The sequence below is a fragment of the Taudactylus pleione genome, unplaced genomic scaffold (assembly GCF_031769625.1).
Source record: "Taudactylus pleione unplaced genomic scaffold, aTauple2 ptg000547l, whole genome shotgun sequence".
Classification (NCBI taxonomy): Eukaryota; Metazoa; Chordata; class Amphibia; order Anura; family Myobatrachidae; genus Taudactylus; species Taudactylus pleione.
The window spans coordinates 3,250,056-3,315,977 of NW_028284949.1; the positions used below are offsets into that span (position 1 = coordinate 3,250,056).

Consider the following 65,922-nt stretch of genomic DNA (forward strand, 5'->3'; position numbering starts at 1 on the left):
TAATTCCACATGAAGTGAATGTGGAAAGTCCAGATATACCAGGTTTGGCAGAGTAAAAGCAGCAGGACTGATAGATTCAGTTCAGGTGTTGTCTCAATCAGTTGTCATCTAATTAAGCTTCACCTGTAATCAGCCTTTAAGGATGTGTGCAGAGCACAGAATGTTGCTTCTGATGGTGACTAGCATCCAGAAGGGGGTGTGGGATGTCAGGGCCACTGTTCCTGTGATATGAACTGCTGCTGATATGCTGACTATTCCTGTGCAACTATGAGATGATGTGAACCTGTACTGCTTTAAGATATGCTGCTTGGAGAACTGCCTAAAAAATCTGAATTGCAAGTCTGCTGTATGAAGCTGTAACCTGCCTGTGCTGGCAATAAAGGGTGTTGGACTTTTATCCGGTATATGTGATTTCTTGTCACAGTATGTTCCCTTTTTAGATTGAAATTTCTCCCTTTTTATATATATTTGAAGATTTTATTTATTTTAACAATCTTTTTAACCTATGGATTTTTATTGAAACATTTTTATTTATGAAATCTGCGAGTATATAATTATGTACTACTTTCTTATCTGGATTTCTATATATAGAGATGTTTTTAGAAGTATTATTACTATGTAGGATTGATTTGTTACCATATTATATTGTTGTCATATGCGGAGCTCCCTGATATATGAACTCACCCAAAATGGTGGAATTAATAGCCAAAATACATATTATATTAGTGTCCTATATAATTGGGCTAATTCAAAATGGCGGACCACTAAGACTAGAGGCACCATTCACTATAGAGGAAGTAGTAATAGCCAAAATACATATTGGTGTCCTATATTGTCGGGCTCACCCAAAATGGCAGACCACTAACACTAGAAGCACCACTCATTATAGAGGAAGTAGTATAAGCGTGCACGTCATTCACACTCCTTCCCGGCTGCCCTGTCTGGAGTGCGGACCAAAAGTAGAAGATTAGATCACTAGAGAATCTGCACAACCCTAGTGACCAGTATTTGGGAGGCCGATCACATGGTTTCATATACACTAGAGGCTTAAGAGTAGGAGCCCTAGTGATGGATATTCTCTAACACTATGATTGGACTATACTCCGGTTACCATGACAACCTTGTATATTATTGGCAACCGAAAGTACCATGTTTTTTTTTTTACCTATTATTCATCAATTCTAATGTTTTTAACGTGTGTGTGTGTGTATATATATATATAGCGTTTTTCATAGCATTATGGAGTGCTGAGATTATAGTTTTATAATATGTTAGTAATTATGCATTTTGTGAATATGAAATAGCACTTTGTCACTTTGAAGCCTTAGGAAAGGGCGGGACTTGTATAGGTATATAGATCTAACCCAGATGCAGTAACACCATCATCTTGATAAAGACATTACTAGTTGAAAAACAGTGGTGTGGTGTTCCTATGGACATTTGGATCTTTTGCTAGTGATTACATGCACAAGGGTGAGAACTTTTTGGGGCCCCTTCGGGTTCTTGTACCTTTATTTGGTTGATGAAATATATGACATCATCCAGGAAAGTTTGATTTTTGGATACATCGAATTATATTTATCAGTATTAATTTTGTTCATCTTTCATGTATGTATAAAAATCTGAATATAATCTGTGGGAGTGAATCTGGAATATTATGAAAAGTAAAGAAACTGCAACGTGGAAAGTACAGAGTGTGACACCTGTAAGCATACATGTAAGCTGCTTTTGTTTGGAGGGTGTCTGTACACGTGGTGATATGAGATTTAAACGCCTCCTGTGAATATTCCACGCGGGATGAATAAAAGATACCTTTATATGCCTACAAATTATTTGATAAAGTAATCCCTAATGTGAGCATCTTTCACATTTTACTTCGTGATCACAGGGTGGTTCCACCATTCAAACTTTTTTCACTGTATTAAAGTCCCCAGTAAAATACAAGATATCTAAACAGGAATCCCGGCGGTTCTAATACCGACAGCGGCAGTCCGGCAGGGGTGAAGATCCCGATCGTTCATTTCAGTAAGTATAGCTAATCATTCATTTCAGTAAGTATAGCTAATCATACTCCCTACCCTAACCCTCCTTTAGGGGTGCCTAACCCTAACCTCACCCCCCCAAGTGCCTAAACCTAACCCCCCCTTCCCCGCAGCCTAACCCTAAGTCTCCCGGGGGGGTGCCTAACCCTAACCCCCCTCTAACTGCCTAACCCTAACCCCCCTCTAACTGCCTAAACTTAACCCCCCCTTCCCCGCAGCCTAACACTAAGTCTCCCGGGGGGTGCCTAACCCTAACCTCCCCCCGGGAGTGCCTAACCCCCCCTTCCCCTAGCCTAACCCTCCTGGGGGGTGCCTAACCCTAAGTTTCCCCCTGGAGCCCCTAACCTAAAGGCTGTCCGTGGCTGGCACCCGGCTTACCTTCGATCGGTATACCGGGTGTCGGGCTCCCGGCGTAGGTCTAATGGAAGGAACCTTTAGCTGCTCCTTTCCAGCGCAAGATTGCACCTTTTTCCATACCTATTATTCTGGTACATGTACAGAGGTGAAACTTTGATTGCATGTGAATCCATGGCCAATTCAAGCTGACATTAGTTTCTGCTCCAAAATCTGTAGTTTCATCAGAGGAAAATGAGGCATTAATCCAGTGTGTCCTTTTTACATTACTAACATACAATTGAGTAATTGGACACAGTTCACAAATTAATATTGCCGTAACACAAAAATTGTGTTTTCATGTTCAGTGTAGCACAATCTATTTGTTATAAAACTCTATATATAGAGGCAGGGGTGTATCTACCAATTGGCCAAGATGGCACTCGCCAGGGGCGCCGACCAAAGGGGGGGCGCCATCTGGCAGTGCCACCAGCAGCCAAGGGATGGACTACCCCCGCTAGTCCCCCGGCCCCACAAGTGTAGGGCAGACCGCAGTGAGAGCGGCTGTGTGTTTGTTATAGCAGCCAGCCAATGAGAGTCAGACAAACTCTCATTGGCTGCTGCGTCCACGGAGGGAGCTGGCTGGAGCTCACTCATGAGCTCCATATTCCGACTCCCCCTGCAGTGGGTGATGGGAGAGACATCATGGCATTTCTCCCATAGTGCAAGAGAAGAGCCAGGACTCTCAAGAGGATGTGACAGTTTTATGATAGTTCAATGTTAGATAATTATGTTATTATGAGAGTCAATATTGAGGAAACCATGGTATAAATAATACTATGTTGACTAAAACCTATTTGGTTATTTGGTATGTGGTGTCAACTGGGTATTAGCTATTCTATTACACAAAAGTATAAAATTGAAATATGGCTTCAGTTATGTAACACCCTGGCAAAAATCATTGCTGATACACAATAGCTGTATGAACACTTCTCAATGCTCTGTGTCCATCTAAAATGGATGTATTGCTTATTAAAATAAGTATGTAATTCAAAGAAAAGCAACAATACTATCCTACATACAAATCAAAGACCAGAAAACTGCACATTGGGCAGATATATATATATATATATATATATATATATATATATATATATACAAGGAGACTGAGGACAAATGCAGTAAATACTTTCTTCAGATAAAACAGTCTTTTTTTTTCAAATTCTTTATTTTGGATGGTCAGTCATAACAGAAAAATAAAGATAAAACAGTCTTGAGGAAGTCACAGTAGATGAAACGCGTTGGGTGTTTATACAGGAGTGACCACATCTAGGAGCTACTGCTGCCAAGATGCCAAGAGCTCGCACCCTGTAGTGAGGTATGACAACTAGTGGATTCCATCTTGCCCTAGAGAAGCCACAACTTCATGATTGTGTGTTAAGTTACAGTATTCATACAATTTTAAGTATTAATAAAAAAATCCTTTGAATACTGCAAAATGAATGGCCCTTGGCCATTGTTTCCAGGTGCTTTCGGTACAAGAGTATTGTTTTAGGAAACAAAAAGGGAAGGAGTCTTACATCCCTCCAGTTCACCCAAAGAAGACTTTTGGGTTGGAGATAGTCTGAACTGCTAAAACATAAACACCTTTACAGTCTACCTTGCGATTCACAAAACTCATCTGTCTAAAGCAGACCTGGCCTAAAGGGCGATCGCAATCTACCAGTAGCTCGCTGGGCATCTGCCAGTAGATTGCGTCTAACTGGACTAAAATAAACAGACTAAAAATTTTAAATACACTTTATGACCAGAAGATTAATTTTCCCGTTCACCTCACTTCCACTTATAATACTTGGTCTACTCTAGACACCCAGCTTAAGAGGCATTAAGTAATGTGGCCCTTAGCCCACAACCAAGACATAAGCCCAGAGTTCTCCTACAAGTACATTTGTGCTCAGGAGGGAAAAGGATATTGACAATTAGCAGCAAGACAGACCAGTGTGACGTTCCAATGCGTTCCGTCTCTCGACACTGCTTCCTGGAAAACACACCTACACGTATTGCAGTAGGTGATCAGGTGATCAAAGTATGTTGAAAGGTTACAAGGTGCCAACTTGTCCATGAAATCTTTACAGAGGACTTGCCAGAAAGTGGGGACCAAACCCTCAATGTTTCAGCCCGATCCCAAGGCTATAAATCCGGATTGTACTGCGTATAGTACTAACCTACAGTCAGCCACATAGAAGACCGGCAGGTGCAGAGGACATCTGATCGGGTCTTGCCAAGAATGCCAAAATAAGAAGAGAACAATTGGAATGTCAAGAGAAGCCCAGGCTGAGGTCTGACTGGACAACAATTAAATGATGATGGTCACTGACACCCGATAAAAGACTAGGGGGCTGATGCACAAAGAGATATATGAGCAGCAATACACTATTTTTGCCAATTGTGTCCTTTATACAGTACGTCTAACTCAGCATCAGCCGCTAAACCTTCTGGCTGATGTATACTGAACACAGATTTGGAAAGCGGAAAGGGACTAAACATATTGGATAGATGTGCGGAGAAGTGGATACAAACGCCATTGTTTTGATTTTTTTGTGTATAATATTTTTATTATGTTAGCAAAATACAAACAGTGTATAGAGTGTATGGGAATACATAGTACAATAATAGAATATTATTTAAAATAACACCACATCAAACACAGAATAATTGAGGGGGAGATGTATCGGGTGCTGGAGAGAGAAAAAGTAGAGAACTTGTGCAAAGCAACTAATCAGCTTCTAAATGTCTAGCACAGTCGTTAAAAATCATCAGTGCTTGAGCAGGCTCCGCCCCAAACACATGATGTCATGCAATGGGCAGGGCCGCCAATAGGAAAAAGGAGAGTATCACAGATTATCCGGGAGGCTCTACACGCTGTAGGTTCCTTTGGGTGCTCTGAGCGGCACTGAAGCAGTACTACTAGCCGGAGGACACCGTTCCAGAAAATGCCATCCCCAGACTACACACACACCTTCTCTATAGTCCTGGAAATTATTAGGGTTTATCCCTGTAAATTAGTAACATACCAGTGCTAACCAGCATCAAAAAACTCTATTGGTCCCCCTTACATACAGTTTTCACCATCTCAGCAGTGGGAGTCTTTTATACTTAAGGTGCCTTCTGCTGCTTTTGCATTCTTTAGCTCAGCTGCTACGTACAAAGACCCAAGGCCGGTGCCTCCAACGTTAATCTATGAATCAGGCCCTAAGTGCAGACGTGTGTTAGGGAGACTCTGTATACAAACTAGGAGAATCCAAGAACGGTATTGTTTGTATGTAGTCTGACATTGTGATACATTTTAGTTACTGTATTGATTATGTGCATTTATGATTATTGTTGATGGATTTGCTGTGTGTTTTTACTGTTACAGCATTCTCTACTTATAAAATTAACTTATCCGTAAGATAAATACTTTGTTCCTTAGAGACACCAAATACTGATGTTCTCATCATTTTACATAAACACCTTTAACTCATACATGCCGACTATTATTATTACCAGTTATTTATATAGCGCACACATATTCCGCAGCGCTTTACAGAGAAGATTTGCCCATTCACATCAGTCCCTGCCCCAGTGAAGCTTACGCTCTATATTCCCTATCACATGCGCACACACATACACACTAGGGTTAATTTGTGTTGGGAGCCACTTAACCTACCAGTATATTTTTGGAGTGTGGGAGGAAACCTGAGTACCCGGAGGAGAATATACAAACTCCACACAGGTAGGGCCGTGGTGGGAATCGAACCCATAACCTCAGTACTGTGAGGCAGTAATGCTAACCATTACACCCTCTGTGCTGCCCAACTATTAAATTTTCCTCCCCAGGAGAAGCCCGGGGAGGTGAAGCGGGTGGGCGGAGTTGGGGATGGAGCCGACCGGTACGTGTCATTAAGCCCCGCCCCTTACAATAATTCACAATTGTGCATATTCAAAATAGGGGCGGGGCTAAATGACACAATTCTCATAGAATAATGTCATTAGGCCCCGCACCCAATTATCAGAAACGCCGTTCCCCGCTAATTTTCTCTACATTCTGCCCACTTCACCAGGAAGTGGGCAGAATGCGGGAGAAGTGCCTACCCTTCCGGGGGTGCGGGGGGTTACTCGAAAAATCGGGAGCCTCCCGCGAATTCCGGGAGGGTAGGCATGTATGCTTTAACTTAAGAAGGTCTGGTTATTAGAATCTATTTCATAAGTATCATGTGAAGTCTTTCAGCTTTGCATTTTTTCTGTTTTACTTTTATATGCTAGCTTGTTGTGTGTATTATGTATTAATTGCATTTCTTTTTATCATGGTATCTGTCGATTGTTTATGTTTTCTATAGTTATTTCTACACAGATTCCATTGCCAGACACATTGTGGTCCATGCATAGTTGGACAAAAGTTATTCGCAATTGCTCCAATATTGCGTACTTGGAACTAAGGACCTGATTCAGACCTGCTCGCTAGATGCGTATGCAAATTCTGCAAGGCAGGCGATCGCACGGCAAGGCATTAAGCACGCCCACTATGTCTTAGCGTGTGATCGCATTGTGTATGCAGACGCCCACCAGCCTGTCTTAAGACGCCCACTTGCGCACGTCATATCCAGGAAGTGTATGCAACTATCAGTAACATCGAGTAACATCGGATGCAATCGCAGCACTTGTGGTTGAGCATACCCTGCCGCAAGCACTGCGAGTGAATACTACAAAGTGACATGTACAATGACACTGCCTTTTAATTATGCACGCCTCTGAAATGGCGTTAAGATGCCCAGGTGCGCCTGCATTCGCACCTCCACTCTCCCGTTTCTAGTGGCCAGTCCATGTCACCACCCACAAATGGCTTCTTCTGTCACTCATTCTGCCAAGCTGTCTGTGCGCAGCAAGCGAATGCTTCCCGATCGCTCGCACTGGTTCGCGCATGCGCATTGCGGTGCGTACGCATGCACAGAATGCAAACAATCGTCTGGCTGCGTGCAAACGCATTCTAGCGAGCGGGTCTGAATCGGGTCCTAAATGTGCAACTCTGTGGACAGAACAGAACATGAGGACGCTGAGAGGGAGAAGAACATGAGGGCACTGAAAGAGAGGGAGAAGAACATGAGGGCACTGAAAGTGAAGAACATGAGGGGGCTGAGAGGGAGAAGAACATGAGGGCACTGAGAGGGAGAAGAACATGAGGGCGCTGAGAGAGGAGAACATGAGGGCGTTGAGAGAGAGAAGAACATGAGGGCGCTGAGAGGGAGAAGAACATGGGGGCGCTGAGAGGGCGAAGAACATGAGGGCGCTGAGAGGGAGAAGAACATGAGGGCGCTGAGAGGGAGAAGAACATGAGGACACTGAAAGAGAGAAGAACATGAGGGCACTGAAAGAGAGGGAGAAGAACATGAGGGCGCTGAGAGGGAGAAGAACATGAGGGCACTGAAAGAGGGAAAAGAACATGAGGGCGCTGAGACGGAGAAGAACATGAGGGTACTGGGAGGGAGAAGAACATGAGGGCACTGAAAGAGGGAAAAGAACATGAGGGCGCTGAGACGGAGAAGAACATGAGGGTACTGGGAGGGAGAAGAACATGAGGGTACAGAGAGGGAGAAGAACATGAGAGTGCTGAGAGGGAGAAGAAAATGAGGGCACTGAAAGAGAGGGAGAAGAACATGAGGGTGCTGAGAGGAAGAAGAATATGAGGGTGCTGAGAGGGAGAAGAACATGAGGGTGCTGAGGGAGACGAACAAAAGGGTACTTAGGGAGAAGAAAAGGAGGGTGCTATGCGTTTTATGTGTAAACGTTTGTGTCAGACTGACATCACGGAGGGACAGGAAGACACATGCAGGAGATGTGGGATATTCTACATGGGTTACATGAGTCCTTTGAAACATTGTGTGATGTATAAAAAAAATATGCAAAATAAAAATAATGGTACAGTAAAATAATTTCAATAACACCGATAAAATTGTTAATATATAAGAATATAATTGCAGTAAAGGTATACAAATTGAATAACATCATTATTTGAATAAGTATGTGAGGATAAAGATGTCATATAGTTTAAGAATATTATTGGTTCACATGTGACAAATTATCTTCAGGTGCTGAGAGACATAATAGAAACATAACATACAACCTGTATAAAATAATGTGACTATTAGTGATATAGTAATATTGTGTTACTGCCATACACTGTACTTGTCACAGGATCCTGAGAGCACTCTGGGTGAGCCTGGGGCAGGGGGTCCCTCTGATCTGTAGAATAGTGATATCACACACCTAATAGGGTAGGGTAATGTCTAAATCCCCTTCACGCAGGTAGTGGACTTCTTCAGTAGTACTGTACTACTAGATAGATACAGGAAGCCATTTTCTTGCAGTACAGATGGTGAATATCCTATGCTGGACAGATGCTGTATTTTGTTTCTGTGGGATAACACAAACGCTGTCTCGTGGATAACGGTACCTGCATGTGGTCTGACTGATAATATTATAATTAAGTGTAAAATGTGATATTTGTATTATTATTAAATATGTACCGTACTCAGGGAAGACGGTGGCGGCCATTTTGTTATAGTCTCCCAGGCAGCGTTTATTTTACACAAGATATCCTGCCTGTAACAAGTGACGCTACGAAGTGGGCGGGGCAACAGAGGCAGGAGGCGCCATATTGTCACAGGTCACGGGCTGCTGTGGGTGAGATCCCCACAACTGATTTTTTTTTCACCACGATTATGGTGTGAGACGGGAACTAGGCGGAGGTAATATATATTTGTAATACATGTTGTTATTATATAGGGGGAGGAGACTGTACAGTGATATATGATGGGGTATAACACAGCTCCCAGCACACACTGATATGTGGTATTATTATTATATAGAGGAAAGGGGACTTTACAGTGATGTATGATGGGGATAACACAGCTCCCAGCACACACTGATACGAGGTATTATTATATAGAGTATACACAGTATATAACCAATTCCATGACAAGGAAATATAATAGAATATACGGTACTTCCGTATCTTTGCGGCCCCATGCTGGATGTGTGTTGAAGATACGGAAGTAGCATTAACTTCAGGAAATACTAATCGGACCCTTGCGGGCTCGCTGCGCTCGCAGCGCTGCGGGCACGGTAGCTCGCTTAGCTCGCCACATGGATTTATTCCCCCTCCATGCCCACTTGGATGGTAGGGAATGACAGGGAATGACGTTTGACACAAACCTATAAGCCAGTGTCCAACGTCATTCCCTACCATCCAACGTCATTCCCTACCATCCAAGTGGGCATGGAGGGGGAATAAATCCATGTGGCGAGCGAAGCGAGCCACCATGCCTGCAGCTTGGCGAGCACAGCGAGCCTGCAAGGGTCTGAATAGTATTTCCTGAAGTTTACGCTACTTACGTATCTTCACTGAATAGTGAAGATACGCAAGTAGCGTAACCAGGGGCTGCAAAGATATGGAAGTACCGAATACACATACGGTTGTACCCATAGTCAGAAGTCCACATAATCGAAACAAGTACTCACAGGAGACTGCCCCAGTAAAACAAAGCCAGTAATATAGGAACCATTAAGCACATAATTGTATGAGCAACAGTTAAAATATCAGAATGCTGCACTTATTGCCATGCCGTCTCGCTAAGGGGATGCAGTCAGGAAGCCGACGGCCGAAATCCCGACCGCCAGCATCCCGACTGTCAAATCCCGGCAGAGTACTAATGACAGGCGTCGAAATCTCGACGCCTGTCATTATATCTACGGCGGGAGCCTGACGCCTGGCATGCCAGGAGGGGGGGGGGGGGTAGGTTAGGGGACCCTGGGGGGGGGGGGGACTTAGGGTTAGGCCACACCCCGGGAGGGTTAGGCTAGGGGAAGGGGGGGTTAGGGTTAGGCACCCCCCCGGGAGACTAAGGTTTAGGCTGCGGGGACGGGGGCGTTAGGTTTAAGCACTTAGGGGGGTAGGGTTAGGCACCCCTAAGGGAGAGTTGGGGGGGGGGGTGTAGGGTTAGTTATACTTACCTAAATCCCCTATCGGGATTCTTACTGCTGTCGGTCTGCCGGCATCAGGATTTGAACCTGATTCCTTCGCTAGGTGCCATAGTGGTCCCGGCTCTTCCTGTAGTGGATCAGCAGGATCATCAGGCGTCCTGCAGATTTTTGGACGTGGTGCGGAGACATTTTTTGTTGACAGGTCCCACATTAGGAAGGGCGTACTCTTTTTTTGTACTCTGGGCTTGATTCAGCAAGGACCGCAATTGCAAAGCTGCACGCAGGCAGCTTTGCAATTAAGATAATGTAGCAGCTGCATTACGTATCTGAGCTGCGTTGCCCAACGCAGCATCGTATATTCTGCGGACCATCGGCTAGCTGCGTGACCTATGGGGTCCCACAGCTGGCCGCCGCAGATTAGAGTAAGAGGCCAGGAAATATCAGTCAGACGATGGAGATGCTGGTCTCTTCCCTCCCCCCCAACGGCGGAGACACTCCTCTGTTTCGGGAAACGGAGGGCATCGCCTCCCCTTCCCGCACCCAAACTGCAGCAGACTGTCAATCACTGACAGTCTGCTGACAGTCTCCGTGCGGGCTCGCAGATCCGTTCTGCACATGCACAGAACGGGTCTGGCGCCAGCACAGATTCTCGAACATCAGGAATCTGCATTCAGCAGTGCACGCTAGTGCTTTGCTGAATTAGGCCCTCTGGGCCTGATTCAGACCCGGTCGCAAGCACTGAGCGCTCGCAGTCGGGTCGATGGTGGCCCAGAGCGAATGCGCACGATGGTGCCGGCTCCGTCGTGCGCATGCGCGAGACCCGGATAGCGACGGGCAATCCGTCGCTCCGGGTCTCGCACCAAAGGGGGCGTGCTGTCGATGTTGAGTGACAGCACGCCCCCTTTGGTGGGCGGGCCGGGTAGGTGGCTGCCCAGACGGAGGCGTTCCCATGAGAACGCCTACCGTCTGGGGGCAGTGGGAGAGCTTTCGGCTCTGTTTGAGCCGAAAGCTCTCTGGGGCTTGCGTCCACGAGACCCTACCACAAGAGTCTCATCGCAAGCCCGATGGTCGCGATGGTCTTGACCATCGCGACCATCATCCTGGCCGCTCGCATTAGCCGCTCCATTAAAAAAAAAAGACGCCCTGATTCAGAGCGAGCGCTCTGTCAGAGCGTCCGACTCTGAATCAGGGCCTCTATTCCATCTACAAATGGTGTGGGCCTGCCTCCGAGCAATCCAATCTTATTGCAGAGAAAAAATTTAAAATATATATATATATACAGTCCCAGATATTGGAACAGCCATACAAGGTATAAGAACCGTCTGGATTGAATACATGACGGGTAATACTTAGCAGTTCTAGCAGTTCAGATGCACATAAATGTAAACCGGGGAGACATGCTCTGGACCCGGATCAGCCCCGACGGCCGTTTCGTCCACCTTTGTGGGACAAAGGTGCACACAGATATACAAGTGTCACATTAACTTAATCAGCACAGTCTGCTGGTGCTTCCTAGTCGAATTGCGACTTAGACTAATTTTCGGAGATGCCCGGCGCTAGCAGAGTAGCACGGGACCTGCCGACTCACTCACGCCAGGCAAGTTGCGCTGGTTGGCGTATTGAGTCTAGATGTATGAGGACACATCTGTATCTAGCAGTTGCACAGTGCGAGTTGTCCTGTGTGTCAGGAGGACTGAGCAGGACTCCGAGCCCCATCCCGGTACCTCCACCTCACTCACTGATACATGAGAGACAAAATGACCAGAAGATCCTGGAACTCACCAACAAGATCATTCAGCTGCTGACTGGAGAGGTGACTGCTGGGAATGGGACTTTATACAGTAACACCAGGGGCTGTGTCTGGGTGATGACTTGAGAGGTGACTGCTGGGAATGGGACATTATACAGTAACCCCAGGGGCTGTGTCTGGGTGATGACTGGAGAGGTGACTGCTGGGAATGGGACATTATACAGTAACACCAGGGGATGTGTCTGGGTGATGACTGGAGAGGTGACTGCTGGGAATGGGACATTATACAGTAACACCAGGAGATGTGTCTGGGTGATGACTGGAGAGGTGACTGCTGGGAATAGGACATTATACAGTAACACCAGGAGATGTGTCTGGGTGATGACTGGAGAGGTGACTGCTGGGAATGGGACATTATACAGTAACACCAGGGGATGTGTCTGGGTGATGACTGGAGAGGTGACTGCTGGGAATGGGACATTATACAGTAACACCAGGGGATGTGTCTGGGTGATGACTGGAGAGGTGACTGCTGGGAATGGTACATTATACAGTAACACCAGGGGATGTGTCTGGGTGATGACTGGGGAGGTGACTGCTGGGAATGGGACATTATACAGTAACACCAGGGGATGTGTCTGGGTGATGACTGTATCATTCTGTGTGTCAGGTTCCTATAAGGTGTGAGGAAATCACTGTCTATGTCTCCATGGAGGAGTGGGAGTATATAGAAGGACACAGGGGTCTGTACAAGGACGTGATGATGGAGAATCACTGGCCCCTCACATCACTGGGTAAGAGGAGACTGTCACTTATTGTAATGGAGAGAGCAGCTATGGGGCCACCTATATACACAGCATCTGATAATCACATATATACAGTGTAATCAGTCACTGTGTGTCTCCTACAGATGGAGCCAGTAACAGGAATACCCCAGAGAGATGTCCCCGTCCTCTTTATTCCCAGGATTATACAGAGGAGACTCACAGTGTCCCACAGGAGGATCAGGTAGGTGGAATCTGATATTCTACTAGTATTGTATAGAGCAGCTATCATTGTACAACCTAATGCTGCCTCTTTTTAGAAGGGCTCCCACCATTCATATAAATAGTTGACAAAGTAAAACAATGGGTCATGGGTGTATATTTACATGTAACCCAAGGACCTGTAGCATCACTATATATTTCTCTTCTCATATTCTGCTGTTTAATCTCTGATAATGAAATTGGAGTATCTTACTGTGCTGTTTTATTGGAATATTTAGGATAAAGCCCTGACTGATATTAAGGTAGAGAATATGGAAGGAGAAGAAAAGTATACAGGTGATGTCCTGGGGTATAAGGAGGAGGAAATCCCTACAGGTATCAGCACAGGTGAGTGATAATCACTAAGTACATAGCAGAGGGCCTGATTCATAGGTGGACACAGCCCGGGTCGCTATTGTGTATTTGGTAGCAGCGGTTCTGAGTATTTATGCTAATGCTACAGGAGACATCTTTTGTATAAAGACCCCCACTGCCGGCATCTCAGATCGGCTCCCTGCGCCAGAAGAGGCATCGGATCCACATTGCAGCCATCGGGCATCTCAGCAACCCCCGAGGATGGGTACACACTTGCACAATATTGGCCCGATTTGTAGTTTCTGTGCAAATCGGGCATGTCTTGCAGTGTGTATGCCCTATTGTGCGCTCCTTACGGCAAAGTCTCCGCAGATTTCTCTTATATACGTAATAAATATAGCACACAGAGTACTTGTGATGATGAAATGATGTGTATACATTAACCTATGTACTATGTAATTAGTCACTGTGTGTCTCCTACAGATGGGGCCAGTAACAGAAATACCCCAGAGAGCTGTCCCTGTCCTCTTTATTCCCAGGATGATAAAGAGGAGAATCACAGTGTCCCACAGGAGGATCAGGTAGGTGGGATTTAGGGTCTCACCAAATATCAAAATATCAGTGATTTGTCACTTTATGTTCTGTAGAGAAGTTCTTTGTGCTTTATACACTGATATTCTTTTATTTAACCTGACTAAATTAAATCAGACATTTTGGGGTAAATTTACTAAAGTTTTTAGAAGAGATGTTGCCCATAGCAACCAATCAGATTCTACTTAACATTTAACTAGAACCTTCTAGAAGATAATAGCTAGAATCTGATTGGTTGCTATGGGCAACATCTCTTCTAAAACTCACTTCTAAAAACTCTAATTTTAGTAAATTTATCCCTAACTGTTATTTTATTGATTATGGGTTATTTAGGGGGAATATTTGACTGATTTTAAAGTCGAAGATATAAAACGGGAAGAGGAGACGTATGAGAGGAGTGATAAACAGTACAAGGAGGAGGAAATCCCTACAGATATCAGCACAGGTGGGTAATAATCACTAAGTACAGAACAGTCACATATTCTCCTTGTTCTGTCACTACAGCAATCTCTTATCCTACACCCTCCTCTGTCACTACAGCCATCTCTTATCCTACACCCTCCTCTGTCACTACAGCCATCTCTTATCCTACACCCTCCTCTGTCACTACAGCAATCTCTTATCCTACACCCTCCTCTGTCACTACAGTAATCTCTTATCCTACACCCTCCTCTGTCACTACAGCCATCTCTTATCCTACACCCTCCTCTGTCACTACAGCCATCTCTTATCCTACACCCTCCTCTGTCACGACAGCAATCTCTTATCCTACACCCTCCTCTGTCACGACAGTAATCTCTTATCCTACACCCTCCTCTGTCACTACAGCCATCTCTTATCCTACACCCTCCTCTGTCACTACAGCAATCTCTTATCCTACACCTTCCTCTGTCACTACAGCCATCTCTTATCCTACACCCTCCTCTGTCACTACAGCAGTCTCTTATCCTACACCCTCCTCTGTCACTACACCCCTCTCTTATCCTACACCCTCCTCTGTCACTACAGCAATCTCTTATCCTACACCCTCCTCTGTCACTACAACCATCTCTTATCCTACACCCTCCTCTGTCACTACACCCCTCTCATATCCTACACCCTCCTCTGTCACTACAGCAATCTCTTATCCTACACCCTCCTCTATCACTACAGCAATCTCTTATCCTACACCCTCCTCTATCACTACAGCAATCTCTTATCCTACACCTTCCTCTGTCACTACAGCAATCTCTTATCCTACACCTTCCTCTGTCACTACAGCAATCTCTTATCCTACACCCTCCTCTGTCACTACACCCCTCTCTTATCCTACACCCTCCTCTGTCACTACACCCCTCTCTTATCCTACACCCTCCTCTGTCACTACAGCCATCTCTTATCCTACACCCTCCTCTGTCACTACAGCAATCTCTTATCCTACACCCTCCTCTGTCACTACAGCAATCTCTTATCCTACACCCTCCTCTGTCACTACAGCAATCTCTTATCCTACACCTTCCTCTGTCACTACAGCAATCTCTTATCCTACACCTTCCTCTGTCACTACAGCCATCTCTTATCCTACACCCTCCTCTGTCACTACAGTAATCTCTTATCCTACACCCTCCTCTGTCACTACAGCAATCTCTTGTCCTACACCCTCCTCTGTCACTACAGCAATCTCTTATCCTACACCCTCCTCTGTCACTACAGCCGTCTCTTATCCTACACCCTCCTCTGTCACTACACCCATCTCTTATCCTACACCCTCCTCTGTCACTACAGCACTCTCTTATCCTACACCCTCTGTCAGTACACCCCTCTCTTATCCTACACCCTCCTCTATCACTACAGCAGTCTCTTATCCTACACCCTCCTCTGTCACTACAACCATCTCTTATCCTACACCCTCCTCTGTCACTACACCCCTCTCATATCCTACACCCTCCTCTGTCACTACAGCAATCTCTTATCCTACACCCTCCTCTATCACTACAGCAATCTCTTATCCTACACCCTCCTCTGTCACTACAGCAATCTCTTATCCTACACCTTCCTCTGTCACTACAGCAATCTCTTATCCTACACCTTCCTCTGTCACTACAGCAATCTCTTATCCTACACCCTCCTCTGTCACTACACCCCTCTCTTATCCTACACCCTCCTCTGTCACTACACCCCTCTCTTATCCTACACCCTCCTCTGTCACTACAGCCATCTCTTATCCTACACCCTCCTCTGTCACTACAGCAATCTCTTATCCTACACCCTCCTCTGTCACTACAGCAATCTCTTATCCTACACCCTCCTCTGTCACTACAGCAATCTCTTATACTACACCTTCCTCTGTCACTACAGCAATCTCTTATCCTACACCTTCCTCTGTCACTACAGCCATCTCTTATCCTACACCCTCCTCTGTCACTACAGTAATCTCTTATCCTACACCCTCCTCTGTCACTACAGCAATCTCTTGTCCTACACCCTCCTCTGTCACTACAGCAATCTCTTATCCTACACCCTCCTCTGTCACTACAGCCGTCTCTTATCCTACACCCTCCTCTGTCACTACACCCATCTCTTATCCTACACCCTCCTCTGTCACTACAGCACTCTCTTATCCTACACCCTCTGTCAGTACACCCCTCTCTTATCCGACACCCTCCTCTATCACTACAGCAGTCTCTTATCCTACACCCTCCTCTGTCACTACAGCAGTCTCTTATCCTACACCCTCCTCTGTCACTATAGCAATCTCTTATCCTACACCCTCCTCTGTCACTCCAGCACTCTCTTATCCTACACCCTCCTCTGTCACTACACCCCTCTCTTATCCTACACCCTCCTCTGTCACTACAGCAATCTCTTATCCTACACCCTCCTCTATCACTACAGCAATCTCTTATCCTACACCCTCCTCTGTCACTACAGCAATCTCTTATCCTACACCTTCCTCTGTCACTACAGCAATCTCTTATCCTACACCTTCCTCTGTCACTACAGCAATCTCTTATCCTACACCCTCCTCTGTCACTACAGCAGTCTCTTATCCTACACCCTCCTCTGTCACTATAGCAATCTCTTATCCTACACCCTCCTCTGTCACTACAGCAATCTCTTATCCTACACCCTCCTCTGTCACTACAGCAGTCTCTTATCCTACACCCTCCTCTGTCACTACACCCCTCTCTTATCCTACACCCTCCTCTGTCACTACAGCCATCTCTTATCCTACACCCTCCTCTGTCACTACAGCAATCTCTTATCCTACACCCTCCTCTGTCACTACAGCAATCTCTTATCCTACACCCTCCTCTGTCACTACAGCCATCTCTTATCCTACACCCTCCTCTGTCACTACAGTAATCTCTTATCCTACACCCTCCTCTGTCACTACAGCAATCTCTTATCCTACACCCTCCTCTGTCACTACAGCAGTCTCTTATCCTACACCCTCCTGTCACTACAGCAATCTCTTATCCTACACCCTCCTCTGTCACTACTCCCCTCTCTTATCCTACACCCTCCTCTGTCACTACACCCCTCTCTTATCCTACACCCTCCTCTGTCACTACAGCCATCTCTTATCCTACACCCTCCTCTGTCACTACAGCCGTCTCTTATCCTACACCCTCCTCTGTCACTACAGCCGTCTCTTATCCTACACCCTCCTCTGTCACTACAGCAGTCTCTTATCCTACACCCTCCTCTGTCACTACAGCAGTCTCTTATCCTACACCCTCCTCTGTCACTACAGCAGTCTCTTATCCTACACCCTCCTCTGTCACTACAGCAATCTCTTATCCTACATCCTCCTCTGTCACTACAGCAATCTCTTATCCTACACCCTCCTCTGTCACTACAGCCATCTCTTATCCTACACCCTTCTTGTTCTGTCACTACTTCAATTTCTTATCCAACACCCTCCTCTGTCACTACATCAATCTCTTATCCTACACCCTCCTCTGTCACTACAGCCATCTCTTATCCTACACCCTCCTCTGTCACTACAGCCATCTCTTATCCTACACCCTCCTCTGTCACTACAGCCATCTCTTATCCTACACCCTCCTCTGTCACTAGAGCAATCTCTTTTCTACTTCAGGGTCCATAGAGGGTCCACAGGGTTGACCTTGGGGTTATAGCTGGATCAGGATCCATGGGCACCACACAGTTAAGCTTTTAGCTCCCAGGATGCACGGGTCCTCCCCTATACCCCGCCCCCGAGCCACAGGCACCTCAGTGTAAGTTGGTGCCCGGCCGGAGTCGGTCACCGCGCAGGGGGGCCGCAGGAGCAGCCCCCAGAAGCTTTTTATTTTAAATTAGATTTTATTTATTTTAATCTTTTTACTACAGACGGCAGCGAAGGGCTGTCTATACAGACGCCCACGCTGCCGCTCTGATCCCCGACTGGCGCCGCGACGCCAGTACTGATCTGGGGATCGCGGCTGGAGGACAGAGTCCGTACTAGCCGGACTCTGTCTATCTCCCAGGACTGCTGCCGGAGTCGCCGGGGATTCAGGTAAGCCGCGCGTCGCTGGCTAGCGGCGGCGTGCGGAATGCCTTAAAACGCAGTCCTTTAGCCTCCGGTCCTGGGGACAGACCGGAGGCTGCTGGCAGTGGCGGCGGGCCCCCCCCCATAACCCGTGGGACCACTAGACCACCAGGAATTACAGGCAAGCGGGAAGCCAGCATCCCTGGGGTCATGGCCAGCCAGGGGAGGAAGCCTTCCCTGTTCATCGTTACCCCAGCCGACCATCCCCCATTCCCCGGGTGTCCCGCAGTTATTGCGGAGTCCTCCTGGGTCTCAGTCTGTGTGTCCCTTTGCGGGGTTGCCTATGTATATACAGGCTTCCCCTGTGCCGCAGCAGCCTGCGGTACCTTTTCAGGCCCCTATGGCGACTCCTCCACCCTGGGTGGATGTGTTCTCCAACTCCGTGCAAAATTTGGCGGCCGCATCCTCTGCTTTTCAGTCAATGTTGCAGACTGACATGCCTTCTAGGGTTTCAAAACGTCCACTCATGGCGCGGGCGGCTCAGGTATCGGTCTCAGAGGGTTCCTCAGATGATGGGGAGGTCCCTGATGACACTGACTCGGACGCCTCGGTCCAGGAAATGGATACCAAGTCGTCCATTAATGTGCGAGCACTGGTTAGGGCGGTGCGAGCCATTCTTCTTATAGAGGATGAGGCACCGGCTCCTAAGTCGAAGTATCCTAGTTTAAAAAAAACTAAGGTGGCTTCTGCGGTGTTTCCCCTGTCGGATCAGTTGACGGATCATATGGCGGTAGCTTGGCAGGCGCCCAGTAAGAGATTCCTTCCTCAGAAGCGGTTGGCTTCTAATTATCCCTTCCCTGAGGCACATTGTAAAAAATGGGAAACTCCATCGGCGGTGGATTCCCATGTCACCCGTTTAATAAGGAGCTCTACTTTGCCATTACCGTCTATATCCTCGCTGAAGGATCCCACGGACAGGAAAGTTGAGACTTGCTTAAAGTCTTTTTACTCCCTCTCCGGGGCGGTGGCCCGACCGTCCATGGCCATCTCCTGGGTGGCCAAGGCCATTGAGGGGTGGGCCAATGCATTGGAAGATACCTTCCCGGACGACGCTCCGGATGTCCAGAGGGCGTTGTTGGGTCAGATGAGGGACGCTGCTTCTTACATTGGGGAAGCCTCTTTAGATGCTAGTTTGCTGACTTCGCGGGTATCGGCTGCAGCGGTGTCTGCCCGCCGATCCTTATGGTTGCGGTCCTGGAGAGCGGACTCTGATTCAAAGAAAGGCCTGGAGGCCTTACCTTTCAATGGGGAATTACTATTTGGTCCGGACTTGGACAAAATAGTGGATACCCTGGCTAAATCCAAGTCGGCTTTTCTCCCTTCGGCGGCACTGCCTGCTAAGGTTCGGAGTTCGGCTTTTCGTTCCTTTCGGGTTCAGGGTAAGGCAAAAGGTCAGTCCTTCCCGAGACAGTCGGCGAGTAAGACTGCCTCTAAACCCAAGAAGCAAGCCTGGAGTGCTCGGCGCCCTTCTTCCAAGCAGGAAGATAAACCTGCGGCCTGATGGGACGGGCCTCCCTCTGGGGGACCTCAGAGTGGGAGGCCGACTTCTTCGATTTGCCCAGTGCTGGCACAATACCACCACGGATGCCTGGGTTCGAGAAGTGGTCTTCCAGGGGTACGCCCTGTCTTTTCGGCACAGACCACCCCACCAGTTTTTCTGCACGAGTCCTTCTCAGGACAAGACCAAGGCGTTACAGATTCAGGAGGCTATAGAGTCCTTGCTGAAAGCAGGGGTCATTGTTCCCGTTCTTCAATTACATCGAGGGAAGGGGTACTATTCTTCTCTGTTTCTGGTGCGGAAACCCAATGGTTCTCATCGCCCTATCCTCAACTTGAAGTCTCTGAACAAATTCCTCAGAGTTCCCAAGTTCAGGATGGAAACGTTACGTTCCATCATTCTGGCGATGGAACCCGGGGGATTACATGGTGTCCCTGGATATCCAGGACGCCTATCTCCATGTTCCGATAGCACCTTCGCACCAGCGGTATCTGAGGTTCGCTATCCTTCAACACCACTATCAGTTCCGGGCGCTACCCTTTGGTCTCTCCACGGCACCGAGGGTGTTCACGAAGATTATGGCGGTCATGGCCGCACATCTTCGGAACCAGAATGTACGGCTGCTGCCGTATCTGGACGACCTCCTGTTGCTGGCGAGCTCCCCGGAGGTACTGCTTCAACATCTCCACCCGACGATCGCTTGCCTGCAAGCACACGGGTGGTTGATAAATTGGAAAAAGTCCTCCCTGATTCCATCACAGCGGATGGTTCATTTGGGAGCCCTGCTGGATTCGCGTCAGCAAAGGATCTTCCTGACTCTGGAGAAGGTCGCCTCCCTACAGCTGCGGATACGCAGTTGCCTGAGCAGTTGCCGCCTGTCGGTCCATTCGGCTATGAGAGTTCTGGGGTCCATGGTGTCGACATTTGACATGGTGGAATTTGCCCAGTTCCATTCCCGGCCCCTGCAGGGGCTGATTCTATCGGAATGGAACGAGTTACCTCACCGGATCCGCTCTCAGGTGCTGGTGTTGTCTCCGGACGTTCGGCAATCTTTGGCTTGGTGGCTTCAGACAGCTCATCTGGTCGAGGGGCGCCCCTTTTGGATCCCGGACTGGGTCCTGCTCACGACGGATGCCAGTCTCGGGGGTTGGGGGGCAGTGACCGGCTCATTGTCTCTCCAGGGTCGTTGGTCTGCGGAAGAAGCTCTTCTTCCCATCAACATCCTGGTACTGCGGGCAGTATACAGGGCCCTGCAGTCGTCCGGCCCCGCTCTTCACGGAAGGGCGGTACAGGTGCAGTCCGACAACGCCACCACGGTGGCGTATATCAACCACCAAGGAGGAACTCGCAGTCGGGCAGCGATGTCGGAGGTGTCTCGCATCCTGACTTGGGCGGAGGGTCACATTCCAGTGATCTCGGCGGTCTTCATCCCCGGAGTCCTCAATTGGGAAGCGGACTTCCTCAGCCGTCACGACGTGCATCCCGGGGAATGGTCGCTTCACCCAGAGGTGTTTCAGCTACTCGTGGACAGGTAGGGACTGCCGGAGCTGGACTTGATGGCCTCCCGTCACAATCACAAGTTGCCCGTTTACGGGTCAAGGACAAGGGACGCAGGCGCAAGTCTGGTGGACGCGCTGTCGGTGAAATGGACGTTTCACCTGGCGTATCTGTTTCCTCCGATATCCCTACTTCCTCGGGTTAGGGGGAAATTCAAGCAGGACGGCGTTACGGTCGTGCTGGTAGCTCCGGCGTGGCCCAGACATCCTTGGTACTCCGATCTCAGGAGCCTCTCCATCGACGCTCCGTACCTTCTTCCTCAGCGTCGGGACCTGTTGTCTCAGCGGCCCTGCCTTTACCCGGATCTGGGTCGGCTGTCTTTGACGGCGTGGCTCTTGAGACAGCCGTCTTGAGGTCTCGGGGCTTCTCCAGTTCGGTTATTGGTACCATGCTCAGAGCACGCAAGCCTGCTTCAGCACGGATTTATCACAGGGTGTGGCACACTTACTTTCAGTGGTGTGAGTCCAGACATTATGATCCTCAGGTGTTCCGAGTTTCTAGGATCTTGGAATTTCTTCAATCAGGATTGGACCTCGGCTTACGCCTTGCATCTCTGAGGGTTCATGTGTCCGCCTTGTCCGTGTGGTTTCAACGGCGGATTGCAATACTGCCGGATGTTCACACCTTTTTCCAAGGTGTTCTCAGGATCCAGCCTCCCTTTGTGCCTCCTGTGGCTCCTTGGGACTTGGCGGTGGTTCTACGGGTCCTGCAGGGTCCTCCGTTTGAGCCTCTTGAGTCGGTAGAGCTCAAGTGGCTGACATTTAAGACTGTTTTTCTCCTGGCAATTGCTTCGGCCAGGAGGGTGTCTGAATTGGGGGCGCTTTCCTGTCGCCTTCCTTTCCTGATTTTTCACCAGGACAGAGCAGTGCTCCGCACTCGTCCTGAGTTTTTGCCCAAAGTGGTCTCGAAGTTCCACATTAATCAGGAACTTGTTGTGCCAGCTTTTCAGTCCCCTGATCTTTCAGCTGGTGAGACTTCCTTAGATGTGGTCCGGGCGCTTAGAATTTATGTGGACCGGACGGCTTCGGTTAGGAAGTCTGATTCCTTGTTTATCCTCTTTGGTTTTCACAAGAGGGGTTGGCCTGCCAACAAACAAACGTTAGCCCGTTGGCTTCGTTCCGTTATTTGTGAGGCTTATGCACAGGAGGGTTTACCTGTGCCAGCCTCTGTTAAGGCTCATTCCACTCGTTCTGTGGGTCCCTCTTGGGCTGCTAGACGTGGCGCTTCTGCTGTTCAGCTGTGTAAGGCGGCCACTTGGTCTTCAATTCAAACGTTTTTGAGGTTCTATGCGTTTGACACCTTCGCCTCTCAGGATGCATCCTTTGGGCGCCGGGTGCTCCTTTCAGCACAGGAGCGTCCCCGCCCTTAGTTGAACTGCTTTGGGACATCCCCAAGGTCAACCCTGTGGACCCCCTATGGACCCTGAAGTAGAAAACAAGAGATATGGTAAGAACTTACCTTTGTTATCTCTGTTTCTACGAAGTCCATAGGGTCCACAGGGCGCCCGCCCTGACGCACCTGGCTTCATATGGGCTGTGTGGTTGGTCACCGGTTTTCCGTCTCCCATTTCTGTGAGTATGGTTTCTTGTGTGTTCCAGTCTTCCTTCTCTCTGTTCCATATTCTCCTCCGGCCTAGGCTGCTTACCAACTGAGGTGCCTGTGGCTCGGGGGCGGGGTATAGAGGAGGACCCAAGTGCATCCTGGGAGCTAAAAGCTTAACTGTGAGGTGCCCATGGATCCTGATCCAGCTATAACCCCAAGGTCAACCCTGTGGACCCTATGGACTTCGTAGAAACAGAGATAACAAAGGTAAGTTCTTACCATATCTCTTGTTATCCTACACCCTCCTGTCACTACAGCAATCTCTTATCCTACACCCTCCTCTGTCACTACACCCCTCTCTTATCCTACACCCTCCTCTATCACTACAGCAATCTCTTTTTTTTCTGCAAGTAGTTTTTATTAAGGAATTTTCACATAACAGTTACATAAGCATAATAACATGTGAAAAGATACATAGTACATAACTTTGTTCGAAATAAAAATAGCCCAAATATTGCAGAGTAAACATCATACAGACTCAACGTCTATAATCAAATAGTATGGCCATTTAGTAAACCATCACATAAAAATTGTCAAATTTAGTTAGTCTAGTAGTATAACATAACAAAACAAATACAAAAACACTAATAAAACTTAATAATAATAATAATAATAAAGATAGTGATAATAAAGATGAATGATAAAAATAATAAAAATAAAATAAATTAAAATGATAAAAAAAATAAAAATAATAATAACAAAGTAAACGAGAGGGAAGGTGGGGGGGAGGTGTTACCATCGGGAACCTGAGAACCTGACTGAGAATCTAAAATCCAGTAATCTAGAGTGCATGGGATATATTTTATTTACTTATAATAGTCCCATAAGGGATTTATAACGGGTCGACTCACAAAAAACTATCCATGGAGACCAAATTTTCGAGTAGTTTTTGGAATGGTCAGTTGAGGACAATATAATATCGTCCATTGAGCGATATAGTTCAATTCTTTTGAACCAATAAATTAGGGTCGGGGGGGAGTTAGTTCTCCATCTCACAGGGATGACCGCCTAAGCAGCACTATTGAGGTACTTAAGAAGTGATTTTTTATAGACCGGTAGAGGCATGGAAATCAAGTTCAGGAGCCAAAATTCAGGCCCAACCGGTACCTCCTGGCACATAATCTCCCTGCTAACCGAAATCACCTCATCCCAAAAAGGTCTAAGATCCTGACACAACCACCAAATATGAAGAGGATTACCATATTCCCTACTACATCTCCAACAATAGGCCGACACACCCTGATACATTTTAGATAATACTGATGGACAACGATACCACCGAGAAAGCACCTTAAAATGAGTCTCAATAGTTAGTACGTTAGTAGAACTACTCCAGGATTTCTCAAAAATGGAAGTTCATTGAATATCACTAATATCCATGCCAAGATCCTTTTCCCACTTTTTAGTAAAGTTAGGCAATGAGGAAAAGCGATATTCAATCAGCATTGTGTATAAGGTGGACACCACATGGGAAGGGAGAGTTGGTGACAATACCATTTGTTCAAAAGGGAGGGACCTACGGAATCCTGAAGAATAAGGATTCTGTGTTTGAATGAAATGTTTAATCTGGAGATATCTCCAAATCTCGTTATTTGATAAATGCCACTGATTTTGAACATCCTGAAAAGACTTAATTCCAGAAGTATCAAATAATTGACCTATCCTGGATATCCCTGCACCCAACCAGCCTCGAAAAGTCTGCATCGACATCCCAGGAGGGAAAGAAGGATTTTCTAACAGTGGGACTAGAGGAGAGGGGACAGTGGAAATACAATCTAAGCCCCTAAGTCTTTTCCAAATTCTTAATGTAGGTTCAATTGTTGGATGAGAAATATTAGGTAATCGCAACATCCAAGGTACTACCTTTAGGGGTATCTGCATAAAGGAGCCCTCGATAGTTACCCACTGCTTGGCCGAGTCAACCCTGGACGATTCCAGTATTCTACTGAGTATGACCGCGTCATAGTAGGAATTGAAATGCGGGAGCTGGAGACCACCCACATTTCGCCGACTAAATAGAATATTATGTTTGAACCTGGGAGTTCTCCCGCCCCATACAAAGTTTTTAATCACCCGATAGAGATCCGTAAACCAACCGTGAGGGATCAGTACTGGCAAAGTTTGCATGATATAAAGCACTCGAGGTAAGATGTTCATCTTTATTACATTTATCCTCCCAATCCATGAGATGCCTTTACATGTCCAAGTAGTAAGCTCATGTCGGATCTTTGCAAGTAGTGGGACATAATTTAGTGAATGAATCCTAGAGAGATCCCTGGGGAGAAGAACTCCCAAGTATTTTAAATGGGAAGGATGCCATTGAGAGGGAAAGGCCTGTTGTAAACCCGCAAGCGCCGGTGTACTAATCGTAAGATTCATTGCAATCGATTTGGAATAGTTAATTTTAAAAAAGGAAAGATCGCTAAATGTTTTGAATTCTTTCATCAAGTTAGGGAGGGAGATCATGGGGTTTGAAATAGTCGCCAACAGGTCGTCAGCAAAGAGGGCTAGCTTATATTCTGATCCACCCACCCTCAGACCTGAAATATTTGGATTGGCTCTTATAGCTCGCGCAAGGGCCTCCATGCATAGCACGAATATCAACGGAGACAACGGGCACCCCTGTCTTGTCCCGTTAGATATTTGAACCGGGTCGGAAAAATCCCCATTAATTTTTATTCTGGCAGTATGTCCCCTGTAAAGTGCTAAAATTCTATGTAAAGACATCGGACCAAATCCCATATGTTCCAGCAAACCCTGCATAAACGTCCAACCAATGCGATCGAACGCTTTCTCTGCATCAGTGGATAGAAGCATTGAAGCCTCCGGAGACCGGGATGCCAGGTGAATCAAGCTAAGCATTTTGGTTGTGTTGTCCCGGGCCTCACGACCCAGAACAAAACCCACCTGATCTGAATGAATTACTGAAGGCAAGAGTAATTTTATCCTATTTGCGATTAATTTTGCATAAAGTTTTATATCCACATTTAAGAGGGATATGGGTCTATAACTAGGGCAGCGTGATGGGTCCTTCCCCTCCTTAGGGATAATGGTAATATGGGCCTCCAATGATTGCGCCGAAAAATGATGATCATCAGAAACTGCATTAAAGGCCTGGAGCATCATAGGTGATAAGATATCTTGGAAAGCTTTATAATATGAAATCGGGAGACCATCTGGACCCGGACTTTTCCCCGATGGAGTCGTTTTAATCGCTTCTCCCAATTCCTCTATTGAAAAAGGCCTATCCAAAGCAAGAGCGTCATCTGCTGACAATGTGGGGAAATTAATGTTTAAGAGATAGGCCCGTATCTCTTCAATCCCAACTTCGCCTATAGTCTGAGTGGGACTTTTAGACAGATTGTAAAGTTCAGAGTAATATGAATGGAATGCTGCAGCAATCTCCGATGTCAACCGACAATCCCGACCCGATTCGTCTACTATCGACTGGATATGCATGGAGGCCCTCTGCGCTCGCAAAGCTCTGGCCAACATCCTGCCAGGTTTATTTCCCCATTGAAAAAAGCGACTTCTACATTTGCGATAATCCAATTTAATCTTATCCGACATGAGCTTGTTCAGGGACCGCCTAGCATCTGTAGGTTTTGCCAGAACATCACCCGATTGGGAAGATTTATGAACCGTCTCCAGCTCCTGAATCTGTTTCAATAAATTCACCTTTTGAGCCTCCCTCTGCTTTTTCATTTAGGAGCCTAGCTGAATCAGCTTACCTCTGGTTACGCATTTATGCGCTTCCCAAAGGGAAATTTTGGATATATCGAGAGTGTCATTAAAAGAGATATAGTCGTCAATGCATTGCTTCAGCTGACTCCTACAATAGGAGTCTTGTAGAAGAAGATCATTGAGTCTCCATGAAACGAACAGAGGGAGGTGAATGGCAAATTGATACTTTAAGGGAAACAGGTGCATGGTCAGACCAAGTTATAGAGCCGATCTTCGCGTCATTGATCGTATGCAAGTGTTGGTGTTCTAAAAAAAGATAGTCTATTCGGGTGTATAAAGTATGTGGATGCGAGTAAAAGGTGTAGTCACGTTCTGAGGGGTGACGCAGCCTCCAAACATCCACTAGTTGGTGTTCGTGGAGTAAACGTCTCACTCTACGGTGCTGTGAGTCAGGTCGAGTGGAAGACTTGGAGGACGAGTCTAATAAGGGCTGAAGCGTCCAATTTAGATCTCCCCCCACCATTAAGAACCCCGTTTTAAGAGTGTGAACCTGGTCTAATAGTCGGTCTAAAAAGGTAGGTTGGTGTAGGTTTGGGGCATAAATGTTAACAAACGTAAAGGCCTGAGCATGGATCGTGCAGTTGATCAGAAGACCTCTTCCTTCGTTAAGGACATGCAAGGCAACATCAGCTAATGGAAGATGACGCGAAAAAAGAATCGCCACCCCTAATGTTTTGCCCAAACTATTGTTACTAAAATAGGAGTGTGGGTAGTCGCGATTGCTTAATTTTGGGGCCTTCCCCTCCTTAAAGTGAGTCTCCTGAATAAATGCCACATCCGCTCTCTCCGCCCAGAGCTCCCTTAGAAGTCTAGACCTTTTTTCTGGGATGTTCAGACCCTTTGCGTTTATAGAAATGAGATTTAGTTTAAGAGGCATTACGATAAACAGGGAGGAGAGCTCTCACAAATAACTCCTGCAATAAAATAAGATATAGAGACCTCAGCACACAAAACTGGTCATATTCGTTAGTTCCCGGTGGAAGGGAGGGAAGGAAAAAATGAACAAAAAAGAAATAAAAGAAAATATAACAAAAAATTATATCAGAAAATAAAGGAACAATGATAATATTAGAAATGGGCAAATGAAATGAGTAGAAACCAGTAAATAGAATACCGCTCCCAATAAGGAAGGGAAGAAAAAATCCTCTCCCTATTAGGAAAAACATAGGCGGTATAGGGGCACTGGGGAAAAAGTGCCAGTCGCAGCAACAAATATGTCAATGGAAAACCTTGCTCAGCACATAAATACAAGCATTAATAAATGTCGGAGAAAAAATTAGCAGAGGTATAAAATATTACATAACCCAAACAGTCTATAACATTAAATAATAATTATTGACTAAAGAGAAGAAAATGATCAATACGTTAGTACCCTAGCGGACCAGAGGAAAGAAGCCTCAAAAAAGGGAAAATTACTTTAAATTTACAAAATATCTATGACATTCACCAAGAATACCTAAGAAACATTGTAGTATGAGACTTATAGTTGAATGAACGTTACATGTTAGCAAGAAATCTATATAATAGAAGGATATGATGATATATCACAGAAAACATAGACAATCAAACAAGTTAAAGTAAGTAAAACAAATCAGGTGACGTCCGGAATAGCTACCGATTGTCTTCGCCTCTGTTGACGTCTGGGACCTCTTACCAAATGAAAAGCCCCATCGTGAGATGATTTACTCGAAGGTTGAGGAACTATATAGGTTTCAGACCATCCTGGGAGATCAGGAGCCGGTAAGTCCAAAACTGAACAGAAAGAGACGAGATCAGATGAGTCCCGGAACACAGCAAATTTGCCATTATGTGATGATTGAAGGCCAAAAGGAAAAAGCCATTTATACTTCCTGTTGTTTGAACGTAGCACTTCAGTTAATGGCCTTAGTAGACGCCGCTGTTGGAGGGTATGCCAAGAAAGGTCTTGAAAGATCTGGATACGGTGGCCGTTAAAATCCAGTCCTTCCACAGAGCGCATTTTCCGTAGGATCTCCTCTTTCTGGGTATAATAGTGCAGCCTACAGATTACATCCCTTGGTTTATCGTTGGAATCATCTCTCGGTTTTAAAGCTCTATGTGCTCTGTCAAACGTGATACCAACATCAGGGTCGTTACCCAAAATTTCGTTAAAAATCTTGGTCAAGACATCTATTAGACCCTGTGTCTGGATATCTTCAGGGATACCACGAACCCGAAGGTTGTTTCGGCGGCCTCTATTGTCAAGGTCATCTACTTTATGATGCAGTAGAAGAAGACCTCTAGCGTGGTTGTTGACTGAGTCTCGCAAACACTGGAAATCCTCGTTCATAGCCTCCTTCCCTTCCTCCAAAGCCACCAACCTGGTTGACAAATGAGAGATGTCAGCTTGAAGAGTTGCTACTTCTTTACGGACTGTTTCTTGGAGTTTAATTTCAAGCAATTCAAAGTCTCTTTTAGATGGAAGTTCTTGTTTGGTCGGAAGAGATTTAAGAAGTTTCATTATGGCTGAAAGATCGTGGGATTCTGATGACGCGACACTACTAGAATTTTCCTTGTGAGGGAGTTCCAGTGAAGGAGATGTGCTGGGGAGGAGGGAGGTGGAGATGAAACTTCCATATTAGCTGAGGAAGCCCCGGGAGGGTTTAGGAATTTATTTAAATCAGGTTGAAGAGAGGATCTCTGAGGCTTAGGAGTGTCGACCTTTGAGGAAATCTTCTTATTCTTGCCCATGGAAAGTGGTGGCTATATAGTGGCTTTCAAAATGGAGATACGTCTGGGCAGCTTTATTGAAACATAGACTGATGGTATAAGCAGCGACCGTATTGAAACATAGACTGAGGGTAGAATCAGCGGCCGTAATGTAACATAGACTGTAGGTATAATCTGCTACCGCATTGAAACATAGACTGTGGGTATAATCAGCAACCAACTTGAAACATAGACTGAAGACCTAAGCAGGAACACTTGCACCGCCACTGGTCACATTCCCCAGAAAAATTGGCCTAGGCAACCATACTCTGGAGCAGCATTAGGGTGTGTCAAAGAGTCACATCTTCAAAAAGTATAGGCAGCAGCTTCCCCGCTCTCCCAACCCTGCCAGCTGGACAAAATTGAGTTGAGTGAGACCAACAAGCTCTATCCAGGCTGCAGTGAGCTCAATCTTAGTAGAAAGCACCGAGAGTGGGCTAATAAGAAAATGGCCACCCAGGGAGCAGTGACAGGGGCCCCACCTCTATCAGCAGAGACAGCCGACCACCAGCAGAAGAGAATGTCCAGGTCACTACAGGCAGGTGCACGTGGTTTGAGATCCTGGGCAGCCTCCGGTTCCACCACCAGCGCTGTGGAGTAGGTGAGAGAGCTGCAGAGAGGGTCACTGTGCCGAGGAGGATGCGGGAAAAGGGCCGCCTCCCGCGACTCGCGAGTGCGTCTGTGGGTATGTCTAGGGGCCCCCTGGGGGAGTGAATGACCTCACCTTAAGCCCCAGCAGCCGGCAAGTGTCCGGTGAGTAGAAAGAGGCCGCGACTCCGTCCTGCGGCTGCCGCGATCGCTCCGGGCCGCGGCGCTTTAAAATCTAGGCCGGGGACTCTGGAGGTGATGTAGGCCCTGATCACCCCCGGACCGCAAAACTCTCCCAGGACCCGGGCAAGAGATCAGGAGGGCTGCAGGAGGTCCAACACAGCAGAGGGGACCAACACAAGCCGCAGAATCGGGCTAAAAGACCGGTATGGCGGAGGTAGTTTAGAGGAGCTGCAGAGATGCACGTCTGCTCCGTTCAGCCATCAGGCCACGCCCCCTACAGCAATCTCTTATCCTACACCCTCCTCTGTCACTACAGCCATCTCTTATCCTACACCCTCCTCTGTCACTACAGCAGTCTCTTATCCTATACCCTCCTCTGTCACTACAGCAGTCTCTTATCCTATACCCTCCTCTGTCACTGCAGCCATCTCTTATCCTACACCCTCCTCTGTCACTACAGCAATCTCTTATCCTACACCCTCCTTTGTCACTACAGCAATCTCTTATCCTACACCTTCCTCTGTCACTACCGCAATCTCTTATCCTACACCCTCCTCTGTCACTACAGCCATCTCTTATCCTACACCCTCCTCTGTCACTACAGCCGTCTCTTATCCTACCACCCTCCTCTGTCACTACAGCCGTCTCTTATCCTACACCCTCCTCTGTCACTACAGCAGTCTCTTATCCTACACCCTCCTCTGTCACTACAGTAATCTCTTATCCTACATCCTCCTCTTTCACTACAGCAATCTCTTATCCTACACCCTCCTCTGTCACTACAGCAATCTCTTATCCTACACCCTCCTCTGTCACTACAGCCATCTCTTATCATACACCCTTCTTGTTCTGTCACTACATCAATTTCTTATCCAACACCCTCCTCTGTCACTACAGCCATCTCTTATCCTACACCCTCCTCTGTCACTACAGCAATCTCTTATCCTACACCCTCCTCTGTCACTACAGCCTTCTCTTATCCTACACCCTCCTCTGTCACTACAGCACTCTCTTATCCTACACCCTCCTCTATCACTACAGCAATCTCTTATCCTACACCCTCCTCTGTCACTACAGCCACCTCTTATCCTACACCCTCCTCTGTCACTACAGCCTTCTCTTATCCTACACCCTTCTCTGTCACTACAGCCTTCTCTTATCCTACACCCTCCTCTGTCACTACAACCATCTCTTATCCTACACCCTCCTCTGTCACTACAGCCATCTCTTATCCTACACCTTCCTCTGTCACTACAGCACTCTTATCCTACACCCTCCTCTGTCACTACAGCAATCTCTTATCCTACACCCTCCTCTGTCACTACAGCCATCTCTTATCCTACACCCTCCTCTGTCACTACAGCAATCTCTTATCCTACACCCTCCTCTGTCACTACAGCAATCTCTTATCCTACACCCTCCTCTGTCACTACAGCCTTCTCTTATCCTACACCCTCCTCTGTCACTACAACCATCTCTTATCCTACACCCTCCTCTGTCACTACAGCCATCTCTTATCCTACACCTTCCTCTGTCACTACAGCACTCTCTTATCCTACACCCTCCTCTGTCACTACAGCAATCTCTTATCCTACACCCTCCTCTGTCACTACAGCAATCTCTTATCCTACACCCTCCTCTGTCACTACAGCAATCTCTTATCCTACACCCTCCGCTGTCACTACAGCAATCTCTTATCCTACACCCTCCTTTGTCAGTACAGATCAATGAGGGAAAGTATCTGCCCAATGGTAGAGTCAGGAGCCTTCAGCCCCTATAATACATCATATCACTGTGTGTTACCAGCCCAGAGATCTGACCAGTCTCCTCCCCACACTCTCTGTGTATCTCATACATCAGTAGCCATCATATTAGTCTCCTGTCCTCCTCCTCCTCATAACATTCTCTTGATTTTATACTAGCAATATATACGACCACTGCACCAATTTATTACGTGTGAAATATCAAACGTTTATGAATGTGTGATTTGACATTAAGGTGTGAGGTTACAGGAAACTTGATATTAAAGTGCATTTAACATAATAGGAAAATTAGTAAGGTTACACAGCCTCTTACTGCCTAGAAATATGATCTTGGTGAATTATTATAAACCTCCAAGTAGAGGCACTTGTCCTGCTGTGTGAGCCTTGTATGCCCTGAAATCTTCACTGCTAACATGCAGGGGTTACGTTAAAAATCACACCTTCCTCCTGGCGTGTTGTGGCTGCTGTGCTGGCTTAGTCGCTGGGTTCTCTGTCTCTTGACACCACTAATGCTTAGGATCACTTTGGTGTTCCAAGGACTCCAACTGCAAACTCTGGATCACAACGGTGTAGCTTCTACATTAGGGGTGGGCAATAAGCAGCAACCCAGATGTTGTAGAACTACACATTCCAGCATGCCCTGCCACAGTTTTGCTATTTGGCCATGCTAAAACTTTTGCTGGGATGTGTAGTTCAACAACAACTGGAGTGCCGCTTATTGCCCACCCCTGCTCTACATAGTTACGCACAGGCTCAGTTAACAACCTGCTTCGGGGAATAGCCTAACGACCCGCTACTACTGTTGTTGTTAATGGAGTTGTTACTTTAATAACAATAGTATTCATGATTAAGAGCACTTTTCCAAGCAGACAGAAACCATAAGGGGGCATTAGTCAGTTGGACTAACATATGATGTGTTTTATTGTTGAATTGTATCTGTATATATATGTAGACATATACAATTATAGATAGTACATGAGCATTTTCGGTTGTATTAATACCCAAGACTGAAAGAATTGATCACGTCCGACACCGATCCTCTACCTTGTATTATTGCTTTGTTTGACGAGTTGGCCTGAGCAAAGTATATTTCCACTATTGACTTATGTAAGGAGTATTAATAAAACAACATTGACCCAAGTGACTCAATGACTGTCAGTGTACATCACCCCAATCGGCCTTGAGTTCAAGTCCTGCTATTTGGATGAAAAGCACTGTGGAGGTGTACACTGGGGAATTGTGTGCAGTGCGGAGCTGTTAGGCCTGAACCAGCTAATGTTGAGACAATCCGAGACTGGCCCCAGACTATAACCAGTAAACCAGAGACAGGTACTGGCATTTTTAGAGGCCACAGAGTACTACAGATGTTTGTTTGTGACGTCCCCCAAAATAGTAGACTGGGCACCTGATTGTGATCTTGGAAGAGGCCCTAATGTGAACTCCAGAGCTGCTTCTAATGCCAAATGATGACAGGGATTTTATTGATGCGTTACAGTATGAACTTGGAGATCATTACGGCTGGCTACAATCCAGAATACGATCAGTCATACTACAGCTGTACTCAGACATACTCTGTGTAGTCAGATTGCACGCAGCAGTTGTTGTGCAGTTCCTTTCCAGATGACTCTGAAGTAAAGTACTTCTTTCTAAGGTTATGACCACTGCCCTAAGGTTGGTGTGCCTATAGTCTAGGGTTGTGTGGGCTCAGATTAGTTTGGATTTTCCTGCCAAAGTCTGATTTTTTTTTTCCCGCCAAAAATTGCATCTTAGAAAGAGGCAAAACGGCATCTTTCATGGACTTTTGTCCAGGAATGATGATGTTTGTCCATGAAAGATGACATTTTGACTCTTTCTGAGACCCGATCTTTGGCAGGAGAAATCAGAAGTTGGCGGGAAAATCAGAACTAATCCGAGCCCGCACATCCCTAGTCTATACCTAATCTGGGAGGTCCATAACTAATCTGTGGTATATCTTAAGGACTCCCTTTTTATGTGTACCATTGCTGATTCAGTATTCTGGACAATGTGGGTTCCCACTCTCAGGTCTCCTAACTACAATTTACACTCCAGGACACATACAAACAACAACACACATACAGTCTCCGAAGTCAGGGCGCATACATGGTCCTACTACAGGGCGCATACCGCTGTTCTAGTTTGTATTCACTACCTTTAGTGTCATGCCCTTTAGGGCAAGAGAACACGACTTGCACTGCCCACGGCCACATCTTACTAGAGGCTTTGCTTGTACCTCTGTCAGTCCACGACATTGAAAATGTGGGACTAATTCCTTATTATCCTTTATGGCGGCCATGTTCTAGCATAACGGGAGTACGTTTTACTCTCCGAAGTGCTCAGATGATGTATCTATCACAGCATTTGTATCTTTTATTAAAAAGAAAAAAAAATGGCAACAGAGGTCATATACAGTCAGGTGCATAAATATTGGGACATTGACAGAATTTTCATATTTTGGCCTCTATTCACCACCACAATAGCTTTGAAATGAAACAAACAAGATGTGCTTTAACTGCAGACTTTCAGATTTAATTTGAGGGTAATTACATCCAAATCAGGTGAACGGTGTAGGAATTACAACGGTTTCTATATGTGCCTCCCACTTTTTAAGGGGCCAAAAGTAATGGGACTATCAACTCAAAAGCTATTTCATGGACAGGTGTGGGCTATTCCCTCGTTATTTCATTATCAATTAAGCAGGTAAAAGGTCTGGAGCTGATTCTAGGTATGACATTTGCATTTGGAATCAGTTGCTGTCGACTCTCAATATGAGATCCAAAGAGCTGTCACTATCAGTGAAGCAAGCCATCATTAGGCTGAAAAATCAAAACAAACCCATCAGAGAGATAGCGAGAACATTAGGTGTGGCCAAATCAACTGTTTGGAACATTCTTAAAAAGAAAGAACGCACCGGAGAGCTCAGCAACACCAAAAGACACGGAAAACAACTGTGGTGGATGACAGAAGAATTATTTCCCTGGTGAAGAAAAACCCCTTCACAACAGTTGGCCAAATCAAGAACACTCTCCAGGAGTTAGGCGTATATGTGTCAAAGTCAACAATCAAGAGAAGACTTCACAAGAGTGAATATAGAGGGTTCACCACAAGATGTAAACCATTGGCGAACCTCAAAAACAGGAAGACCAGATTACAGTTTTGCCAAACAACATCTAAAAAAGCCATCCTGTGGACAGATGAGACAAAGATCAACTTGTACCAGAGTGATGGGAAGAGAAGAGTATGGAGAAGGAAAGGAACTGCTCATGATCCAAAACATACCACCTCATCAGTGAAGCATGGTGGTGGTAGTGTCATGGTGTGGGCATGTATGTCTGCCAATGGAACTGGTTCCCTTGTATTTATTGATGATGTGACTGCTGCCAAAAGCAACAGAATGAATTCTGAAGTATTTCGGGCAATATTATATGCTCATATTCAGTCAAATGCTTCAGAACTCATTGGACGGCGCTTCACAGTGCAGATGGACAATGACCCGAAGCATACTGCAAAAGCAACCAAAGAGTATTTTAAGGCTAAAAAGTGGAATGTTATGCAATGGCCAAGTCAAACCCTTGACCTGAATCCGATTGAGCATGCATTTCACTTGATGAAGACAAAACTGAAGGGAAAATGCCCCAAGAACAAGCAGGAACTGAAGACATTTGCAGTAGAGGCCTGGCAGAGCATCACCAGGGATGAAACCCAGCATCTGGTGATGTCTATGCGTTCCAGACTTCAGGCTGTAATTGCCTGCAAAGGATTTGCAACAAAGTATTAAAAAGTGAAAGTTAGATTTAGGAATGTTTAGTTTGTCCCATTACTTTTGGCCCCTTAAAAAGTGGGAGGCACATATAGAAACCGTTGTAATTCCTACACCGTTCACCTGATTTGGATGTAATTACCCTCAAATGAAATCTGAAAGTCTGCAGTTAAAGCACATCTTGTTTGTTTCATTTCAAATCCATTGTGGTGGTGAATAGAGGCCAAAATATGAAAATTCTGTCAATGTCCCAATATTTATGCACCTGACTGTACATTGCTCTGTATAATACTCGACTAAGCTAATAACTCTATAGCTTCAGGTGTTTGGACTGTCTAGGTGCTTACCTTTTACTTAGGCCTGTATTATTCTGTTTTCCTTTGATACTTGACTTACACTCTGGCAGACCAGTTCCACCTTTATCCTATAAGGTGTTCAACCTCAACACTGCCCACATTGTATTATTGACTGTATTAATATTACAATATGTTTATTTAAACAGAAAACTTCACAGAAAGGGTAGTGGACAAGTGGAATAGCCTCCCATCAGAGGTGGTAGAGGCTAAGACCAGTAGAGCAATTTAAACATGCATGGGATAGACATAAGGATATCGTTCAGAAGAAGTAAGGATCAATAAGGGTTGAGGTAATAATATGTATATAAATGGGGCAGACTAGATGGGCCAAGTGGTTCTTATCTGCCGTCAAATTCTATGGGGGCGATTCAAATGTTTGTTTGGTCGGGATAATTAATGAGTGCCCAGTTTGCAATTCAATTGTTCTGGGCGCTCATTCATTAGCGCCCTCTTCGGCGACTGAAAGACGAGGTTTAGCCGTCTAAAACGGCTAAACCCGTCTTAATTTCTGGTTAGGGCGCGCTATCTACAGTATGTAAGGCAATCCCATTCTTGTCCATCTCCTGTTCTTGTCCATCTCTTCATCTTGGGTGTTTAGTCTCCACCGTCTGTGTGGTTGTGACAGAGTGGGTCTCTCCCACATTCTGAGGAAATGGTTAACCTCCCTGTAGCTAAGGAGGAACCACACCCTTACCTCAATTAAGACCAGATAAAGTATAAAAACATGGTAAGTTTAGTTAGTGGAAATGTGAGGGAGAAATTGCACCTTTAGCAGTTCTCCCTATGCTGGACAAACTGAACCATGATTGTGCTGGGAATACTCTGCTTGTTTGAACTGCTGTCCTATGTAAGCTGTATTATTGTTCCTGAACTGTGTTTGCCTTATGTAAGAAGTCATTACACTGGCTCTGCCTTTCAAGCCTGGAATTAAAAGCTTACCTGTTTGCATCATCTCAGTCTCCCATTGGTCGTCTGAACTTACCTGCTACATTGGTGTACCACTGATAATCCCCCAGTCTGTTGCTGTGGAACCTCACTATGTTGGGGTTTAATCCATCTCTTCTCTGTGTTGTTGAAATATTGTAATTTTTGTGAGATTACTTGTATCTTTTCTAAATGTCCCCATGCCCTTTACCTCTTAGGTTGAAAATATATGGGAAAATGCTACCTAGTTAGACCTGTCGACTCTGTAGGTCAGGCAGTGCTTGACTGTGGTAAGAGGACTCCGGGGTTCTCCAGTGGTAAGAGGACTCTGGGGTTTCTTTCAGTAACTGTGTTTTCCACCTCTGCCCTCCTTCCGGCAGTTCTTTGCTGGCTAGACTGGTCGCCTTGCTATACTTGGTACAGGGACCTCCTTTTGCCAGCTGTCTGCAGACTCCCTATCCCCTGTCAGTAGCCCAGAACCACACCTGAGACTCACTCCACCGGCCTTGTCAAATCAAAGAATTTCTTTGGATGCAGAGTGCACTTCAGGATTTGCGCAAGGTGACCAGGTTCACTGTGAACCTCTTCTTGGGAGATGTGTAACTTCCTGGTCTGGTGCCCTGTAAGGCCTCTGAATCTGGCAGCCTTTTGGCTGTTCTATTGAATTTAGGTCCACCCTTCATCCCTAATGGCATCCTCCTTGCTCTCCCTGTCTGTTCCATTGCTAGGTTGCTCTTGGCAAACTGCTTAGTTTGGCCTTCAGGGGGTGCTTCAGATTCAGTCTGCTGTCCTTTTCAGGTTGCCCTATGGTATTGTCTCTGGAGTTGGGGGCCGTTTCCCTTCTTTCATTGAGCTGGTATTCCTTCCCCCTCTCTATCTCTTCTGTACAATGGGTTTCCTCATTGAGGGCTGTATTACATTGATTCCCACAGGACTCTATCATCCTTCCTCGCTCAGCTGTACTTGGAGGGAGCCCCTCCTTTGACTTCAGGATTCACATAAGCTGGATTTTTTTTTTTGTTGTTCATCTTGTTTTCCCTTGCCGATTCCGCACTTGGTTGGAGTGCCTTCCACAATGGTCAGTGGGCGTTTCTTAGGTGGCGAGGCAAATTTCCCCTGTGGAGCAGCGCTGCCAGTCATCTGCGTTGTTTTCTACGCATATCTTCATCAGATGATTCATGTTGGACTCCTTCGCCTCTAGAGATAACTAGTCTTGGTGATGGGTCCTCCTCACAGCACAGGAGCATTCCCTTCTTTAAAAGGGACAGCTTTGGGATGTCCCATGGTCCCAGTGTCCCCCAGTAGATGACTGAAAAAAGTGGACTTCTGTTTTACCTGTAAAATCCTTTTTTTCTGAGTCCATGGGGGACACTGGGCGCCCACCCTCACACCCCTGGCTGGCTAGGAGTTGTCCTCTGCCACACGCTCAGTCATGGGGTCCTACCTTTCCTTGTGACTGATGTCTGTGTGCCTGGTCTTTTTCTCCCCTCCTACTACTCCCTGTCATAGGGCTATGTTAGTATTAACTGGTGTAGGGGAGGAGGAGCCTGTGCTGCTGCTGATTCAAACTTCTCCAGCTCCACCTATACTCATGGTCCCAGTGTACACCATGGATTCAGTAAAAAAGGAATTTGCAGGTAAGACAAAAATCCACTTTTTCTATTAACTTGTGCCCTCAGCTTTACAGTTATGTATAGACAATGGTTTAGTATACTAAAGCTCATTTCAGCTCTGTTAGACCGACATAAGCTTTAATGTGTCCAAACTCCAGCTCAAGCTTTCCCCTTATTAGAGTAATCATGTAAAGACTGCTATAAATATAGTGATTAATGAAACTTCTTACAGGAAACATCCATATTTCCATACATTTATTTTATTCCCAGCAGATGGACACAAAACCAGGAATATCGCAGAAGGACATCTCATTTTATGCCAAGTTGGTGAAATCAAAGATAATGACGGAAGACGAGATTCTCCAGGAGCAATTATGGAGCCAGTTTCTCAGGATGCAGCGATCTCCTCTGTTCCTTCTAATCCTGAGGAATTTTCCTATAACTGTGATATTGGTACATCTATTACAGAACTTAGCGCAGATAAAGTATTTCCCTGTCCTATAGATTCCATATGTGTTACACAGGTTATTACCCATCAGCTAACTAAGATGGGTGAGAAATCCTTTCCATGTTCTGTGTGTGGGAAACGTTTTGCACAGAAATCCAATCTTGTTACACATCAGAGAAATCACACAGGTGTCAAGCTGTTTTCCTGTTGCGAGTGTGGGAAATGTTTTAAATTTAAATCAAAACTTGCCATACATGAGAAACTTCACACAGGAGTGAAGCCATTTTCCTGTTCAGAGTGTGGGAAATGTTTTGCACAGAAATCAAATCTTGTTTATCATCAGAGATATCACACAGGAGAGAAGCCATTTTCCTGTTCAGCGTGTGGGAAACGTTTTACACAGAAATCCAATCTTGTTACACATCAGAGAACTCACTCAGACGTAAAGGCATTTTGTTGTTGCGAGTGTGGGAAATGTTTTAAATTTAAATCAAAACTGATCACACATGAGAGACTTCACACAGATGAAAAGCTATTTTGCTGTTCAGAGTGTGGGAAAAGTTATATGGATAAATCAAGTCTTGTTCAACATCAGAGATTTCACACAGGCATAAAGCCATTTTCCTGTTCTGACTGTGGGAAATGTTTTAAGGATAAATCATATCTGGTTGCACATCAGAGAATTCACACAGGTGAGAAGCCATTTTCATGTTCTGAATGTGGGAAATGTTTTGGATATAAATCAACTCTTGCTGCACATAAGAGACTTCACACAGGAGAGACGCCATTTTCTTGTTCTGAGTGTGGGAAATGTTTCAGATATAAATCAAGTTATGTTGCACACATGAGACTTCACACAGGTGAGAAGTCCTTTCAGTGTTCTGAGTGTGGGGAATGTTTTATAGAGAGAACAAACCTTATTAGACATCAGAGACTTCACACAGGAGCAAAACCATTTTCATGTTCTGAGTGTGAGGAAAGTTTTACAAAAAAATCAAGTCTGGTTACTCATCAGCGCCAGCACACAGGAGAGAAGCCATTTTCTTGTTCTGAGTGTGGGAAATGTTTTGCCCAGAAATCATCTCTTATTACACATCAGAAATCTCACACAGGTGTGAAGCCATTTTCTTGTTCTGAATGTGGGAAATGTTTTACACAGAAATCAGCTCTCGTTACACATAAGAAATCTCACACAGGAGAGAAGCCATTTTCTTGTTCTGAGTGTGGGAAATGTTTCAGACATAAATCCTCTCTTGTTAATCATCAGAGAACTCACACAGGTGAGAAGCCATTTTCTTGTTCTGAGTGTGGGAAATGTTTTGCACAGAAATCAGTTCTTGTTACACATCAGAGATCTCACACAAGTGTGAAGCAATTTTATTGTTCTGAGTGTGGGAAATGTTTCAGACATAAATCATCTCTTAATATACACAAGAGACTTCACACAGGTGAAAAACCACTTTAATGTACTCATTCTGGGAAATTATAGAAATCAGATCTAGTTAAGCCAGACATTATACTGACACATGTACAGAGGTGAAACTTTGATTGCATGTGAATCCACACCCAATTCAAGCTGACGTTTGTTTCTGCTCCAAAATCATTGTCGAAAGATGAGGCATTAATCCAGTGTGTCCTTTTTACATTACTAACAATCGTTTTTTTAGTAATTGGACACAGTTACCAATTAATATTGCCATAACACAAACATTGTGTTGTAATGTACAATGTAACAATCATATTTGTTATAAAAGTCTACATATAGAGTGTATGTGTGCGTGTTTTTTATAGATATATATATATATATGTAGTCCAAAGGAGCGGCACTCAGGGTCTGAAGTCAAATGGCTTTAATGTGGACAAGACAAACAGCTACAGCAATGTTTCAGTGCTGAACAGGCACCGTCATCAGGCTAAAAAACATACCAAAAGTGTCCTATATATCTTGGCTGTGGATTTTGGTGTCTAAAGATGCCTTCTGCTATGATGTAAACATGGGGGTATGCATAGGACCAGATGATGCTTCACGATCTCCCTGTTGTTAGAACCCAACACTACAAGTTGGAATCTTTACATCACCTGTTCCTATCTAAAGTCGGGTACACACTAGACGATATGTCGCTCTGATCCGCCGGATCGGATGACATATAGGGCACATAGTCTAGTGTGTACCCGCTATGTAGCTGACGATGCGCTCCGTAGGACCTGCTCGCAGGTCCGATGGGCGATATTGTTAGCGAGGGCCATGCTGTCAAATGCAGCATGGCCCCCGCTGTTGGTACTGGCATTGGCAAGTGTGTATGCACGTGCCCGACACCAGCCCCCCGCCAGGTCCCGTCGCTAACCAGGTCTATACACCCTACACTTCGTCTAGTGTGTACCAGCCTTTAGTGTTCCATCAATACTGCGTCACATTTGGTATCACTCACACACATATAGCATTTATATCAGATTAAATGGGGCCAAGAATATTAAGATGTGCCAGGGTCACTGTTTAAGTCAAGGATCTGTGGGTCTTGTTAAAGTCACCACCTGCAAAAAAAAAAGAAAATTAATAGGAACTCCAATGATCATCAACTCTTAATTTGTCCTACTGAAAGGAGATAAAAAAGTCTGTCAAGAGGACAATTCAAAGCTCTCGATCATGTTCATCGTCCATATCATCCCCCCACCATTTTTTTTTATAAATCTTAATTTATTAAGATTTAATAAATAGTACTGATATATTTATTCTACCTAATGTAGTTTTTTTGAATCTTAAATTTTTTTATTGGATAATTAGAAAAGCATACAAAAATAATAGGGGATAAGTCACAATAAGAGTAGATGTTAAAACCAATTTTTAACAATTTTTAAATGTATTGCACATAAATAGAGAATGGCATACTGCATAATATAACAGTGAAACAAGTGAAAGCTTTGCAGCAATAAAAAAACAAACAAACAGGTGATTAGAGGGTCACAGTGCACAACAGCAAATTATTTTTTACTAGTAGTCCTCAAAAGTCCAGGTGGGAGAAAGGGGCAGGAAATAAGACAAAATGAGGAGAAGGAGTGGGAAGAAACAAACAAAAAAAAAGGTAGATAATAGCTAGAAAAGGTGGAGCGAGCTGGGAGGGACAACTAAAGGAGTCTATGAAGTGGGAGGAGGGGAGAGGAAGGACCACGGAGAGGAAAGGTAGTGAGAGTAGGGAGTGAGCGGTCAGGAAGACCGGGGAGGGAAACACTTTGATATCTGTACCATGGTGACTATATTGCATAAAACTTATCCACTGTGTTATTTTGTAGACTTGTTATATACTCCATTTTGGCCACAAACCAAATACGGTTGAAGAGACGTTGATGGGTCTGAGAGTGTGGTTGCTTCCAAAATCCAGCAATCTGATAATTAGCTGCTCAAAAAATATTCAATATTAATTTGTTTTCATGTTTGGAGAGCTGGCAGGCCGGGGCACACAGAAACAATGAGGCTGGGGTAAGAGGAGAACTGTGGTGGACTAGAGAAGATATCAAGGATTGGACCATTAACCAGAAAGGGGTTGGGGCACGTCCACCAGACATGGAAAAACAGTCCTAATTGACCACATTGTCTCCAGCAAAGATTAGAGGTATTAGGGTAAATTTGGTGTAAACGTTCTGGGACAAGGTAGCTTTTGGTGTATACTTTATAGGAGTTTTCCTTGACTGAAACGCTGATAGAGCATTTTGAGATGATGAGATGAATGGGTTCCCAAGTGTCTTCTCCTAAAGAAATGCCTAAGACCGATTCCCAGAGTTCATGAGTCGCCAGAGGAGGAAAATCCTGGATTAGGATGGAATGGTAAATTTGGGATAAGATGCCCTTATTCATAGGCATATAGATACATAGACGGCCCATCATCATGGGGTTCTGTAAGGAGCCTGGAGATGAGAGGAAGTGATAAAATTATGGATTTGGAGGTATTGATAGAAGCAAGACTGCAGAAGAGAGCATTTCTCCTACAGTTCCGAGAAAGATTGTGGTGCAAAGCCACCCAAAATGTGATGAAAATTGGTGATGCCTGCCGCTGACCAAGTAGAGACCATGTGAGGCGAATGGCCTAGGGGGAAGGAGGGATGAAACCACAAAGGCGTTTGAGGCAAAGGATAATTATGGTGAATTTAGAGTCAAGAGAGTCCCAAACTGGCAAAGTGAGTGTAATTGAGAGAACGACAAATTGGAAACAGGTCTATGTTTCTGAGTGAGCCACAGTAGGTCAGAAACAGGAAACTACTGAGTGCAGATTCTAGATCTACCCAACGTTTAGTACCTTTAGAAGTGTGCCAGGTAACTAACTGGCCTAGTCTTGAGGCTTAATAGTATTTAGCCAATGATGGGAGACCAAGCCCTCCAGCTGCAGTGCTCTTAATGAGAATGTCTGTACGCAGATGGGGCCTCCTATTCCAGATTAATTTGCTGTAAAGTGATTGAAGAGAGGAAAGAACACGAGGGGGAACTGTCACAGGAAGAGTCTGAAAAGAATAGTTTGGGCAGGACATTCATTTTAAGCGTGTTAATGCGGCCAACCCAAGAGATAAATGAAGTCTGCCAATGGAAGATATCCTGTTCTATAGCCCTTGATCCAGATGGATAAGGGAGGAGAGGATAGGATTTAATCTGTTTGCCAAAATTTTGGCAAATAGTTTGAGGGGATCTTTACCAGGATTTGGAATGACCATTATTTTAGCTCTGGTGGTGTCCAGGGGAAAGAAGATACCCTCGAGAATCTGAATAAAAGAGTTTGTGAGGTGGGGGACAAGTGAGCCCTAAAAAGTTTTATAATAGGAGAAAGGCCATCTGGGCCAGGTGCCTTGGAGGGTTTCTCAAGCTTAAGAGTGAGAGAGAGACCTCTTCTGTAATAGAAAGATTAAGAGATTCAGAAGTGGAGGGGTCAATCCGAGGTAAAGAGCAAGAGGCCAAATAGTCCGAAATAGGGGCAGGGAGGGAGAGTTGAGAAGCAGGAAGGTTGTAGAGGTAAGAGTATTAATCTTTAAAAATAGAGTTTATTTTAGAAGGACTATATTGAAGGGAGCCCGAGGAGTCCCTGAGCGATGGGATTGCTAAAGTGGTCTTGCGAACCTTTAAGCGGTTGGCAAGGAGAGGAGAGTGTCCGCCTTGTTGCTCTTTTCATAAAGTCGCTGGTTCAGCCACCTAAGAGATTTCTTTACTTTTTCAGAGAGAATGGTGTTAAGCGCTTATTTTGCTGAAGCGATTTGTTTGTATATGGTATCAGTATGAGTACATTTGTGGAGAGACTCTAAGTGGTGGACATGATTCGTAGACTGGAGGATGCGTTTGTGTTCCTTGTTTCTATGCAAAGCAAGCTGATAATATGTCCTTGAATAACAGGCTTATGAGATTCCCAGAAAAGTGGGGAACAACCGGAGCAAGATAGTTTAAGGGAAAAGTAGTCTTTTAAGGCTTTTTTGAGTTTTGTCTGGAAATTAGTTTTTTCAAGAGGGTCTCATTAAGCCACAGGAGGGTCTAAAAACTAGGATGACTAGAAGGTCAAAAGAGGAAGTTACAATGGTGTAGTCGGACCAGGAATTAGAAACAATAGACGCATCAATGAGATGTTGGAGATAGGAAGACTGCATAGAATTAAATCGATTCTAGAGTATGGGTGGTGGGGATTAGAGTAGAAGGTATAATCCCTAAAAGAGGATTAAAGGAATGCCAAGTATCAAAAAGACTGGCTTCCTGCAAATGTTTATTGAGGGATCTGGATGCAGGACAAGTAGAATGATGCGGCCGAGAGGAGGACTTGTCTAAAGTCAGGTCAAGAACGGAGTTAAAATCTCCACTCAGGAACAAGTGACCACTACGGCACTTATGCAGAACCTTAAAAAAAAAAAGTTAAAGAAGCGGTGCTGGCCTATATTGGGGTCATACACCGTGGCAAGAGTAACCTCTGTGTATCCGAGCCTGCCAGTCAGGATAACGTACCGGCCATCTTTGTCAATGACCGAATTCTGAGTAAAAGGTAATTTGTTATTGATTAGGATAGCTACACTGCTATGTTTAGATATACTGGAGGAGAAGAACACGGTGGAGAAGCATCTGGAGAGCAAAGTAGGATGACCAGGAGTACACTGGAGTTGGAGACTCAGTGGTCTGATGAAGCGCAAGCTATAGAGCCCAAAACACCTCTAGGGGAAAAAAGTAAACAGAGGGAAGTGTACTGACAGCGTCACAAATATAAAAGGGACTAAATGTCCTAGTAAGGGGAGAAAGTGGTGTTTGGGGAGCAAATCATTCCCTGGGTGAAGTGGGGGAAGGGGTGCAAAAAAAAGTCATAAGGTTCAAACTCCTAAGCAACTATAAAAATTAGCCTCTAGGAGTAATGTTTACACGGAGGCGAGAAAAGAAGGAGACATTTATGGGATAGGGTACCACATCTGCAGTGGGGAGAATTTGGAGAAAGATTACTGTCATAACTCAACACATTAGGCCCTGACACCTGTAATGAAATAGTTGAGGAACAGGCAAAATCATGGCATTAGGTTATAATTAGAAAGAGAGAATATAAACATTGTGAGTATAACAAACAAGAATACAACAAGAGAAGACATTGCCTAAAGAATATTTCCAAGGACAAATCGTGCCGACAAGAAATAACTACAAATCAGTTATGCATGTAAAGAGGGAGATGGGAGGGGAGGAGCAAAGGGTAAAGTGAATGTAGAGAAGCTAACACGGTACAATTTTTGCCAATTAGTGGCAAAACAGTGGGCCTGATTCTTCCCTCCCCCACAACCGCGACGACATGCCTCCGTTTCAGGTAACGAAGGGCATCGCCGCCCGCTCCCCGCCCCCAAATGGCAGCAGACTGTCAATCACTGACAGTCTGCTACCAGTTTACGTGCGTGTTCACAGACTCGTTCTGCACATGTGCAGAACGGATCTAGCGCCTGTACAAATTCCCGAATTAGGCCCAGTGAGCATAAAATAAATAAACAACGAAACAAGTTTGAGGCATGGCCACAGCTAGGCGTATCACTCACGAGTCTTCAGGGTCCCCACCAGGAGAAGGGCCAGATTCTTCGAGGTGATGATGTAAAGTCCTTACATTCACGAAGATCTCTGACAGGAAATCCCCTGCGATATCTAATTCTCCTGTCTTTGGAGGGCCTTAGTCAGGTCCTGGAAATCTCTCCTTTTAGCGATCTCAAAGGAGATAGATCTTGGTAGAACAAGAGTCAAAGAGTATATGAGGTTTACCCCGGGTAGGGTCGAGTGTTCTGGGCGATCACTTCCCGATCGCATTGACTGGCTCGCGCATGCGCACTTTGATGCATGCGCAGACAGTGACAATCGACCAGCAGCGCGCGAACGCAACCTAGCGAACGGGTCTGAATCTGGTCCCTATTTCCTAAGTATCATGTGAACTCTTATTGCTTTGCATTTTTCTTTTGTTTTATTTTTATATGCTAGTTTGCTGTGTGGATTACATATTAATCTCTCTTTTTATCATGGTATGTATTGATAGTTTATGTTTTCTATAGTTATTTTTACACGTTATACAGACCCCATTGCCAGACACATTGCGGTCAATACAGTCAATACGCAAGTTATTCGCAATTGCCCCAATATTGCGTACTTGGAACTAAATGTGCACCTCTATGGACAGAACGCCCACTATACATAGGCTTGTTTTGATACCTGTCATTTATACTTACCAACTTTCTGGCTGCCCATCCTTGGTGCAGGGGAATGGCACGGCCAAGTGGGCTGTGCAAGGGGTGTGATGGCACAATTACATCATTGTGGCTATGCCCTGAACTTTACAATGCCACGATTACCAGAATTGAAATGCAGGAGATGGGGCCACGATGACACAATCCACCACGGAACGCATAAAGCTGTTTGGGCTTCACTCAAAAAGTTGACAGCCACGAGGGGGGGCTCCAGAAGACTTGTCAACCTTTCTGGGCATCTGGAATAGCCATCTGGGATTCTGGAGCCTCACAGACATTCCAGAACAGTAGTCAAGTATGTTATCATTATAAGTGCATTTTCACCTACACTAGTTGCCAAAGATGCGTCTTAGAAAAGGGCGTATGTATGCATAAGTATAAGGCTGCATAGCTCACACTTCTGTTGATGTTCTCTCTCTCTCTCTTCTTAAATTTGCCCTAGTGCCCGAAATAAATACCAATCGGTGGAGCATTTGCAAACAGCCAATCTAACAGTTTGCTAGGGGTCCGGCAACATCCTCCTCAACTATTTGCATCGGGATACATATACGTGTTGTCAACAATAACAGTGTCGACAAGAAGAATGTGGACCTGGCAATGTCGGCATCATTAGGTCAGCAAGTGTACAACCATAAACATGCTAAAGTAGCATATTTTCCCTTGTCGACTTTCCATTTGCAACTGCCTATAACCACCAGAGGCATATTTGTCTGGTTTTCTGGTCTGAATGGGCTTGCAATTACTGTACTCGGCCTATGTCAAATCGCCTGGTCCGGCCTATCTAGACACAAGCAGGCATAAGCGGCAGAAATGGGCAAATCTGCATTGGCGCACCGATCTGGTCACATACAAAAGCAATCATACAAGTTACACTACACAAACTGGCGTAGTAGCTGGACAGACATGCTATTCCAATAGATCTTGGATGACTCCTTGAATAATTTCAGCAACACCACTAATATTGTCAATATATAAGAATGTAATAGCAGTAAAATAAATACAAATTGATTAACATCATTGTTTTAATAAGTATGTGAAGATAAAGATGTTAGATCAAAAATATGACTGGTTCACCAGGTGCTGAGACATATAACATACAACCTGTATAAAATCATGTATATAATAGTGATTTAGTAATATTGTGTTACTGCCATACACTGTAAGAAGTCACAGGATCCTGAGAGTCCTTTGTGCTGGTGAGCCTGGGGCTGGGGTCCCTCTGATCTACAGAATAGTGATCTAACACAACACTGTGATACCGGCAAACCATTTTCTCGTAGTACAGCTGGTGAATATCCTATGCTGGACAGATGCTGTACTTTGTTTCTGTGGGATAACACAAACTCTGTCTTGTGAATAGCGGAACCTGCATGTGGTCTGACTGGTAACAATGTTATAATTAAGAGTAAAATGTGCAATTATTATTATTAGAGTACCGTACTCAGCGAAAACGGTGGCGGCCATTTTGCTATAGTCTCCCAGGCAGCGATTATTTTTACAGTAGATACCCTGCCTGTAACAAGTGACGCTGCGGAGTGGGCGGGGCCACAGAGGCAGGAGGCGCCATATTGTACCAGGTCACAGGAGCTTCTCTTTCTGGGTTAGATTACCACAACAGTGATTTTTTTTTTCCACCTCGATTATGGTGTGAGAAGATAACTAGGCGGAGGTAATATATATCTGTAATACATATTATATAGGGGAGGGGAGTGTAAATTGAAATATGATGAGGAATAACACAGCTCCCAGCACACACTGATATGTATTAGTAGTATTATCTTATTTATATATTATAGTATTATTATATTGTTTACTATTATTATATAGAGGAGTGAGGACTGAACAGTGATAAATGAGGGGGAGATAACACAGCTCCCAGCACACACTGGTATGTGGTATTATTATTATATAGAGGAGAGGGGACTGTACTGTGATATACAGTATGATGGGGATAACCCAGCTCCCAGCACACACTGATATGTGCTATTATTATTATATAGGGGGAGGAGACTGTACAGTGATATATGATGGGGGATAACACAGCTCCCAGCACACACTGATATGTGGTAGTATTATTATTATTATATAGAGAGGGGACTGTACTGTGATATATGATGGGGGATAACGCAGCTCCCAGCACACACTGATATGTGGTATTATTATTATATAGAGGAGAGGGGACTGTACAGTGAAATATGGGGAATAACACAGCTCCCAGCACACACTGATATGTGGTATTATTATTATATAGAGGAGAGGGGACTGTACAGTGAAATATGATGGGGAATAACACAGCTCCCAGCACACACTGATATGTGGTATTATTATTATATAGAGGAGAGGGGACCATGCAGTGATATATGATGGGGATAACACAGCTCCCAGCACACACTGATATTTGGTATTATTATTATTATATAGAGGAGAGGGGACTGTACAGTGATATATAATGAGGGAATAACACAGCTCCCAGCACACACTGATATGTGGTATTATTATATAGAGGAGAGGGGACTGTACATAGATATATGAGGGGGAATAACAGCTCCCAGTAGACACTGATATGTGGTATTATTATTATATAGGGGGAGGAGACTGTACAGTGATATATGATGGGGGATAACACAGCTCCCAGCACATACTGATATGTGGTATTATTATTATATAGAGGAGAGGGGACTGTACAGTTATATATGATGGGGGATAACACAACTCCCAGCACACACTGATATGTGGTATTATTATTATATAGAGGAGAGGGGACTTTATAGTGATATATGATGGGGGACAACACAGCTCCCAGCACACACTGATATGTGGTGTTATTATATAGAGGATAGGGGACTGTACAGTGATAAATGATGAGGAATAAGGAAGCTCCCTATACATGCTCTGACGGGATGCAGTCGGGAAACCGGCTAACGTGATCCCGACAGCCGGCTTCCCGACTGCTTTATCCCGGTGTGGGTTAAATGACAGGTGTCTATATCTAGACGCCTATCTTTTCCCGATCGAAGGGATGCCGGGCACCGCGTGTGGGCAGCCGCGGGGGGGGGAGGGTTAGGTTTAGCGCACCCGGGGGGGACTTAGGGTTAGGCACCCCCCCCAGGAGGGTTAGGCTAGGGGGAGGGAGGGTTAGGTTTAGGCACCCCCAGGGGGGACTTAGGTTTAGGCACCCCCCCGGGGGACTTAGGTTTAGGCAGCGGGGAAGGGGGGTTAGGTACTTACAGGGGGGATTAGGGTTAAGCACTTGGGGGAGAGGTTAGGGTTAGGCACCCCTAAGGAGGGTTAGGGGGGTTAGGTTAGGTTAGTTATTACTTATTATTACGATCGGGATTTCCAGCGCTGTCGGGCTGCCGCTGCCGGGATCTGTTCATCTGTCGGGCTGCCGCTCTGACCTGCTGATGACTGCTGTGTGAAGAGCAGCGTCGCTGCCGTTTGTCTTCACTGACACTTATCTCCTCTAGTGGTAAGATAAGTGGGGAAAGGGAATGGAGTAGCCCGGGCAGGGATGCAGAGTATACAATAGTTGCTGTTGCTGATACAACTATCATTATGTGGAGGAGGAACAGCATAAACCCGGATGTGCACAGTGAGAGCAGCCACACGGAGATTATCCCACCAGTGTTACCATCTTCCATGTGACGCTGGTACTTGTACAAGGCAATATCACATGGGCTTTTCCTTATAATGTGTTTTATGACAGACCTAGCAAAAGTTCATCCCTGGATGGAGGTTTGATGACGAAGGGGCCGCATGTAAAGGAGACCAGATAAAACCAAGCGGGAGGAAAGGAAAGAGAGCAGAGTTCTCCAAACAGATGGAATTGTAAAGAGTTGTTGGAAGAAAAGGACAGCAATATGTGCTGCAGAGAGCGGTGAGGAGGGGTGAGTTATTATTAGGTAGCATTGCATGCAGCACTGAGGTGGTAACGTGTTGGAGGGAAGGGTGGTAGTGGATGGGCATTAGAGGCATCTGCGATTGTTTGGGCTGACAGAAAAAGATGGAGAACCAGGCAATGGTGCATGAGCACAGCAGGGCTGTGGAGGCGGTACGCCAAACCTTCTACTCTGACTCCTGTATTTTGCTACTGTCAGACTCTATATATTTTGTCCTGTTTTGAACACAACTTTATTGTTTTGATAACAGAGAACAAACACTGCTGTGCTGGTTTTCTTTTTCTTTTTTGGGTCTGTGTCAGCAACACTTAATTGGATATCTCCTCCTGCCTTTTAGCTTTTCTCTTCCTGCAAGTTAATGAGGAGTGCCTGGGAAATAGGGAATGTACATGAGCTAATGCGATCACGGATCGTATTAGCTCATGTACATTCCCCATTTATATCTCTCTTCTTCCCTGTCATTGGCGGGGAAGTGTGTTTGTGGAAGGAGGGGGTCGCACACCCCAGGCACGTGCCCCTGATCCTACTGCGCATGTGGATCTCAGGAAATGCTTTTGAGAATTATATAGATTTTAAGTTTTTATTTTGAAGCTGGATTCTGTACATTTCCTACTGACTTCCGGCTCCCCCCAAAATTGTCTCCAACTCCACAGGCCTCGCTGTGAAAGACACATATCATGCTCAGCTCCAGTATGTGATTGTCTTCTGAGCTAACACTAATATGAATCCTGTGTGTAGGCACTAGCTGTAAGCCTGCACTGCTGTAGTGTTGGGTTAGCAGCATACAATGCTATGTGTTATAGTGTGACTATATGGGTGTGTGCTGACAGTGTGACAGGCTCCATCTCTCTCAGTCGGGTCATTGCTGTCTCCAGCACTACAAATGAAAGCTTCCTCTACTGCTCTCCCCCGGAGATCGCCCCAGTTATATAACCAAAGGACCAGAGGTTTATCTGATTACTATATTTTTACCCTTTGCATTGGTAGTATCAGGTATGTATCATAACATCTCTGATTCTGGATCTTAACATAATTGTGGCCGGAGGCAGGCCACACGGGGTTAATGGCTGCCGCAGCACTGAAGGGGTTAACCCCCGTGCTGTGCCGCCATTTTTAAAAGGGCAAAAAGGCGCCAGGCGCCCATTGTAAATGTATACCCTGCGCTACGCGCTGAGTGTTGATAAGTGTGTTTTTAATGTCCTATATGCCGCGGCCTGGACTTGCTGCACTGGGGGAGTATAGGTAGAGTGTGTCATGGCCGCTGCGGGACAGGGAGAGCTAGCTCCCACTGCGACCAGCGCTGAAACAGTTAAAGTGGACAGTTTAAAAGCACATTGCACATGGTTCATAGTAAACTGTATTAATAAACACATTTTGCGGTAGAGCACTGCATATGCAATGCATTAGTGTATAAAGTAAAGTAGTATAGTCTATGACATGTTTGAATATATTTTTGTATGTAATATGGGTTTAATTGCACTTATAGAAATGTAAAATGTCCTGACCTTTGGAGACAAACTGCTCATTAGACGTCCTCACCTAGGGATGGATATGGTAATTACCCTAGCATGGCAGCCTCACCTAGGGATGGATATGGTAATTACCCTAGCCTGGCAGCCTCACCTAGGGATGGATATGGTAATTACCCTAGCCTGGCAGTGGGGATGGATATGGTAATTACCCTAGCCTGGCAGTGGGGATGGATATGGTAATTACCCTATCCTGGCAGCCTCACCTAGGGATGGATATGGTAATTACCCTAGCCTGGCAGCCTCACCTAGGGATGGATATGGTAATTACCCTAGCCTGGTAGTGGGGATGGATATGGTAATTACCCTAGCCTGGCAGTGGGGATGGATATGGTAATTACCCTAGCCTGGCAGTGGGGATGGATATGGTAATTACCCTAGCCTGGCAGTGGAGGGTTAGGTGGTGACTGAAGAAACCTTTCCTTTGAAATGCGGGCTAGGGAGACACCTGTGTGTCTGTATACGATACCAAGCAAATTTGTAAAAGACAAGTTGTTTGTGTTTAGGAAGCTTCTATGTTGTGTAAGAGCTTAGAAGGTGTAAGACTCAGAAAGCCCAAACTGGTTTAGTCATAGACATGTGAAGAGACGAATGCAATAGAAATTTGCATTATATTTACCTTTTCAGAAACAGTATATGCTAACTCAGTTTGTGCTTAGGAAACCAAATGTTTTTGGGTGGTATCAAGGAAATTGATTTCATTTCTGTGAAATGTAAGACGTATTTATTTATGTTTTGTGAGATAGCCTGATTGACTAGAAGGAACACAGGGTGGATTTGCCCCCCTGTGATGTTGTGTGTAAGAATGACATAAAAAGAGGACCTGTGAGCCCTGTATGGGTACAACCCTGTAACTTCTTTGAGGAGAAGAATTGCTGCTTGATTTTCTGTGTGATATTCCCCTTCAGGCGGAAGGGAGGGTCTTCTTTAAGACATTGAGCAATAAAACACCATTTGCCTTTACTTCAATTGCCTCAATCTTGCGACCAACAGAATTGCGCCAAAACGCTATTCCGTTTTCCTGCTGTTCTGGGTAAGAGCTCAGCGTCTCCAAGTTCAAGCCCTCTGCCAGCTACAGTGCAGACCTGGTCCATTGCGAGGGATCAGGTGGGAACAGCCGACACCAAACAGGAGGTGTGTCCGCAGTTAATCAAACGCATACGCAGCAGAAGCGGTTCGAGGCAGGAGCCTGATTGTAACGTAAAAAGTGGTTCCAAACGCCAATGGTAGAGCTTGGTGGTGGCATCATTACACGCCCACGGCGCAGTGGGCGGATTCACTGACAGGCAGTCACTGACGGTGATTGGGAGTTCAAAAGCGCTAACCCGTGACCAGGGCCGGCCTAGGCGAAAGGCGTCCAGTCACAGAGAGTATATACTGTATGTAGTCTAAGAAAAATACAAAATATTATTTAAATATCTCATGCCGTTTCCAAACTATGTAAAGTTTTAAAAAATCGGTCAAAAACGCAGCAAATATATTCAAATCTCCATAGCAGCTCAACTAATTAAGCTAGAGAGGAGGGAGTGGTGTAATTTTACTGTGTTTTTTATGCCCTTTCCTATGATATACAACACAATAGGCTTTCTGAGGAAAAACTTTTTCCAAATTCAAACTGAAATTTTTGATCATGATTATCTCAAAAAGTCAGTTGACAAAAAAGTAACAAGAAATTCTGGAAATAGTCTATACTAATGTTAAATGTTTGTCAAAATTTAAAAGTGGGAGGATAATTGGTTCATTGTTAAAAATAATTTTAAAGCAAGGTAGTTTATTCAAAAAAGCCGGGTGTATTACAAGTAGTAATGTTTAATAATAGATTTGATGGCTTCATTAGTTTAATTATATAAATAAAGTTGAATAGAAATACTTGACATTGTATTAGTCAGTCAACAATGTTAGCTGAAGATAGTCTGACAGTGCCTCAGTGGTTTTATGACCTAAATTCTTCTTGACTTTGCATAAGACCTCTATTAGAGGTATCCATAGTACATCAGGCTTCCTTGGATAGAAGAATGATGGTGAAGGTCCAGCTGGATGAAAGAAGGTCACTTTACATTCGTCTTCATCTTCATTCTTGTCCATCACATAAGTAAGCCACCATTTCTTGTTATACGAGAGAGACACTGCGGATGGGGACGACATCCGCCATGTAGTTTTAGCAGGGTGTCGCCAAAAGGGCAGGGCGCAATCTTCTTTTAAAATTGGGCAGGGCACAGCACCTCACTAAAACAGCCTAGTGACAACACTATGTATCTTATCCTATGTGTAGTAATCACTGGTTATCAGATGTGTGAGTTGTGTTTAGTGATCAGTGTGTATAAGGTGTGTGATATCAGTGGTACCTCTGTATAGTGATGATTAGTGTGAATCATGTGTGTGATATCTGTGTGACCTGTGTATAGACATCAGTGTGTATCAGGTGTATGATATCAGTGGTATAGTGATCAGTATGCATCAGGTGGGTGATCTCGGTGTGACCTGTGTATAGTGATCAGTGTGTATCAGGTGTGTGATATCAGTGGTACCTGTGTATAGTGATCAGTGTGTATCAGGTGCGTGATCTTGGTGTGATCTGTGTATAGTGATCAGTGTGTTTCAGGTGGGTGATGTCTGTGTGATTTCCTGTTCAATATGTTACATTTACTCTCTAATATTTATTATAATTATATTTCTAATAGACAAGTGAGCTTTATGGAATCTGAGAATCTTTACTAGAAGTTAAATGAGGGCGAGACGTGTTTTGTATGAATCACTGAGGATGGAAACGGACAGGAGTCACATGACTGAGAGGATACTAAATATCACTCTGGAGATCATCTACCTGCTGACTGGGGAGGTACGGGGGATCTGGGAGTGTCACAGTGACATCACTTATATCTATAGTAATAATACAGGGACATGACTGGGGAGGTGAGGGTTTCTGTGAATGTATGCAGTGATATTTGGAGTCTTCCCCCAATACACAGGATTACACAGTAGTGAAGAAGACCTCCAGTGACTGCGAGACACCCAGCAGCCGTCCCCATGTGTCAGGAGGACTGAGCAGGACCCAGAGACCCATCATGGTGCCTCCATCTCCCTCACTGATACATGAGAGACACAATGACCAGAAGATCCTGGGACTCACCAACAAGATCATTTAGCTGCTGACTGGAGAGGTGACTGCTGGGAATAGGACATTATACAGTAACACCAGGGGATGTGTCTTGGTGATGACTGGAGAGGTGACTGCTGGGAATGGGACATTATACAGTAACACCAGGGGATGTGTCTGGGTGATGACTGGAGAGGTGACTGCTGGGAATGGGACATTATACAGTAACACAAGGGGATGTGTCTGGGTGATGACTGGAGAGGTGACCGCTGGGAATGGGACATTATACAGTAACACCAGGGGATGTGTCTGGATGATGACTGGAGAGGTGACTGCTGGGAATGGGACATTATACAGTAACACCAGGGGATGTGTCTGGGTGATGACTGTATCATCGTGTGTGTGTCAGGTTCCTATAAGGTGTGAGGACGTCACACTCTATTTCTCCATGGAGGAGTGGGAGTATATAGAAGGACACAGGGGTCTGTACAAGGACGTGATGATGGAGAATCACCGACCCCTCACATCACTGGGTAAGAGGAGACTGTCATTTATTGTAATGGAGAGAGCAGCTATGGGGCCACCTATATACACATCACCTGATAATCACATATATACAATGTAATCAGTCACTGTGTGTCTTCTACAGATGGGGCCAGTAACAGGAATACCCCAGAGAGATGTCCCCATTCTCTTTATTTCCAGGATGATACAGAGCAGAAACACAGTGTCCCACAGGGGGATCAGGTAGGTGGGATTTAGGGTCTCACCAAATAGCAAAATACTGAAGACACTATATGATCTGAATGGAAGAGCTATGTGTGCCTTATACACTGACATTCTACTAGTATAGCATAGAGCAGCTATCATTGTACAACCTAATGCTGCCTCTTTTTATAAGGGCTCCCACCGTTCATATAAATAGTAGAATAAAGTTAAAAAAACATTAGCACAACAGGACTTTTGGTATATTTACACGTAACCCAAGGACCTGTAGTTTTTCTCATATTCTGCTATTTAATCTCTGTTAATGAAATTGGAGTTTCTCACTGTGCTGTTTTGTTGGGTTATTTAGGATGAAACCCTGACTAATATTAAGGTAGAGAATATGGAGGGAGAAGAAGAAAAGTATACAGGTGATGCCTGGGGTATAAGGAGGAGGAAATCCCTACAGGTATCAACACTGGTGAGTGATAATCACTAAGTACATAGCAGAGGGCCTGATACATAGGTGGACACAGCCCAGGTCGCTGTTGTGTATTTGGTAGCAGCAGATCTGAGTATTTATACTAATGCTACAGGAGCCGTCTTTTGTATAAAGACCCCCACTGCCGGCTTGTCGGATCGGCTCCCTGCGCCCGAAGAACCAGACCCACATTGCAACCATCGGGCATTTCAGCAGCCCTAAGCTTGCTACCGAATTTGGACTGCTTCCGGGTCTGGACCAGGCCCAGAGTCCCATATTTTCCTTGTTTCTCACGTGCTGCCCCCACCCTCTTTCTATCCATATTGTGTGCGATATTGCTCTACAGCTACGTCTGGGAGGGATAATAATTTGCGCTCTGCGGCACCCACTCTGCTATTTTACAGGTCAGGTGCTGCAGGTTTAAGTGAGGAGGAGATGGTACAGGATGGATTATGGGCAAAGGGTTATAATCCACCTGGCCCTTATAATGTCCCGGTCACTGTGTAGGAACCACCTTGGGTTTCCTTTTATCTCAGGACCTGGCCACTATGCGGGCCGCTTAGCAGTGCCAGCTGTTTTCCCCTTTATTGGGTTACCACAGCAATCTGGATTTTTTTTTTCCCTCACCGGGATTGCCACAACAGATTACTGCTATGCAGATTCCTCCTGTGCCCCCACAATGGCTAGATGGCGGCTACCTCTACTGCTCAAAGACTTGTTGCAGGAGGATCAAACTGTTTAGCCATCTAAGCGTCCTATGGTGTCATCACAGCTCTCAGATGTCGAGTCTCAGATGTCTTCTGATGACGGAGAGATTGTGGATGTCTCTAACCCTGAGTCCCCTCCACTGGAGATGGAGACTCGTTTTTGGGTTAATATTCCTGCTTTGATGTGGACTGTCAGAGCCGTCTGGGTCATAGAAGATGACAAACCAGCTCCTCTGTTCAAGCAGGCTCTGTTTGTACAAATAAAGGGCTACTTCTGTGGAATTCCCTTTATCAGATCATTTAGTTGATCACAGGCTTACAGCCTGGCTAACGTTCGTTAAGATGTATCAACCTCTGAGACGTCTGGCTGCGTGTTATCCATTTCCTGAAGTTCATGGCAAGTAATAGAACTCCATCCCCTGCAGTGGATCCACATGTAATACGGTTACTAACCAGTGCTACGTTACCTATGCCTTCCATTTCTTCCCTGAAGGTTAGGAAGGTGGAGGTTTGCCGGAAGTCTATATACTTCCCTCAAATACGTCTGGGGTTCAGATGGCTTTGGTTGGTAACATCAGAGATGCAGCCACTTATATTGGGGAGGCTGCTCTGGTTATCAGTCTCCTGACTTCCAGTGTCTCAGCTGCAGCTGTGTCTGATCGCCGTTTCCTGTTGTTGCGTTCTTGGAGGGCAGATGCTGATTCCAAGAAAGGCCTACCATGCTCGTCATACACTGGGTAAGTATTGTTCAGTCCTGACATGGACAGGATTGTGGACACGTTGGCAGCGGTTGATTCTGCGTTTCTGCCTTCGGCTTCAGCAAAGCCTTGCACCTCCTCCTTTCGATCCTTACGTCCTCAAGGTCAGCCCACAGGTCAGGCCTGCCCAGGGCAGTCAGCTTCCAGAAAGGCTGTCAAACCCAAGAAACAGTCCTAGAGTACAAGACGTCCCACTTCCAAGTCTGAGGATAAACACTCAGCCTAACGGGACGGGCCTCCCTCTGGGGGATCCCGGGGTGGGAGGCCGACTTCTTCAGTTCACCCAGTGTTGGTGTTAGACCACTGCAGACACCTGGGTAAGAGAAGTAGTCTCTCACGGGTACGCCCTCTCCTTCCGTAGAAGACCTTCCCATCAGTTTTTCTGCACAGGCCTTCAGTCAGACAAGGACAAGGCCTTACAAATCCAGAAGGCCGTGCAATCCTTGTTTCAAGCAGGAGTCATAGTACCCCGTTGCCCCAGAGGGGATCGGGTTGTTATTCCAATATCTTTCTGGTTCAAAGACCGATCAGATCTCATCGGTCTATTCTCAATCTCAAGTCCCTGAACAAATTCCTCAGAGTACCTCGGTTCAGGATGGAAACCCTCGGCTCCGTTATACAGGCTATGGAACCTGGGTTTTTATGGTGTCATTGGATATTCAGGATGCATACCTGCATAATCCAATTACATTTGGCTCTCCAGCGTTTTCTCAGGTTTGATGTTCTGCAACAACATTTCCAGTTTCGGGTTCTACTGTTTGGCCTCTCTTCTGCACCTTGGCTGGTTACCAAACTTATGGCGGTAATGGCAGCCCATCTGCGGCTGCAGGGGGTCCACCTGTTACCCTACCTGGACAACCTTTTTTTTTTAAACATTACATTTTATTGTTTCAAAATTATATAGAAAAGAGCTGGGGTACAGAAATAAAAGGGAGAAAATAAAAAAAAATAGGGGACAAAGATCACAGGTTCATTATTTGCTTATAACCATACAAATATAACATAGAAATATTCGTACAGTCCAGAAATTACATCCGTTCTTGTCATCCAATATATAGCAATAATAGATAGTTCTAGTTAACATTAATAACATACAACTAGTCTGAAAAAATATAAACCTCCGACTAAAACCATCCGGATAGTCGAAATGTTAAATAGGACCAGATAAGTCAACTCTCCCTAAATTATCCATTGAGCTATTTATACTCGGTTATTTGTCAGCAATTATAGGTTGGGATTTCATAGCTTGGGTTTTGATGCCCAGTAGTCTGACCAGTTTAACCACTGAATCAGCAGATTTAATGTCGATGAGGAATAGTATATTCCTGCTGTTTCAAACTCACAGTGGTGTTGGACATTATTCTTCATCTCTTCCAAAGTAGGAACCATAGGAGAATGCCATAATTGAGCAATCCTAATTTTAGTTGCTATAAGGATGTCCCATTATATATCGTTCATTTATAGTCAGGGATTCCTTATATGTCCATAATATAGTGATACAGGGACAAGTCCAAAATATGTGGAGTAAGGAGCCCACGTGGCCACATTTCCTCCAACATAGATTAGATTGGGATGGTGAGATGGTATGCATTAATTTAGGAGTGAAGTATTGACGATGGAGTAACCGATAATACTGTTCCATATGGGATATACATTTGGATAATTTAAAACTTGTTTTAAAAATTAGACGCCAATCGTCTTCTGAGAAGACGCAGGATAGATCTACTTCCCATTTCTGTATTGTTGTAGGTTTATTAAATTCTGTAGGTGTAGTTAGGTAGAAGTACCACCATGTGATACTGCCTTTGCTATTAGTTTTATTTAGTTGGTTGACTAAGAGTTTAGGAAGATCGTGGACAGTATGAGGGGATGGGGTTATACTGTGTAGCCAATGTCTGATTTGTAGATATTTATAAAATTCCCGAAAAGAAATGTTAAATTGTGTGTTAATTTGAGTAAATGTCAAGATATTGCCAGAAGTTGTAATTTCTTTAAGGGAGAGTATACCCTGTGTTCTCCAAGTCTCAAGACTTAAGTTAGGTATAAGGGTAGCCAACCCTTCCAGAGTAAAGCCGGTTGAGGGTAAATTAATATCTGAAATCACTTTAACCATTTCCAACCAGGCTTTTCTGGTTGTAGATACCGCCTTGGATCTTTCAACCCACGGAATTTTAACCAGCGTTGGCAACCATAAACAGTCAGTGAGCGGGAAGGGTGAAACCATATCACATTCAAGCTGGACCCAAGGCTTTAATTTTTCTTTTGAGAACCAAGGGGTTAATTGTGCTAACAAAGATGCCATTTGGTACCAATGTAAATCTGGAAGTCCCTGACCACCTTTTGATTTTGGTAGGGATAGTTGTTTTTGTGCCAATCTGGGTTTCTTACCCTTCCATATATAGGAAGTAAAAAGTTTTTGGATCTTGATATGGATATAGGGGGTCATTCAGACCCACTCGCAAGCAGCAGTACGCTCGCAAGTGGGTCGATGTTCCCCACTGCGCATGCGCACGACGGAGGGTGCTCCGTCATGCACATGCGCGAGACCCGGACTGCGACAGCCAAGCTGTCGCTCCGGGTCTCGCACCAAAGGGGGCGTGTTGTCGATGGTGACTGACAGCACGCCCCCTTTGGTGGGCGTGCCTGCCAGACGGAGGCGTTCCCATGGGAACGCCTACCGTCTGAAGCCAGCCCCACTGACATCACTAGTGATGTCAGTGGGAGTGATTTTGGCTCTGATAGAGCCAAAATCACTCCAGGGCTTGTGGCTGGGAAACCCTACCGCAGGGTTTCCGTCGCAAGTCCGATGGTCGCGATGGTCAAGACCATCGCGACCATCTTTTTGGACGCTCGTATATGCTGTGGGTGGTGACCCACAGCTATACGAGCGTCCAGGAGGATGCTCCATTTTAATGGAGGAGGGCCCTGATTCAGAACGAGCACTCTGGTCATAGCGTCCGGCTCTGAATCAGGGCCATAGTTTGGAATTAATATGGGTATTGTTCGAAAAAAATACAATATTTTTGGCAGTGCAACCATCTTTAAGGCTAAAAGCCTGCCCATCCCTGATACATTGTACATCATCCAATCGTTTAATAATAATGACAATTGTCGAATCAGAGGTAGATAATTAGCTGCAATTAGACTGTTAGTAGTAGCTGTTAAGTGGATTCCAAAATATTTTATAGTGATCCTGCCAAGCATATGAATAAATCGCTTTAAGGGATGTCAATAGACTTTGGGAAAAGTTAATAGGGAGTGCCTCTGTTTTAGAGCAGTTCAATTTATAGTAGGAGATATCTGAAAATGTTTCTATCAAACCATGTAGAGCAGATAGGGAGTTGGTCGGATCTGTGAGGGTCAGAAGACTGTTATCTGCGAACAGGCTTGTTTTATACGTTTTACCAAAAAGTAAGGGTCCCGAAATATTATGGTCCTTTCTAATGGCCTCTGCCAGGGGCTCTATCGCCAGGGCAAACACCAGTGGGGAAAGAGGGCACCCCTGTCTTGTGCCATTTGTAATAAAAAATGGAGTGGATAATATACCACTGACAAAAACTCTGGCCGAAGGGGAAGAGTATAATTCCAATATTGATGTTAAGATACTGCTTTTAATTCCAAATTTCTCCAAAACTGCTCTCAAGTAGCTCCAGTTTAATCTATCGAACGTTTTTTCCGCGTCTAATGATAGGAGGAGAAGGGGTTGATCAGAACTGGAGAATGCTTCAATAATATTAATCACCTTTCTCGTCAGGACCTTGCCTTCCCATCACAAATCCTACCTGGTCTTGGTGTATTAGCGTGGGAAGATATATATTAAGTCTATTTGATAAGAGCTTGGCGAATATTTTTATATCCGTATTTAGGAGGGATATCGGCCTATAATTAGTCATGGATGTCAAGTTCTTTCCTGGCTTGGGAAAGGCTACTATTCTTGCCTCTAGCATTTCTCCTGGAAACGAGCCCCCTGATGAGATATCATTAAACATTTGTGTTAAAATAGGAGACAGTATGTCTTGGAAGCTTTTAAAAAATGTATTTATATGTCCGTCCGGTCCAGGCGCATTTTCTAAGGGGAGGGAGCCTATTACTGATATGATTTCCTCCTCGGACCAAGGATCAGCCAGAGAATTTAAAGTATCCTCATCCAATGATGGCAGATTGACGGTACCAAGAAAACTCTCAATCTGCGCTGGCGTAGGTTGGGGCGTCGACGGGTCATCTTTTAAATTATACAGGGAAGAATAATACTGCGCAAAGGATTCTGCTATATCATAGGGGTCTGTAATTTTGATACCTTTAATATTGGATATTGTTCTAATACTCTCTTTTGCTTTTTTCCCCCTCAACTTCCGTGCTAGTAAACGACTAGCCCTGTCTCCGAGATTATAGCACTTTTGACGTAGCTTGAACATTGTCTGGTGCACCTTTTTAAGAGCCAGAGTGTTCCATTCTGTTCTAACCCTGAGTGATTCTCTATATAGTGTATCATCATTTGGGTTAAGTTTATGTTTAGCGTCCAGGTCTGCCAATCGACATTCGATATCTACTTGGTGAAGAACGGCTGCCTTATGTAAACGAGCCGCTGCCTGGATCGCTGATCCTCTTATAACAGCTTTTAGAGAACACCAGAATGTGAACGAGGAGGTATCTTCTGGTTTGTTGGTTTCTATATACATGGTGAGGGCATTAGAAATGATTTGTTTAGCTTCCGGATTTTCTAGGAGATATTCTCTCAAATGTCAAGGTCCCGGGGGCGTTCTTAATCTGGTGATATCCCAATCTATAGAGAGAGCCGCATGATCTGACCATGCAACTGGTAGGATTAAAGATTGTTTAATATATGGTAAGGACCATTTGTCTGTTATGGCTAAATCGATACGAGAATATGTTTTGTGTACCTGGGAATAAAAGGTGTAGTCTCTCTCCCCGGGATGTCCCGCCCTCCAAACATCATAAAACTCATATTCACTGAGACTTCGTCTAAAGCCCTGAGAACGATCTGAAGAGGGACATGAACCCATCTTAGATCTGGATGTGGATTTATCCCAGAACGGGTCAGGCACTATATTGAAATCCCCTAATAGTAGTAAAATACCTTATTTACATGACTGGAGGGTTGTGCAAAATTTCCTGATAAAAGGCACTTGTTTCATGTTTGGGGCGTAGATTGTTGCAATCGTCACTGGAATATTATCTATTTTACCTACAAGTATTATGTAGCGGCCTTCATGATCCTTTATTTGTTTTTCCAAAACAAAATTACATGCATTAGAAAATAGAATCGCCACTCCTGCTTTCTTACATGGGCCGTTGGATGTGTAACAAAGAGGATATTTGAAATGAGAGAATTGAGGTGGGGAAGAATGCTGGAAATGGGTTTCTTGTATAGCAATTATATGGGCTCTGCATTTAGCAAAATGTCTCAATGCCAGATTTCTTTTATTGGGGGAGTAGAGTCCCTTAACATTAATAGAAATGATCTTAACCATTTGGATATAAAAAAATCAATGCTTGGTATTAGTTTAGTATATAGATTAGAAGATCCGCGCTAATTGATGGTGCAGTGTGTGTATTGTTCCCAATTAAGGATACAGATGACTAGACCCCACAAAATATTAATTTACTTTATTAATAGAATTGATGAGATTTTAAAAAATAATACATTTCTTGGAGTCACAGTGCTCCCTATGCAGCTAAATAACAGGTCAATGGATAATGTTCCTGAATTGGCTATTTATGTTCCAAAGTTTAAAGAGTACCCTGACCGGGATTTTTGTCTTTAGGTCTGCACTACCCTGACCGGGTGAAGTAAACAGTTATGGGATTCCCTGATCGGGTGTAAGTTTTTAAATGAATCCGCTGTTGTGCAATTTGTTAGCTGATTTGAAAATTATTAGGGAGAGTGAAGAATTGTTCCAATAGGTGAAGCGGGGAGGGGGGGGAATGTTGCTGGGGGCTGTGTCTGGTGGAGCGGCGTCCCGTGTCCTACCAGGTGCACAACTTACCCAGTGTAGCGCTCACCTCCTGGTGAGCGATGGATTGGTCTTCTGTTCTCAGCGTCCTAGCAGATGTCCTTCTTTCTGCTAAGTCTCTGGGCTGCTTTACTCACCGGTCCGTCGCATTCTTCCGAGGTGCCGCGCTCTCACAAGAATGCGTGGCCCTCGATGTTCACGCTCCGGGAACCGGTCGCTCAACTCGTCAGAGCGAGGAGACTAGGTGTTGGTATACTCACCGGTCCGTCGCGTTCCTTCCGAGGTGCCGCGCTTTCACGAGATTGCGCAGTCTTCGGTGTTTACTCTCCGGGATCCGGTCGCTCGACTCGCTGGAGCGAGGAGACTTGTGGGGATGGTGTGTCCAATCGTTGATGTGTGGTAATGTGCTCCGACGCGTATCGGCCACTTGGCCTTCCTCAGGGAGTTAAGTGAGCTTCCTCTTGGTTGTGGTGTCTATTTATAGGGAATAGGAGTTCTGGCGCCATCTTTGTTGTGGTATCGTGCCATAGTTCTCACATCCGGAATCCCTGGATGTATCTTTATGGGGGCCATTTTGATAAAGGGAAAACAACTTGGTTTTGCCAGTTTCTTGTTTTTAATGGTGTAGTTGTTAATCTTCCTCATTAGTCAATATCTAAGTAATTATCCCAACCTAGATTGCCTACTCTTAGGTAGTATATTGGTAGGAATTAAAGTAATTAATTTAATACTTTTGTAGATTGCGCTGGCCTAATTTGCGTAGTCGCTGATCATTCATTCAAAAATACGGCTTTGATTTCGTTATCTATGTTCAGGCCTCGGGGTTTGAATGTCTTCAGGGTGAAAATCCATTTGAGCTCATTGCGATTAAGCACCTTCTCAAAATCTCCTCCCCTCCAATTCTTTTCAATCAGGTCAATCCCTATGAATCTCAAACCCTGTGGATTCTGGTTATGTTTCTCCTTGAAGTGGAGTGAGAGGCTATCTGTGTCTAGCCCTTTTCTAATATTGCGGATGTGTTCTGATATTCTCACTTTAAGTGTGCGGATAGTTCGGCCTACATATTGCAGACCACAGGGGCATTGGATGAGGTATATTACCCCTGTGTTATTGCAACTAATATGGTGTTTGATCTTGTACGTTTTAAAAATGAGATCTGCACGACGCCATCTTGCGAATGGCCGCCCTGCGCCATTTTAGTGAAACTCACACTTAAGTACCGCCGCCTAAACCTAAGTCCTCCCCGGGGGAATGCCTAACCCTAAGTCCTCCCCGGGGGTGCCTAACCCTAGCCCTCCCTCCTCCTAGCCTAACCCTAACCTCCCGGGGGGTGGTGCCTAACCCTAAGTCCCCCACGGGGGCCCTAAACCTAACCATGCCCCAACCCGCCAAAAGCGCGCCGTTCTCCTGGCATCGGTAATATGACAGGCGTCTGGGCCATGTACGAACGGTCATGACGCCTGTCATTTAACCCTCGCTGGGATAAAGTAGTTGGGAAGCCGGCTGTCGGGATCAGGTCCGCCGGCTTCCCGACTGCATACGCATGGTATAATAGTAACATCTGTTATGTTGCAGTCTCTGATATGTATTTGAGGGCAGCAAAAACAAAAAAAGTCATCATTTACCATAGTCCAAATTAATTATTTCGTTATTATTGTTATTACA

The 65,922-nt window shown here is 45.1% G+C and overlaps 1 protein-coding gene and 1 pseudogene across 2 annotated transcripts; both read left to right on the forward strand.

Moving 5' to 3' along the window:
* Positions 1–12,867: 12,867 nt before the first annotated feature.
* LOC148500783 (uncharacterized) lies at positions 12,868–41,143 on the forward strand. 2 transcript variants are annotated; one of them, XM_088451345.1, is made up of 6 exons: positions 12,868–12,938; positions 13,055–13,152; positions 13,409–13,517; positions 13,968–14,065; positions 14,409–14,520; positions 39,213–41,143. In XM_088451345.1, the coding sequence occupies exons 1-6, from the start codon at positions 12,905–12,907 to the stop codon at positions 40,853–40,855; spliced, it is 2,094 nt and encodes a 697-aa protein (XP_088307471.1). In that variant the 5' UTR covers positions 12,868–12,904; the 3' UTR covers positions 40,856–41,143. The 2 variants fall into 2 exon arrangements, with proteins under 2 accessions (XP_088307471.1, XP_088307472.1); XM_088451346.1 differs by having other exon boundaries at positions 39,216–41,143.
* A 14,152-nt stretch (positions 41,144–55,295) lies between these two features.
* LOC148500784 (uncharacterized) lies at positions 55,296–57,832 on the forward strand (annotated as a pseudogene).
* The last annotated feature ends 8,090 nt before the right edge of the window (positions 57,833–65,922 follow it).

Excerpts from the sequence above, each read along its gene's own strand:
- LOC148500783 (XM_088451345.1), top strand. The coding sequence starts at position 12,905 with ATGATGGAGAATCACTGGCCCCTCACATCACTGG. Across the intron at positions 13,518-13,967 it reads CCCTACAGGTATCAGCACAG|ATGGGGCCAGTAACAGAAAT; the intron begins GTGAGTGATAAT and ends TGTCTCCTACAG. Across the intron at positions 14,066-14,408 it reads GTGTCCCACAGGAGGATCAG|GGGGAATATTTGACTGATTT; the intron begins GTAGGTGGGATT and ends TGGGTTATTTAG.